The sequence below is a fragment of the Euphorbia lathyris genome, chromosome 3 (assembly GCF_963576675.1).
Source record: "Euphorbia lathyris chromosome 3, ddEupLath1.1, whole genome shotgun sequence".
NCBI classification, from domain to species: domain Eukaryota; kingdom Viridiplantae; phylum Streptophyta; class Magnoliopsida; order Malpighiales; family Euphorbiaceae; genus Euphorbia; species Euphorbia lathyris.
Window position 1 is genome coordinate 59,961,449 of NC_088912.1, and position 72,089 is coordinate 60,033,537.

The 72,089-nt window shown below is 35.0% G+C and overlaps 1 protein-coding gene across 1 annotated transcript; it reads left to right on the forward strand.

Moving 5' to 3' along the window:
* Positions 1–37,828: 37,828 nt before the first annotated feature.
* Positions 37,829–42,112, forward strand: LOC136223047 (uncharacterized). Its single transcript, XM_066010829.1, has 7 exons — positions 37,829–38,554; positions 38,781–38,927; positions 39,036–39,197; positions 39,465–39,626; positions 39,747–39,860; positions 40,956–41,168; positions 41,261–42,112. Exons 1-7 carry the CDS (start codon positions 38,162–38,164, stop codon positions 41,882–41,884), a joined length of 1,815 nt encoding a protein of 604 aa, XP_065866901.1. The 5' UTR covers positions 37,829–38,161; the 3' UTR covers positions 41,885–42,112.
* Positions 42,113–72,089: the final 29,977 nt, after the last annotated feature.

Below are 72,089 nucleotides of genomic sequence, written 5' to 3' on the forward strand. Positions count from 1 at the left end.
ATCCTTGGACGTATCTCCCATTTATCGGTAGTGACAAATGCTCAATCCAATGTATAACTATCCTGCAATTACTTCCTATGATACCCAACGTCTTCCGTTCACACCCCAGAGTCATCTCTGTTATGGATTGTGTTACAACAGGATCAAAGCATCACATTCCATAATTCAGAATCACTAATTAACACTCCTTTGAGTCTGAGGATTACTTATACCTATTAATACCAATGAGATGAACAGGTGACAAGGATAAATCTACCCATCCTGTTATCTCAAGTCGGGTCCCCAATCCTAATGAACTCCCATTCATCGGATCCATGTAACTGTCCAGATATCTGCATATCTGAAGATTGTGAGATCAGCTCTCTGTCTCGACAGAAGACATTGTTACATGCAAGTCTCAGCAGTGATATGTCAATCCTGTTTCTAAACATATTACTTGACTTGGGGTGGTTTTAAGTTTATTAGTTTATTATAAAGTTTTGTCTCACTTCATGCTTGTATGAACACTTTATAATCACTTTAAACAAACTTAGGGATTTCCTTTTATTAGACTTATTTAGTTCTTAAAAGAGGTTGCCTTTATATAGTTGTGAAACCATATCTTATTAAAAACAAATGATATAAAGAACACTTCATTTACATTTAGTTCATATCCTATAACAATTGTCTATAGGACACTAAACCCCAACATACTCCCACTTGGACTAAAGCTAATTGTTTCTACAACTTATCCTAGTAGAACTTAGATGACGATCATGTACTTTCTGGGCTAAGGGCTTTGTCAACGGATCTGCAACGTTGTCCTCAGTAGGTACTCTTTCTATTCTCACATCTCCTCTTGACACAATCTCTCTTACAATGGGTAGCGCTTTAGGTAATACTTGGATGCATTATGAGACCGTGGTTCCTTTGCTTGTGCAATGGCTCCATTGTTATCACAGTACAGAGTAATGGGATTTACAAAGTCAGGAATCACACCAAGTTCTGTAATGAACTTCTTAATCCAAACCGCTTCCTTTGTTGCTTCCGCAGCAGCGATGTACTCTGACTCGATCGTAGAGAAAGCTACGCTTCCCTGCTTGGAACTCTTCCAACTGACCGCGCCCCCATTCAAGATAAACAGGTATCCTGATTGGGATCTAAAATCGTTCTCATCTGTGAGATGACTGGCATCTGAAAATCCCTCTATTTTCAGATCCCCTTCTCCATACACTAGGAACATGTCTTTAGTCCTTCTCAAGTACTTAAGAATGTTCTTGACGACATTCCAATGCTCGTCTCCTGGATTACCTTGATAACGACTCGTTATACTCAACACGAACGCTACGTCAGGTCTAGTGCAAAGCATATCATACATAATCGAACCGATTGCGCTGGCGTACGGGATTACAGCCATGCATTTCTTATCATCTTCAGTTTTAGGACATTGATGATTGCTTAACTTTACTCCATACACCATGGGTAAGTTACCTCGTTTCGATTCAAGCATGCTAAACCGCTTCAGCACCTTTTCAATGTATGTAGCCTGTGAAAGACTAAGCAGTCTTCTTGATCTATCTCTGTAGATCTTTATACCAAGTATATAAGCTGCTTCACCAAGGTCTTTCATGGAGAAGTTACTTGATAACCATACTTTCACCGACTGTAGTAGAGCTATATCATTTCCCATCAATAATATATCGTCCACGTATAATATTAGAAATGCAACTGAGCTCCCACTTGCTTTCTTGTAAATGCAAGCTTCTTCGCAATTTTGTTCGCAACCAAATTGTTTTATGGTTTCATCAAAATGCTTGTTCCAGCTTCTCGATGCTTGCTTGAGTCCATAAATGGATCTCTGTAGTTTGCAAACCTTGTTTGCATCCTTTGATATGAAACCTTCAGGTTGCATCATATATACATCCTCAAGCAGGTTTTCGTTTAGGAAAGCTGTTTTCACATCCATTTGCCAAATCTCGTAATCATAGTGAGCGGCAATAGCAAGCATTATTCTGATTGATTTGGACATGGCTACAGGAGAGAAAGTTTCGTCATAATCAATTCCTTGCTTCTGACAATATCCTTTCGCTACTAACCTAGCTTTGTAGGTGCTAACCTTTCCATCCATGTCAGTCTTCTTCTTGAAGATCCACCTGCACCCAATAGGTTTTATCCCTTCGGGTGGATCAACCAAAGTCCACACTTGGTTGGTGTACATGGAATCCATTTCAGAATCCATGGCCTCGAGCCATGCTTTAGAATCTGGACTGGTAAGAGCCTCTTCGTAGTTTTCGGGTTCATCGTCTAACCCGGGAACCTCATCATCATCTCCCACTGGAAAACCATATCTAATTGGGAGTTCACGAACTCTTTGTGATCTACGAATAGGTGGCACTTGAGTCTCATCCAATGGGACTGCTTCGGGTTCCTCAACCGCCTCTGTTGTTTCAGTCGGTGTTTCTTCTTCTTGAACTTCATCAAGTTCAATCATGCTTCCCTTTTTTGTTTCTTCGAGAAACTCTTTCTCCAAGAAGGTTAACCTTTGTGTGCAAGGGAATGTATTGCACATAGGCCAGAATTCTCCAAGTTCTTGTTGTCTACCAGAATGCAAAGACTAGTACTTTTTAGTGGCTATCTACTCATGGACTAGAGGCACTTTGTGTGCAAGGGAATGTAGCTATGCTTTACAAATTAGCTCTGGTCTTACAATATGAGTTATATTGATGATATTACATTTCTATGGGTGCATAAGAGTGTATATTCCTATCTTGATGCAGGAATGGTCTTATATTCCAGTTGGTGGTTCATTGCCTAATACGGAGCAAAAAAACCTTGCATTTGGTGCTGCTGCTAGCATGGTGCATCCAGCTACAAGTAAGAAAAGATTGAGAGAATAACGAGCATCTCAAAGAAACTTGAATTTGAAGAGGACTATTATTTTCTCTTTATTAAACAGGCTATTCTGTGGTGAGATCATTGTCAGAGGCTCCAAATTATGCTTCTGTAATTGCAAATATATTGAAACAGGATCACTCTAAGGACAAGATAGTCATGCAAATATTTCAATGGAAGGTACGTTTCATGTCAACATATTTGCATATGCATGCACAAGAATTCCTTTATCACACGCTAGCACCCTATGGACAAAACAGAGCAAGATAATATCGCAATTACTATATGGAATCACAATCTAGTTCGTAGTCTGTATATGCTACATAACTAACACACTTGTAAAGAGCATTTGCAGCTAAAAGTTTAAATCCTTTTGGATCTATCATCAAGGTTTCTTTTTGGGGGTCTTGATCCATTTCTGCAAATATTAGTAAGGATAGGATAGCTAACTACAATATGGCTCCTTATGTGCAAATTTTGAGTTTTCAGGTCTTAGTTTGATGCATTTGAAGTAAATAATTACTAGTAAGTAAGAGGATAAAGTTATCTTGTTTTCTGATGGACACATTGGGATCTTATGAATCTTATTTGTAAACTGCCAAGATCTGAAGTTGTCCATTGAGTTAGGAGGAGTGCACTGATTTTGGAATTTGGAGAGAGCTTGAGGGAAACTTGCAACTTATTCCCGCACTGTTGTAGTCAAATTGTTAATTACAGACTCAGAAGAAAAGCACAGAATCAGTGCAATTTTTAGAGCTTAACGACTATTAGGCAGGTTGCTGGGTAATTTCTTGGCTACATAATGAACTTCGCTTAATTGGTTAGGTTTGTCTCGGTTATGCTTTTCTTGCACCTCATTTATGTTGTGTTGTTAGGACTTAGGAGGGGTTCAATTGCATCTTGTACTCTTTCCCTTTTCGTTGATCTCATTAGTGTGGCTCATAGTTATTAAAGGCGCACCTATGGCGCATGGTGCACCAGGCGTAGGCCTTAGCGCCATGGTAGGCGCCTATCTTCAGTGCTCTTTTTAACCAGGCTTCTATACTAAAGAGCACCCCCTTGCGCTTATATGCCAACTTTTTGTCCTTCAATGAGATATCATTGAGTACTGCCATAGACTGGATGAAAGTAAATGTTTTCTTTTCATAAATTGGACTGCTAAAAATAAAGTTGTGCTGTAGTAAAGTCGGACCTAATTTTTTGTTGTTCTGTTGTTTCTGTTATCATTTCTAGGTGGGTCGCTTACATTGTCTATATCCTTGGTGGCAAGATGCAACTGTTAATTTTATGCTTGGTGGTGGTTACAGCATTAGCAATCTGATAGATAAGGTACTGTCAAAATTTTATTTTTTCTTGACATTTTTTCCATGTCCTTCAAACTGCACAAGTTAAAAAAAAACAACTCTTGAACTATATTGCATGAAGTCCATATTGCTGATTTATGAATATGTCTGGCGAAATCTCATGCAAGTTGCCTATGAGTTTTTTCATTTGGAAAGCGTATCCTAATTTTTCTTCATGTTGTGTTCATGAGAACGGATAATTATGTATTTAATGTGTATGTATATATGATCTTTCCATTTCTAGTGTGGTATAATTTTAGTGCAGTTTCTTGTCCAAGTGAAATTTAAATTTCAATCAGATTGGCTTCAATCACTGCTACAAATATGCACTTGAGGTATATCAGCTTCTGCTCTTTCGTGTGTAAGCACCATCTTCTCCTTTTTAGCTTGTGTGAATAATCATAGTTTAAATGGTGAATTTTATTGTCTTTTTATAATTCTTTCCTGGTAGTCGATAAGGAATCATTCTTCTTGTCTCTCAATCCCTAATTCACCTACGTCGGCACCTCTCAGTTCCTAATTCACCAGCGTGAGCTCGTCTGAACGTCGAGGTAGGGCTCTGTTCTGCATTATCTCATGTGACCTCTCATATGTTTGCCTGTTCTGCACTATTTTTCACTCTAAGGGTCTTGGTGAAAATGATGGCGAGTCTTGTGGTTTTCAAAGTTCTCCAACGTAAGTCTCTAGGTCCCTCTGCAGAATGGAAATGACATTTATCCTTCAGCCATGGCTGCTTATTGCTCCCTTGTAAAGTTTTCATTTTTCTTGTAATGTCATGTTTTGAAACTTTTTTCATTACTGAACAGTTTTCCGGAGCAAATGTTCAGGCTAGAAAGAAGCTTGCTAGTTCTTTTGGAGCACTGTTGGGAGGCAGAACGTTCAAGAGAACGTTTGAGAGTGGCGTCAAGGTATTATTCTACGCATATGGGAGTTCTGTTGCTTGTGCTACTTGGCCATATATGGACATACATATTAGACAATGTGTTAAGGGCTTGGTAGATGATGACAAATTAATAACAAACTTGTTCTTGGGGACAATAGCAAGGCAATATGTGCCACTTGATTGTGACTTGTTAAATCATTCATGTAACTCTTTTTTATAGTCCACAATTGAAGAGATTGAATGAACATTCAACTGGAAAAGTTTCTGATGCCTATGTAGAGGAATTAACAAAGATAAAAAAAACCAATTGCAAGGAGAAATGGAGGAGAAAGTTATCCAACTTGAAGAAGTAATGGAGGAGAAAATGAAACAAGTGGATCAAAAAGTGAGGAAGAGCTTGACATTAATCATAAACAAATTGGTCGAAGTTAATCCCAATCTCAACATTGATATTGAGGATATATATGGTGGCATTTCAAATGAAAATGAGAATGCTACTCTCTTTTCTAAAGAATTTGAAGGATAGGTTACATTATTATGACTTTATTATACTTTTGATTATGTGTTTTGGATCATTTGAGAATTTTAAATTTCATTGTTAATATATTGGCCTATTATGGATTTGTAATTGCAATTAAGAGTTTTTTATGCTATTATTTAAATTCAAAAATTTCTGTTAATTTTTTTAGTGTTGCACAAGTTAAAGATTATGTTGCATATATTACAATGTTATATTAAAAATCGTTAAAATTTCAAACAAAAAGCGTTGCTATGAACATAATATAAAAAAGTTGCTAAAAAATGTTAAATTAAAAAGTGTTAAATTAAAGAGTTGCTTAAAAAGTGTTATAAGAAAAATGTTGCAAATTGTATACGAAAGAGTTGCTTGAAACAAAAAAATGTTAAATTAAAAAGTGTTGCAATTCTATATAAAAAGAGTTGCAACTAAAAAACAATGTTGCATAAAAACTTGTTGCAAGAAAGTTCAAAAGTGTTGCTTATAATTTTATTCGATAATAGTGTTACATGTTCTACTATATAAGCAACGCTTTCATTTAAGTTGCTATAGGATAGAAAAGTGTTGCCAAAGAAACGTGTAGCAACATTTGTATCGATGTTGCTAAAAATGTGAAAAAATGTTGCTTAAGACATCTTTAGCAACGTGCGAAAAAGCAACTCTCTTTTCTGACAAAAACTGTTGCCAAAACTTCTTTAGCAACACAATAACGACTTTAGCCAACACTTGCTTGGTGTTGCAACAGACCATCTATGGTGTAGTGGTTGCGTGCTTTGATACTATTACTTTCTGATCATCTAGATGATAGAAGTAATACCCCATAGTTTCCTTAGGGTATCCAATGAAGAAACATTTATCAGATTTAGAATCTAGTTTGTCTGACGCTACGCGTTTGACAAATGCTGAACAACCCCATACTCTCATGAATGAAAATGTGGGTTTCCTACCAACGAACAATTCATATGGTGTGGAACTAGCGGATTTAGTTGGTACTCGATTTAGGGTGAAGAGGGCAGTTTCTAAGGCATAGCCCCAGAATGTCTTTGGAAGTAATGTTATGCTCATCATAAATTGTACCATATCTAGTAGGGTACGGTTCCTCCTTTTAGATACACCATTGTGTTGTGGTGTATAGGGAGGTGTCCATTGTGAGCATATCCCACATTCAGTTAGATAATTCAGAAAATCATCTGAAAGATATTCACCACCTCGATCGGATCGAAGTATCTTTATTTTCTTTCCTAATTGATTTTCTACTTCATTCTTGAAGCATTTGAATTTCTCAAAAGCTTCGGACTTGTGCTTCATCAAGTAAACATAACCATATCTGGTATGGTCGTCTATAAAGCTTATGAAGTATCTAAATCCTCCTCTTGCTTGGACTGACATAGGACCGCATACATCTGAATGTATTAATCCTAGAGTGTCTGATACACGCTCACCTTTATTGTTAAAGGGTGTCTTTGTCATTTTACCTTTTAAACATGCTTCGCACGTTTCCAATGATTCAGAATCAATTGAATCTATAAGCCCATCTTGATGTAGCTTAAGCATGCGTCTTTTGTTTATATGGCCTAAACGACAATGCCACAAGTAAGTCGAATTATCTAGCTTATGTCTTTTAGTATTAATTGCGAATACAGAAATTTTGTCATCTAGCACATAAATCCCATTTTGTTATATTCCTGAAAAATAGAAAATCCAATCTCTATAAAACTCGCAATGTTTGTCTTTTATTGAAATATGAAAACCGTCGTCAACAAGATGGCTAATAGAAATAATGTTTCTGGACATCTCTGGAACATACAAACAGTTCCCTAATTCTATTACAAGCCCAGAGGGCAAACTCAAAGCATAATCTCCAACAGCGAGGGCGGCAACTCTTGCTCTATTTCCTACTCGTAAATTTATGCTTCCCTTCTTCAATTCCTTAGTCCGATTTAGTTCCTGCATATTCGTACAAATATGAGATCCACATCCGGTATCAAGTACCCAATATTCAGACTGTGAAATTGTATTTATTTCAATATAAAACATACCAGATGTTGAAGCACCGTCTTTTCCCTTCTTGAGGGAGGCTAGGTACTCCTTGCAGTTCCTTCTCCAATGCCCGTCTTTACCACAGAAGTGGCACTCTCCTTTGGGCTTCTTCACTTCCTTTCCTTTAGCTCTGGTGGGCATGGCCCTCTTGCCTTTCTTGGAATGTTTAGGATTGGGAAAATTCCCCTTCCTCTTCTTTAATCCCTCTATGACAAGAGCCGGTATTGCCTTATCTTTCTTCATATTGGGCTCAACTGACTTGAGCATGTTTGCAAGCTCTTCAAGAGAGGTTTGCAAGTCATTCATCTGGTAGTTCATAATGAACTGTGAATAACTCTCTAGGAGGGATTGAAGAATTAAGTCTACACTTAGTTCGTTATCCATCGCGAATCCAATATTAGAAATCTTGGTAATATAGCCAATCATCTTGACACAATGTGTCATCACAGATGTGCCCTCTTGCATCCTGCAATGATATAACAATTTTGATATCTCGTAGCGTTCGCACCTAGTCTGTTTCCCAAACAACTCCTTTAGGTGCATGATGATGGAATAGGCATCCATTTCCTCATGTTGCCTTTGCAATTCCGGTGTCATCGATGCAAGTATGATGCATCCCGCATGATCGTCATCAGCCTTATGCTTCTGGTAAGCATCAATCTCTTCGATGGGAGCATCTTCCCCCGGGTTAGGGGGTATCGGTGTATCAAGTACATACCCTATCTTATCGAACTTCAAAACGATTTTGAGGTTGCGATACCAGTCGGTGAAGTTTGAACCGTTCAACTTGTTATCGGTAAGTATATTTTGCAGATTGGTTTTAGTCATGATTTTAGGAGTGTTTTAATTTAACCTGAGAGTGAGAAAGAGTAAACGTACGTTATTCATTTGTTTTAAAGTACATCAATCTAAAATTATAGGTCTTTTAATTCATTTTAAATTGCTCCCACTATTTTGCCACATTAATAGCCATCCATATTAATTCGAAGAATTTCACAAATCCTTTAGTGAGCTAGGATCCTAACTCCTGAGATTTCACCTTGAGTTTACTCAACAAGCTAGTCTCATTTGTTAGGCAGATTCATGTAATCAATCACATCTTCAATGTGATTCCTAGGTTATTGGGTTACTAACCACATTAGTAACTAATATGCAATTCATATTAATCCCAACCATATTGCCCATTAGTTTATGATAACACGAGTTTACCCATCCAATTATCACAATCTAATTTAAGTATTACCCCATATTCATGAAAAACGATTTTTCGATAACTCAGGTGTTACCATAAGACCCCCGAGCTTGAGTTTACTCAACAACCCAAGGGCCCCCAGTACTGCCGGCTGAATTATAATATTAGGGAGGGGCAACCGATTTTAATAACTTGCTTATTTACTTAACTTTTAATTAGTGAGGGATTTTTATTTTAAGTCTCATAATCTAACCTAGTCTTGATTTGCTTTAGCATACATCAGACACATACATTGGCGTTATGGACATATTATCTAAATTATTCCGTTGAGCCAGAAACGGAATAAAAGGCCAAACCTAGGGAAATACTAACTATTACATATTTCTCTTTAGGTCCTCTGTCTTCTCCATGGCGCCTTGAAATTACATATTAATTTCTATACTACTAAAGAAAACTTCAATTAACTTGAAGGGAATTAGATGAGAGGAGAAATTAAAATAGATAGTAGATAGGCAGGACTCGCAGACCCTATTTCAAAAATACCAAAAGACTAAATAGATGGTCCAAATATGTCCATAACTCCAAACATACATGGACTCAATTAAATAAATTTAATTGGTTGATTACATAAAATACTTATGTAATATTTATGTTAATCACATTAACTCATCAAATTAACTTTCACCCAATTTTAATTCTATCAGTTTCGTATCTTCTATATTAACCTATTAGATTAATACAACTATACAAAACTTTATTTATGCATATCCCAATTATTTTGATTTTAATTCATTTAATACTTTTGATTTACAAATAGGTAAAACAAATTTTTAAATAAATTTTTCATTCGATAATCAAAACAGAAAACTGTTAATTTCTGAAACTTATATATATAAATATATTTAAAACGGTTTTAAACAAAAAATAGGGTTTCACTCGTGTCGGGCCCATAAAGGGGCCCGAGACATAAGATATGTTGCTGCCATTTGGCAGCAGCGCCGCGGCTGGCCGCCGCTGCCTTACGGCAGCGACATCCAGTCGCCAGACGGTTGCTGTCGCGAAGCAGCAACCGTGAACAGTAGTTCGGGTTGCTGCCTCGCGGCGCAACCCGGGCTACTGTTCCGTTTTTTTTAAATATAAATATATATATATATATATATATATATATATATATCAGTATTAAAACGGTTTTAAAACGATTTTCAGAAAATAGGAAAACCTTTCAAAGATTTTTTGTTTTATCTTTAGGATTAATAAAACTAACTTTTATCAATCTAACTATAAAACTAATAGTTTTTGTTATAATGTTTATCAACCAAAATAATCAGGAACATATGCATAATCTATTTTAATTAACAATTAATTAAAACTTATTTATCTTTAGAATTAATTAATCAAAACGGTTTCGTTAATTAACCTAACTATAAATATTTATTCAATCTGATTGAAAAACCTTTTAATTTTCATATATGAAATAACGGATTTAACGCAGGCTCTGATACCACTGTAGGAAAATAGGCAAACGTTTGGCAGCGGAAATATAAAAATTTTAACCTTTTTCCATTAACCCAAGATCCGTTAATCGTTATTTCATATAAAGAGGGATAGAAGGAAATACCTTTTGATGTTCTATCTACCATTGCAATCGAAGTGCCCACAACTCTTACTTCGAGTTCCCGAGCACAAGACAAAAACACAATTCAAAACCAAGTTAGAATTCAACCGTATGAAAGCAATCAAGAATAGATTGCCTCTAATTAATCAACACAAGATCAAGGAATAGAGAAAGAGATTAATAATCAATTGAAACGGAAGGAAGCGGTGAATGATCTCGTCCTCAACAAGGGGGTCAAAAATTCCTCTCTTCGGTAGACTATAGCTTGGCCGAAATTTACATGTAAGGGGGTATATATACTCTCTTGTATCTAAACCCTAGTTAGATAGAATTAGGTTACTGAATAAGAATTTAATTCGGAATATAATTCTAATTTATTATCTATAATTATATCTAAATATAAAGATAATAATAATAACCTTTTAGGATAATAATAGGAGCAATTTAATCTCATTAAACCTCCTAATTTATTTCACAATCATAATCTAATCAGAATTGTTAAAAATCAAATTAATTATTTATGTATTTATTATACATAAAATCGCCCCCCCCCCCCCTTATTCATTGGGCCTTAGTGGACTCAGTTGGGCTTCCATCCAATTAATTAACATATGTTTCTCTTTTGGGCTCCAAGTCTTATGTGTGACCCATTAGGTTCTTATTGCTTCTAGCCGTATGCAACCATTAAAATTAATTTTCTCAGAATTACATTTAATCTTTGCATAATGGAATGAGTACGCGAAATGTGATTAGAAAATCCGAAACATTCCCCTAGAGCTATAAGAAGACAGGTTGATTCGGTCATTGACCTTTCCGTATTAGTTACAGTATAATTCGATCCTTCATCAACTACATCCTTGAACTGAATCTTATGACTATGGGCAATGTCAAGTCACAAATAGCGAGACGTTCGTTTTACTTGTACAGGCCGAGTTAACTCCAATTAGATAGGTTAAGTGAAATCCGCATTTCAAGTCTTAAGCTATCACCTTGCAAGGATTTAGAGTCAAGTCTTCCACAAGCGATCCTGCAATTACTTCCTGTGATACCCAACGTCTGCCGTTCACACCCTAGAGTCATCTCTGTTATGGATCGTGTTACAACAGGATCAAAGCATCACATTCCAAAATTCAGAATCACTAATTAACATTCCTTTGAGTCTGAGGATTACTTATACCTATTAATACCAATGAGATGAACAGGTGACAAGGATAAATCTACCCATCATGTTATCTCAAGTCGGGTCCCCAATCCTAATGAACTCCCTTTCATCGGATCCATGTAACTGTCCAGATATCTGCATATCTGAAGCTTGTGAGATCAGCTCTCTGTCTCGACAGAAGACATTGTTACATGCAAGTCTCAGCAGTGATATGTCAATCCTGTTTCTAAACATATTACTTGACTTGGGGTGGTTTTAAGTTTATTAGTTTATTATAAAGTTTTATCTCACTTCATGCTTGTATGAACACTTTATAATCACTTTAAACAAACTTAGGGATTTCCTTTTATTAGACTTATTTAGTTCTTAAAAGAGGTTGCCTTTATATAGTTATGAAACCATATCTTATTAAAAACAAATGATATAAAGAACACTTCATTTACATTTAGTTCATATCCTAGAACAATTGTCTATAGGACACTAAACCCCAACAGTCTGACTCCACTAGCAGCCTCCTAATCCCCAAATCCTCTGCCACCCTAAGCCCATAAAAGATACCCTAGAGCTCAGTAATAAAAGAGGAGCCCAAACCCAGATTTTGAGCAAAACCTGATAACCAAGCACCTCCTGCATCTCTCAATACACCGCCGGCAGCAATTCTTCTATCCTTTTTACGCGACCCATCGGTGTTCAACTTTACCGTCCCTTCACCTGGTCTATCCCAGCCTATCAGATGAACAGTCATCTTTTGGATAGAACGTGCTAAGCTATCAACGTTGAAACTCTCAATTATTGAATTAACTTTTCTAAAGAAGAAAGCCAGCAAATTAGGAATGACAACGGCTCCTTCTCCAAATACCTCAACATTCATAGCAAACAGAATTACTCCATGTTCGAGCTTAGCCAACAACTTCCCTTCGACACCCTCCCTAAACCAGTCTTGTTCTGAATAGGAAAAGAAGGCAGAAAGACACTGCTCAAGCAGAACTTTCCTCCACACGGCCTTACTTCCAGCACAATCTCTAAGAACATGGCAATTGGTTTCCGCATGAGCTTTACATCTACTACAAGCATCAGAGTCCACCAAATGTTGTCTTTTCCTTTCAACATTCGTTATAAGCCTATTCTTAGCACAAAGCCAAAGAAAACTCCTAATAAGATAAGGAACCTTCAAGGACCAAATACATTTCCAAAGGTTTGAAGGAGGAACATCCAAATTGTGATTAAAGGCCTCAAAAGCAGATTTACAAGAATAAGCACCATTATTAGTAAATGACCAACAGCGAGTATCGCCATCTTCCTCCATACTGCTAACTTTAACTCCCCGGATTCTCAGGAGCATTTCGAGATTGAAAAACCGATCAAATTTAGACCAATCCCACTCTCCCTCCTCAGTCACAACATCCGCAATTCTCCAATTTCGGACCTCGGGAGGCGGAGGAAAAGTACAAATCTCTAATAACGGCCGCTTCCCAAGCCAGACATCATTCCAAAAACTAATCGATCTACCATTGCCAACCGACCAACCAATACCAGTACAAAATTCAGAAAAAACTGCATTAACCCCTTTCTATAAAAAGGAACAGAACTGAACTTTTTCTTTTTGCCCCCCCAAAATTCTTATCATTCCTATATTTCCCGCACAGGAGCCAAACCCACAAAGCAGACAGAGATTGCCACATCCTCCAAAGGAGTTTCATAAACAACACTTTGTTATTATCCCTGGCATGTCTAATCCCAAGGCCACCCATACCTTTAGGTTGGCAAACCTCCTTCCAAGGAATAAGATGAATTTTCTTTCCCTCCACCGAGTCCCCCCCACAAGAAGCGCCAATTGATTTTATCTAAACCGTTGAGAACTGGTTTAGGAAGACGACAAGCTTGCATAATATGATTGGGTGCCGCACAGTTCACTGACTGAATCAAAGTAAGATGACCCGTAAGAGAAAGTGATTTTTCTTTCCAATTAGCACTCTTACAATTAATTTTGTCAAAAACATCATTGAAAGATGTTAAGCCCAAAATATACCTAAAATATCATTAATATTTACATCAGTTTTGCTATGAATTCGTGCTACTTATACTTGTTTAGAATACTTTTACGTTCGAATATGTTTCTTTCTTGCGAGGTACATAAATATTTGGTAAAATCCAAATAGGAGTAAAAAGAGCTCAAAAATAGAAGAAAAGCCCTACAAAAGGAGTCAAAGACGACGAAAATTAATAACGCCAAGTCGAGGACACGAACGAGAGCAGAAATTCAAAAAAAGCTCCGTGCCGCGACCGCGGCCCCCCTCTTTCACGGTCGCGACACACGTCCTTCAGCCACTTCTTCCCTTCGTCCGAAGCTCAACTTGATGCTCCCCCATTCACGGTAGAGAATTTAATAATTCTCGGTAAGAGCAGAAACTCTGCCAAGTACAATGAATACATGTTTAATTCCAAGAAACGCGTTCGTTCGGGTGGATAAAGACGTCCTTTCACAACGGACACGATCTTTCGCAGCGGACAAGATCCTTCACAACGGACACGACACTTCGATCAAGACTCTTCAACATCTATAAATAAAGAGTTGATGGAGAGTTGAATATAATGAGAGAGTTAGAAGAAAGAGATTAGTGCAAGAGTTATGCAGAAACTCTGACTCAAAAATGAGTCAGAGATCAGAGATTAGATTTCATTTTTTTTCAAAAGCAATATGATGTACACACATTGTTTACAAATTAATAACAAAATTTAGTAACGTTTAGACATTGTTCCAGTTTAGCTTTCATTTTGGTAGAGGCCGACCGTATCCCTATTACGAAGTTACAGCGAGAAGATTGAGGAGAGGATTCGCCCCTGAGCCTGACAAACTCTAACGAAACCCAAGGAAAGGATTGATCAACCCATTCACTTGCACGCCGTCGAAGAATTCAATGCTCCATGTTCTCTGTAAACTTGTATCAATTTATATTTCATCTACTAAAGTCCGTTCTATTCGATAGATCGTTATGCAGCACTTATGGTAACCAATCCACTAAAGTGACTGCTGGTGTTTTCATTAAAACGTATTTAATTCAAATCTTTACAAGGAAACTTTGTTGAACACTTAAGCAAATTACTATCTCGGTAGAGTTTTAATTTGGTTAAGGGCAATTTATCCCGGTTAAGGGTTTTGTCGCGTTCAAAGCCAATTAATTAGAGGTTCCGTCATTTATTTCATCTTTATAATTCATACAAAGTTTAAAGTTGTTTCTTTGCTTAATGCAAACGATACATTAGTTTACTTTTCTAAAAAGTACTAAACGTTCCTGTTTTGCAAATTCATTCTTAAATCAGAATATTTTCTAACATTTTCATATTCTAATCTAATTCTCATTCTAGCAATTTCATAACCAAAATCCAATTCAACGATTTCCATATTATAAACCTTTAAAAGTAAAATTCAACCGATTATAAATAAGTTTTGTTAAAAAAACGTTCCCTGTGGGATCGATATCTTTTATTACTACAAGCGTATACCGTGCACTTGCGGAAATCGCTCAACAAGTTTTTGGCGCCGTTGCCGGGGAACGCCAAAATTTTTAATAAAAATTTATGTTTTTCGTGTTTTATTTCGAACCTTGGTTTATAATTTATTTATTTATGTATTTGTTTATTTTTATAGTTTTTATTATTTATTGAGGATGGTCACTAGGACTAAATCCTCGTTGTTATTTAACGTTTGCAATTAGATGATTGCAGATAAAAAATCAAAGTTTTTTTTCAAAGATAAACTGGAGATTTGATCATCAATATAGATTCACATAAGAAGTCTACAGGAAAGAAATCCAGCATGCAGATACATTAGAAGGGAACAGAAATTTTTCAAGAAAATTGCATATCATGTTCCGCAACTGCAGTATCAGGAACAAGACAGATAATTTTTCCCACGAAAAAATCTTCCCAAACACATTTACCTCTTTCCTATACATTAAACCCTTCACCAACATATCAAATTTCTTTTGTTAAGAAATTTATTCATTTCCTACAAACCCAAATAATTTCCCTTTTTATAACATCCGTAAACACCTACATCTATCTCTCTAAGAAATCACCATGGAAAATCTTCTCAGACAGATAAGCAATTAGGATGAAATTATCTTATCCGCCAGGAAGGAATTGTATACTTTTAATATAGTTTTGAAAGTTTCGGTTCATGTGCGTAGTTTTTATTCGAGGCCTGAACCAGAAGTTCGGACATTCAACCGAAATCACTAGATCCTTAAATTGAGAAAACGCAAAAAAAAGAGCTCTTAAAAAAATGCTAAAAAAAAAGAAAAAAAAATATAATTTCAAAGTTTGGGATACGGTTCTACTTTTTAATTCCCACTTGAAATTATTTTCAGGTAAGTTTAAATGAACAAGTTCGTATTTAGTTGATAAAAATATTTTGAATAAGAAAGAGCTCCAATTCAAGCAATTGAATTTGCGAACAAGTTCTTTGAAAAAAATCTTCTGAACTTACCGAGAATTGAAATTCTCTGCCGAGAATTTAAAAATTCTCGGTAACTTCAGCGAAATAAAAAAAAAAAAAACTTTGCCGCGACCGCGAATCACCATTCACGGTCGCGACACGGGTTTATATCAGACCTGTATCTTCTCTTTCTTCCTCAGTTCCTGCATCATTTTGAAAAATTATGTTTCTTCATGTTCAAATGGTGTGAATTTGTACCTTTTCGTTACCAACAGACATTTTAATTCCTCTTCACATCATTATAAATAATTGACAAAGATCAGATTTTTGTTACTTACATTTTCTATTCATCTCTATCAGATAAAATCTGATTTCTTCTCAGTTATCACACATTTAAAAAACAAAGTTACAGAAACTTTTTCTTCTTTTCAAAACCACAAACAGACACATTGATTCTTCCTATCATCATTATAAATAATTAGAGAAGATCAGATTTCCATTCTTTACATCTCTTTCAGCCAAAATCTGATATTCTTCTCCAATTATTCAAACCTTCAAAAAAAAGTTACAGAAACTTTTTCTTCTAAACCAAAACACATGACTACCAAGCATAAATCTTCCATGAAGATTATTGCTGCACGCAACAAGCGTCCTGATGTATCAGAATGCTATGATGCACCATTTCCCATTTACACACATAATGAAGAACGAAGATATTATAAAACCATTTGTTGTATATAGTTTGTATATAGGTTTATTTTTGTGCTTGTTCTTTCTGTTCTTTGTATATATGTTCTTCTAATTTTTATAAAACTGTCAAGTTTGATTCTGTAATTCTTTTTGCTTCAAACAGTTGAACCTTGTCCAAGAATCTGTAATTATTTTTCATAAATCTGAATTCATTTCAGAAATGTTTCTGCACATCTGACCTTTTCATTATATTACAAATTAAATACGGAACGGTATATGTTAATTCATTTTTTATGATAATTCTAACTATTGAACAAGTTCATGAACATTCATTTTACATGATAAATCTGAGTCTTGTTCTGTATATCTGTTTTTCAATTTTGATAGCATATCAACTTTGATTCTTTGATTAATATGTGTTCACTATGCAAGTTATTCGAATGAATCTGTACCTAATATTAAAATGTATCAGTATAAACTTCAAACATAAATGTGTCTATAATGTTAAAATGAATCTGTATGTCATTTCATTATTCTGCATAAGTTTCAATGTTTCAGATTTAATATGAATCAGTGATTAATAATTTGATTTGTTTAATTTTCATTTGTTTTTGTATATAGGTTTGTTTCTAATCTTTCTTGTACATATGTTAATATTCATTTTTTATGCAATAAAATTTTTGTTTCATTTTCATACTTTAATTTTATATTATGGTTTATGTCTGTTAAAATTTATAAACTATTTGCAAATGATTCTGTTCATATATATCTTCAATGTTATTAAGTCATGATCATTATTAACTATACTAAATTTTCATTTTCATGCCACCAGTGAGTTTAATTTTAATTATGCAATCATGAACTTATATCATGTTGATTATTATATCAGTATGAACTTATTCAAATAACACATACAATTTTTCATACGAATCTGTATCAATTAGAATAAGGTTAATGTTTAAGGTTAAATGTTTCTTTATCTGAATGCTTATTTAATTTGAATAAGGATCATGTTTTACGCATGAATAAATACCTACATGAACATACGTTCATTATCTTTTAGATGATTAATTTACCTTATGTTAATTAATGAACATTGATTCTACGTTAACTCTGTTTAAGACATTTATTTGTTTCATTACTTCTTACTGTGACACATTAATTTCTCTTAATTTTCACAATTAATAAGGATAACCCTTTGGTTTTCCTTGCATTTAATGTTTTTCAATTAAGTTCTTAAGTGCAGGTACAGTTTATATTAAGTTCAGGAGACAATTAATCAATTCAATCACACAAACCAAGTCAAATGGCACCAAAATAGCCACAATTGACCAATTCTCTACTGAGAATTGATAATTCTCGGTATGAGCAGCACGAACGTCCATTGTTTAGGACAGAAAATTGTCTGAATTTCGCGAGCCGCGACCGCGGCTAGGCAATTCTCGGTCGCGACCCGCGCCCTGTAAGACGAGTATAGGCACAAATTTACCCAATTTTGCAACCTTTTTCTATTTTTACATTACCTCCTAAACCCCTAAATCCATACCTCTATTAGCCTATCCCTTATACACACATTCCATAAACTATATTTCAAACACATTTCTTTTTCCCAACTCAATTCCACACCATATCACCTTTACTTTTTACCAATTTTTACTTCTCCTATATACATCTTTCCCAAACACCACATCCATAACCTAACCCTTTTTACACACAATGCCTAAACATCAGCAGGTTACTAACCAGGTTTTCTTTACCTCTAATAAATTGTTTGCACGTTGAATATGGATCCATTCAAAATTATTTCAGATGGGGTTGGGCATATGGTCCAAGCACTATTATGGACCTAGTGCCTAGTGCAACAGATATTCTTGTATTGGTTACTCTTTCCCATGCTCCAACGGAATGAGAGGATTATATTTAGGGATTTCGGTTAATTTTATGAAGATGAGGATGATGAGATGAGTATTTGGTTTGGATATCATACAAAATAGGTTATTGTTAAGCCCTAAATTTTCTAACCAATCCAGGTTGGACATAATTTGCCTAGTTTGGATGCAATTAATCTCAAGTTTTGAAGTGAGGGTATATTTGTTCCTTTTGGCTTAAGCAAAGGATTTCGTGGTAGATTCACTTAGATTACTTTTTGACAAATTGGGTCCATGTTTCCATTTTTAACCATTAACGCACGTTACTATGCGTCCTTTGATTACGGATATTGTTTTGGATGCTACAAGTATTATGGCGTCGTTTTTTCACCTACTCCTAATTATTTTCCGTTGTTGGATTATGCCGCAATTTTACACATCCATAGTGGTTAGCCACCGTTGGCTAGTTTTGCACGTTCGATGTTGGTACTTCAAATTCACATGGTAATGATATTCAGAAGGATGATCATGCGCACAACACATTTTGGTGGGCATGAGGATGAAAAGGATGAAGCAGGTGAGACAGATGTGCATGTTGATGCCTAAACACCAGCACAAGGGGTTGTTGATGATGAGCACAGTGTTGATCAAGTTCATTTGCGAACAAATTTTGAACCATATGAATGCACCAAACCGTCAAATGAATTTGCGGTTCGATGATATTGTTGAAACCAATCAAGAAATGAGTTCCAGAATTTCCGCGGTGGATGCCAATATCCATACTTTGAGAAGAGAACACACGTCACCATGACGCCGGTTATTATCATTTTTCCGTCGTCACAACGTCGTGACCACACCATCTTCGCTGGGTTCCCTTCACAAGAATAGGTTTTATCTTATCTTTTCTCCACTCCTTTATTCTCTTCTGTTATTTTTTATTAAGTTTGGTCCAATTTCAATTTCAATTTCTCATTGGATAAACTCCATTTCATATTTATCTATTTTTATGATTTATTTCGTTCAATTTTTTTTTCGTGTTTTATCAATTTTTGCACCAATGAGGACATGGTCCAATTTAAGTGTGGGAGGAGATATTGCATATATCATTTTGTTTTTAGTACGAATAAATGCAACGAATAATTTTTAAGCAATATTTATAAATGCAACACGCATTGCAACACAATTTATTTAACATTATTTTTCATAACGTTACATTTTTATATGTTTAAAATATATTTAACTTATGATTATTTTTAGGTTATCATTATCAATAGAAATAATATTTCTATACGGACAACAATATTTTTCAAATTTTTCACAAATCTCCGATACGATTTTAAGTAAAATTGTCTCGAGTGAATGTATTTAAGTTAATAAATTCTTTATTCAATCTCTATTTTATATCATGCAATTCATGATATAATAAATCTTATTTTAAATTTTCAATTAGGATTATAGGCATTAAATTGAACTAACAAATTTTAGCTCGGTTTGATTCTGTCTTACATTAACACCAATTGAAGTTTTTAAGGAAACTTTAGCCATAATACATGTTGAATTTTAAATCAATATAGGATGAATGTGCTATTTTTCTTTTTCCCAAGTTACAATTTTATAATTCATATTAATCAATCAATTAGTTGAATTCTTAACTTTTGGCCACGATTGAGACCAACCTTATCACAATCGAGGTATGAAAGGGAAGAAAATTAAGTACCGTTTACTTTTGGCCACGGTTGCGACCACCCTTATCACAATCGAGGTATGGAAGGAACGTTTAAATAAAAAATAAGCGTGTTTAAATTTAAAGTAACGATTCCGTCCACCCATGGCATGGTCGGTACCTCTTAAGCAAACACCAAGCAATAAAATACGTATAAAGTTACGATCAAGACCACCCTTATCTCGGGCGTAACTAAGCAATAATTAACCCAAGTACTTATTTAAATGTATAATATATCTCATATATTAGTTTAGGTTTGGGTAAAGAAATTTTGTGCTTTGAAATGCTTTGAGATGAAAAACTCAATAACATGCATGCTTATTTCGTCCCGAATGCTTCAATTCAAAATTGGAAATACAAGACAAATGATATATCGTATATTATACTAAGTTAGTTTGATGTTTTGCGTATAAATTTGCCATGCGAAGTTAGTCTTTTCGGATTAACTAATTTAAAAGGGTAATACAGAGATATATGTTTTATTTTTATAAAGAGGTTAGTTAAAGAATAAATTCAGAGAAATTTTGCTCGCGACTAGCAAAAGATTAAGTGTGGAGATTTGTTAAGCCCAAAATATACCTAAAATATCATTAATATTTACATCAGTTTTGCTATGAATTCGTGCTACTTATACTTGTTTAGAAAACTTTTACGTTCGAATATGTTTCTTTCTTGCGAGGTACATAAATATTTGGTAAAATCCAAATAGGAGTAAAAAGAGCTCAAAAATAGAAGAAAAGCCCTACAAAAGGAGTCAAAGACGACGAAAATTAATAATGCCAAGTCGAGGACACGAACGAGAGCAGAAATTCAAAAAAAGCTCCGTGCCGCGACCGCGGCCCCCCTCTTTCACGGTCGCGACACGCGTCCTTCAGCCACTTCTTCCCTTCGTCCGAAGCTCAACTTGATGCTCCCCCATTCACGGTAGAGAATTTAATAATTCTCGGTAAGAGCAGAAACTCTGCCAAGTACAATGAACACATGTTTAATTCCAAGAAACGCGTTCGTTCGGGTGGATAAAGACGTCCTTTCACAACGGACACGATCTTTTACAGCGGACACGATCCTTCACAACGGACACGACACTTCGATCAAGACTCTTCAACATCTATAAATAAAGAGTTGATGGAGAGTTGAATATAATGAGAGAGTTAGAAGAAAGAGATTAGTGCAAGAGTTATGCAGAAACTCTGACTCAGAAATGAGTCAGAGATCAGAGATTAGATTTCATTTTTTTTCAAAAGCAATATGATGTACACACATTGTTTACAAATTAATAACAAAATTTAGTAACGTTTAGACATTGTTCCAGTTTAGCTTTCATTTTGGTAGAGGCCGACCGTATCCCTATTACGAAGTTACAGCGAGAAGATTGAGGAGAGGATTCGCCCCTGAGCCTGACAAACTCTAACGAAACCCAAGGAAAGGATTAATCAACCCATTCACTTGCACGCCGTCGAATAATTCAATGCTCCATGTTCTCTGTAAACTTGTATCAATTTATATTTCATCTACTAAAGTCCGTTCTATTCGATAGATCGTTATGCAGCACTTATGGTAACCAATCCACTAAAGTGACTGCTGGTGTTTTCATTAAAACGTATTTAATTCAAATCTTTACAAGGAAACTTTGTTGAACACTTAAGCAAATTACTATCTCGGTAGAGTTTTAATTTGGTTAAGGGCAATTTATCCCGGTTAAGGGGTTTGTCGCGTTCAAAGCCAATTAATTAGAGGTTCCGTCATTTATTTCATCTTTATAATTCATACAAAGTTTAAAGTTGTTTCTTTGCTTAATGCAAACGATACATTAGTTTACTTTTCTAAAAAGTACTAAACGTTCCTGTTTTGCAAATTCATTCTTAAATCAGAATATTTTCTAACATTTTCATATTCTAATCTAATTCTCATTCTAGCAATTTCATAACCAAAATCCAATTCAACGATTTCCATATTATAAACCTTTAAAAGTAAAATTCAACCGATTATAAATAAGTTTTGTTAAAAAATATTCCCTGTGGGATCGATATCTTTTATTACTACAAGCGTATACCGTGCACTTGCGGAAATCGCTCAACAAGTTTTTGGCGCCGTTGCCGGGGAACGCCAAAATTTTTAATAAAAATTTATGTTTTTCGTGTTTTATTTCGAACCTTGGTTTATAATTTATTTATTTATTTATTTGTTTATTTTTATAGTTTTTATTATTTATTGAGGATGGTCACTAGGACTAAATCCTCGTTGTTATTTAACGTTTGCAATTAGATGATTGCAGATAAAAAATCAAAGTTTTTTTTCAAAGATAAACTGGAGATTTGATCATCAATATAGATTCACATAAGAAGTCTACAGGAAAGAAATCCAGCATGCAGATACATTAGAAGGGAACGGAAATTTTTCAAGAAAATTGCATATCATGTTCCGCAACTGCAGTATCAAGAACAAGACAGATAATTTTTCCCACGAAAAAATCTTTCCAAACACATTTACCTCTTTCCTATACACTAAACCCTTCACCAACATATCAAATTTCTTTTGTTAAGAAATTTATTCATTTCCTACAAACCCAAATAATTTCCCTTTTTATAACATCCGTAAACACCTACATCTATCTCTCTAAGAAATCACCATGGAAAATCTTCTCAGACAGATAAGCAATTAGGATGAAATTATCTTATCCGCCAGGAAGGAATTGTATACTTTTAATATAGTTTTGAAAGTTTCGGTTCATGTGCGTAGTTTTTATTCGAGGCCTGAACCAGAAGTTCGGACATTCAACCGAAATCACTAGATCCTTAAATTGAGAAAACGCAAAAAAAAGAGCTCTTAAAAAAATGCTAAAAAAAAAGAAAAAAAAATATAATTTCAAAGTTTGGGATACGGTTCTACTTTTTAATTCCCACTTGAAATTATTTTCAGGTAAGTTTAAATGAACAAGTTCGTATTTAGTTGATAAAAATATTTTGAATAAGAAAGAGCTCCAATTCAAGCAATTGAATTTGCGAACAAGTTCTTTGAAAAAAATCTTCTGAACTTACCGAGAATTGAAATTCTCTGCCGAGAATTTAAAAATTCTCGGTAACTTCAGCGAAATAAAAAAAAAAATAAAAACTTTGCCGCGACCGCGAATCACCATTCACGGTCGCGACACGGGTTTATATCAGACCTGTATCTTCTCTTTCTTCCTCAGTTCCTGCATCATTTTGAAAAATTATGTTTCTTCATGTTCAAATGGTGTGAATTTGTACCTTTTCGTTACCAACAGACATTTTAATTCCTCTTCACATCATTATAAACAATTGACAAAGATCAGATTTTTGTTACTTACATTTTCTATTCATCTCTATCAGACAAAATCTGATTTCTTCTCAGTTATCACACATTAAAAAAACAAAGTTACAGAAACTTTTTCTTCTTTTCAAAACCACAAACAGACACATTGATTCTTCCTATCATCATTATAAATAATTAGAGAAGATCAGATTTCCATTCTTTACATCTCTTTCAGCCAAAATCTGATATTCTTCTCCAATTATTCAAAACTTCAAAAAAAAAGTTACAGAAACTTTTTCTTCTAAACCAAAACACATGACTACCAAGCATAAATCTTCCATGAAGATTATTGCTGCACGCAACAAGCGTCCTGATGTATCAGAATGCTATGATGCACCATTTCCCATTTACACACATAATGAAGAACGAAGATATTATAAAACCATTTGTTGTATATAGTTTGTATATAGGTTTATTTTTGTGCTTGTTCTTTCTGTTCTTTGTATATATGTTCTTCTAATTTTTATAAAACTGTCAAGTTTGATTCTGTAATTCTTTTTGCTTCAAACAGTTGAACCTTGTCCAAGAATCTGTAATTATTTTTCATAAATCTGAATTCATTTCAGAAATGTTTCTGCACATCTGACCTTTTCATTATATTACAAATTAAATACGGAACGGTATATGTTAATTCATTTTTTATGATAATTCTAACTATTGAACAAGTTCATGAACATTCATTTTACATGATAAATCTGAGTCTTGTTCTGTATATCTGTTTTTCAATTTTGATAGCATATCAACTTTGATTCTTTGATTAATATGTGTTCACTATGCAAGTTATTCGAATGAATCTGTATGTCATTTCATTATTCTGCATAAGTTTCAATGTTTCAGATTTAATATGAATCAGTGATTAATAATTTGATTTGTTTAATTTTCATTTGTTTTTGTATATAGATTTGTTTCTAATCTTTCTTGTACATATGTTAATATTCATTTTTTATGCAATAAAATTTTTGTTTCATTTTCATACTTTAATCTTATATTATGGTTTATGTCTGTTAAAATTTATAAACTATTTGCAAATGATTCTGTTCATATATATCTTCAATGTTATTAAGTCATGATCATTATTAACTATACTAAATTTTCATTTTCATGCCACCAGTGAGTTTAATTTTAATTATGCAATCATGAACTTATATCATGTTGATTATTATATCAGTATGAACTTATTCAAATAACACATACAATTTTTCATACGAATCTGTATCAATTAGAATAAGGTTAATGTTTAAGGTTAAATGTTTCTTTATCTGAATGCTTATTTAATTTGAATAAGGATCATGTTTTACGCATGAATAAATACCTACATGAACATACGTTCATTATCTTTTAGATGATTAATTTACCTTATGTGAATTAATGAACATTGATTCTACGTTAACTCTGTTTAAGACATTTATTTGTTTCATTACTTCTTACTGTGACACATTAATTTCTCTTAATTTTCACAATTAATAAGGATAACCCTTTGGTTTTCCTTGCATTTAATGTTTTTCAATTAAGTTCTTAAGTGCAGGTACAGTTTATATTAAGTTCAGGAGACAATTAATCAATTCAATCACACAAACCAAGTCAAATGGCACCAAAATAGCCACAATTGACCAATTCTCTACTGAGAATTGATAATTCTCGGTATGAGCAGCACGAACGGCCATTGTTTAGGACAGAAAATTGTCTGAATTTCGCGAGCCGCGACCGCGGCTAGGCAATTCTCGGTCGCGACCCGCGCCCTGTAAGACGAGTATAGGCACAAATTTACCCAATTTTGCAACCTTTTTCTATTTTTACATTACCTCCTAAACCCCTAAATTCATACCTCTATTAGCATATCCCTTATACACACATTCCATAAACTATATTTCAAACACATTTCTTTTTCCCAACTCAATTCCACACCATATCACCTTTACTTTTTACCAATTTTTACTTCTCCTATATACATCTTTCCCAAACACCACATCCATAACCTAACCCTTTTTACACACAATGCCTAAACATCAGCAGGTTACTAACCAGGTTTTCTTTACCTCTAATAAATTGTTTGCACGTTGAATATGGATCCATTCAAAATTATTTCAGATGGGGTTGGGCATATGGTCCAAGCACTATTATGGACCTAGTGCCTAGTGCAACAGATATTCTTGTATTGGTTACTCTTTCCCATGCTCCAACGGAATGAGAGGATTATATTTAGGGATTTCGGTTAATTTTATGAAGATGAGGATGATGAGATGAGTATTTGGTTTGGATATCATACAAAATAGGTTATTGTTAAGCCCTAAATTTTCTAACCAATCCAGGTTGGACATAATTTGCCTAGTTTGGATGCAATTAATCTCAAGTTTTGAAGTGAGGGTATATTTGTTCCTTTTGGCTTAAGCAAAGGATTTCGTGGTAGATTCACTTAGATTACTTTTTGACAAATTGGGTCCATGTTTCCATTTTTAACCATTAACGCACGTTACTATGCGTCCTTTGATTACGGATATTGTTTTGGATGCTACAAGTATTATGGCGTCGTTTTTTCACCTACTCCTAATTATTTTCCGTTGTTGGATTATGCCGCAATTTTACACATCCATAGTGGTTAGCCACCGTTGGCTAGTTTTGCACGTTCGATGTTGGTACTTCAAATTCACATGGTAATGATATTCAGAAGGATGATCATGCGCACAACACATTTTGGTGGGCATGAGGATGAAAAGGATGAAGCAGGTGAGACAGATGTGCATGTTGATGCCTAAACACCAGCACAAGGGGTTGTTGATGATGAGCACAGTGTTGATCAAGTTCATTTGCGAACAAATTTTGAACCATATGAATGCACCAAACCGTCAAATGAATTTGCGGTTCGATGATATTGTTGAAACCAATCAAGAAATGAGTTCCAGAATTTCCGCGGTGGATGCCAATATCCATACTTTGAGAAGAGAACACACGTCACCATGACGCCGGTTATTATCATTTTTCCGTCGTCACAACGTCGTGACCACACCATCTCCACCGGGTTCCCTTCACAAGAATAGGTTTTATCTTATCTTTTCTCCACTCCTTTATTCTCTTCTGTTATTTTTTATTAAGTTTGGTCCAATTTCAATTTCTATTTCTGATTGGATAAACTCCATTTCATATTTATCTATTTTTATGATTTATTTCGTTCAATTTTTTTTCGTGTTTTATCAATTTTTGCACCAATGAGGACATGGTCCAATTTAACTGTGGGAGGAGATATTGCATATATCATTTTTTTTAGTACGAATAAATGCAACGAATAATTTTTAAGCAATATTTATAAATGCAACACTTGTTTTATGCAAATGCAACACGCATTGCAACACAATTTATTTAACATTATTTTTCATAACGTTACATTTTTATATGTTTAAAATATATTTAACTTATGATTATTTTTAGGTTATCATTATCAATAGAAATAATATTTCTATACGGACAACAATATTTTTCAAATTTTTCACAAATCTCCGATACGATTTTAAGTAAAATTGTCTCGAGTGAATGTATTTAAGTTAATAAATTCTTTATTCAATCTCTATTTTATATCATGCAATTCATGATACAATAAATCTTATTTTAAATTTTCAATTAGGATTATAGGCATTAAATTGAACTAACAAATTTTAGCTCGGTTTGATTCTGTCTTACATTAACACTAATTGAAGTTTTTAAGGAAACTTTAACCATAATACATGTTGAATTTTAAATCAATATAGGATGAATGTGCTATTTTTCTTTTTCCCAAGTTACAATTTTATAATTCATATTAATCAATCAATTAGTTGAATTCTTAACTTTTGGCCACGATTGAGACCAACTTTATCACAATCGAGGTATGAAAGGGAAGAAAATTAAGTACCGTTTACTTTTGGCCACGGTTGCGACCACCCTTATCACAATCGAGGTATGGAAGGAACGTTTAAATAAAAAATAAGCGTGTTTAAATTTAAAGTAACGATTCCGTCCACCCATGGCATGGTCGGTACCTCTTAAGCAAACACCAAGCAATAAAATACGTATAAAGTTACGATCAAGACCACCCTTATCTCGGGCGTAACTAAGCAATAATTAACCCAAGTACTTATTTAAATATATAATAGATCTCATATATTAGTTTAGGTTTGGGAAAAGAAATTTTGTGCTTTGAAATGCTTTGAGATGAAAAACTCAATAACATGCGTGCTTATTTCGTCCCGAATGCTTCAATTCAAAATTGGAAATACAAGACAAATGATATATCGTATATTATACTAAGTTAGTTTGATGTTTTGCGTATAAATTTGCCATGCGAAGTTAGTCTTTTCGGCTTAACTAATTTAAAAGGGTAATACAGAGATATATGTTTTATTTTTATAAAGAGGTTAGTTAAAGAATAAATTCAGAGAAATTTTGCTCGGGACTAGCAAAAGATTAAGTGTGGAGATTTGTTAAGCCTAAAATATACCTAAAATATCATTAATATTTACATCAGTTTTGCTATGAATTCGTGCTACTTATACTTGTTTAGAATACTTTTACGTTCGAATATGTTTCTTTCTTGCGAGGTACATAAATATTTGGTAAAATCCAAATAGGAGTAAAAAGAGCTCAAAAATAGAAGAAAAGCCCTATAAAAGGAGTCAAAGACGACGAAAATTAATAACGCCAAATCGAGGACACGAACGAGAGCAGAAATTCAAAAACAGCTCCGTGCCGCGACCGCGGCCCCCCTCTTTCACGATCGCGACACGCGTCCTTCAGCCACTTCTTCCCTTCGTCCGAAGCTCAACTTGATGCTCCCCCATTCACGGTAGAGAATTTAATAATTCTCGGTAAGAGCAGAAACTCTGCCAAGTACAATGAACACATGTTTAATTCCAAGAAACGCGTTCGTTCGGGTGGATAAAGACGTCCTTTCACAACGGACACGATCTTTTGCAGCGGACACGATCCTTCACAACGGACACGACACTTCGATCAAGACTCTTCAACATCTATAAATAAAGAGTTGATGGAGAGTTGAATATAATGAGAGAGTTAGAAGAAAGAGATTAGTGCAAGAGTTATGCAGAAACTCTGACTTAGAAATGAGTCAGAGATCAGAGATTAGATTTCATTTTTGTTCAAAAGCAATATGATGTACACACATTGTTTACAAATTAATAACAAAATTTAGTAACGTTTAGACATTGTTCCAGTTTAGCTTTCATTTTGGTAGAGGCCGACCGTATCCCTATTACGAAGTTACAGCGAGAAGATTGAGGAGAGGATTCGCCCCTGAGCCTGACAAACTCTAACGAAACCCAAGGAAAGGATTGATCAACCCATTCACTTGCACGCCGTCGAATAATTCAATGCTCCATGTTCTCTGTAAACTTGTATCAATTTATATTTCATCTACTAAAGTCTGTTCTATTCGATAGATCGTTATGCAGCACTTATGGTAACCAATCCACTAAAGTGACTGCTGGTGTTTTCATTAAAACGTATTTAATTCAAATCTTTACAAGGAAACTTTGTTGAACACTTAAGCAAATTACTATCTCGGTAGAGTTTTAATTTGGTTAAGGGCAATTTATCCCGGTTAAGGGGTTTGTCGCGTTCAAAGCCAATTAATTAGAGGTTCCGTCATTTATTTCATCTTTATAATTCATACAAAGTTTAAAGTTGTTTCTTTGCTTAATGCAAACGATACATTAGTTTACTTTTCTAAAAAGTACTAAACGTTCCTGTTTTGCAAATTCATTCTTAAATCAGAATATTTTCTAACATTTTCATATTCTAATCTAATTCTCATTCTAGCAATTTCATAACCAAAATCCAATTCAACGATTTCCATATTATAAACCTTTAAAAGTAAAATTCAACCGATTATAAATAAGTTTTGTTAAAAAACGTTCCCTGTGGGATCGATATCTTTTATTACTACAAGCGTATACCGTGCACTTGCGGAAATCGCTCAACAAAAGACGCCTTAGATACTCTATCATTATGGAGAGGAATCCCTAGGTAGTTGCCTAAAGATTTGGTAAGAGGAATGCCCGACAACTCACTCAGCCGTTTACAGACACCCTGGTCCATATTATTAGAACACAGCATCCGTGATTTTTGGATATTAAGCTTTTTGTCCAGAGGCAGAGCAAAAGCAATTGAGGATATCCATAATCACCCCAATTTGCTCCTCACTTCCCTCGACAAACATCATCACATCATCCGCAAAAAAAATAAATGCGTCATCAGGGGGAAAAACTTGTTAATGGAAATAGGATGAAAACTCCCAGTTACCACAGCCTCCTGTAGAAGGTGAGTCAACCTCCCCATAGCAATAACGAACAAGAAAGGGCTCATAGGGTCACCCTAAAGAATACCCTAGGTAGGAGTAAATTCCTCGGACAAATCCCCATTTATCATAACTTGAAACACTGGAGAAGTAATACAAACCTCAATTAACCTCCTCCAATTCTCCGGGATCACAGCTCTCTTCAGACTCTCAAGAAGAAAACTCCAGTTAAGCCGATCATAGGCTTTCTCCAGATCAAGTTTTAAAGCCACAATGTCGCGCTTACCCTTTTTAACTTCCATCGAATGAACCATTTCCTGTGCAACAACTACATTATCCATCATCTGTCTACCAGGCACAAAACTACCTTGATTCTGGCTGATAATATCAGGGAGAATACAACGGAGTCTATTAGCCACAATTTTGGTAACAGCCTTATAGAGAACATTGCACAGACTAATCGGCCTCATTTGTAAGAAAGAAGAAGGCTTCTCCACCTTAGGAATCAGAACTAGTAGAGTTTTATTAACCAGCCTAATATCCTCAGAACCACTAAAAAACCCCCTCGATAAAACTGCAGATCCCATCCTTAACCGTTCCCCAATGTTTATGATAAAAACCATCCGAGAGCCCATCAATCCCCGGAGCTTTGGTAGCCCCGATACTAAAGATAGCCTGGCTAATCTCTTTATAATCAATCGGGTGAAAGGCTTCAAGAATCTTCTCTTCACTAACCGTAGGAAAAGTACCGCTAGTCTGAGCTCTATCCAAATCCACTTGATCCTCCTAAAATAACTCTTTATAGAAATTCAGGGCCAAATGACAAATCTCCTCATCCTCATAAACCCACTCTCCATTAGGATTTTTATAGCTTCAATCTGATTCCTTTGCCTTCTGATAACCGTAGAGAGATGGAAATACCTAGTATTTCGATCTCCGTCCTTAATCCAAGCTTTCCTTGATTTTTGAAACCAAAGCAACTCTTCCTGCCGCAACACAGCTTCCAACTCATTTTGAAGAGACCTGAGTAGACAATTCAAACTATGGTCATACCTAATCTCCAAGGCGCGATGAATCCTGGCAATCCTACTCATAATTTTATGCTTCCTTCTGATAATGTGGCCAAAACGTTCTTATTCCAGCCCACCATGTTACTTCTAAAACCATCCGCCGCTTGTAACACATTAGAATGAGGCTTCCAATTGTCCTGAACAAATTTTTTGAACTCAGGGTGAGACTCCCATACCACCAAATACCAAAAAGGTCTCACCCCTTTAGGATGCAGAGCTCTAACCAGTCTGAATAAGATAGGACAGTGATCAGAATGACGGAAGGGAAGATTCAGCACAGCCGCCTCCGGAAACCAACTACGAGTCGTGATATTAGTATAAACTTTGTCTAGGCGAAGAAACGTGCTATTACGTTTCCACGTAAACTTATGACCTGCTGCACCAAGGTCCGACAATCCACACAAATCTATATTCTGTTTATGGTTCAGACACCGATTAATATAATGATTCCATCCACCTCTTTGATCGCTCATAAGAGCAATATCATTAAAATAACCAGCAACCAACCAAGCATCCACCATACTAGCACTAATACTATATAAAACCTCCCAAAGACGTTTACGATGGGCGAGGATAGGATCAGCATACACAATGGTGATAAAGAAAGGGTCTTTACCAGGACATATGACTTTACCGTGAATAAATTGCTTATCCATCTTCACGATATAAAAAAGAATTAGATCAGTCTTCCAGAAAAGCCAAATCCCACCAGCACGGCCAATAGCCTCAGACCGAACACACTTCCAGCTTTTAAATTTCTTAACCACATCATCTACTTTAGCTCCACTGATCTTAGTTTCCAGTAAAGCAAAGCAACAAGGGTTGAACTGTTTAATTAAATCCTTCACATGGAGACGGGTAGCCTTGTTTGCCACTCCTCTAACATTTCACACAAATAAATCCATCAAACAGGAGGACAACCAAACCACAAAAAATTATAATTTGATTATGTATTTTAAATATAACTTTTATAATTTAATTATATATTTTTTATTTTATCATTTTTAGTTTTTAATATACTTTTTAAATTTGATGTGTACAAACTAAAAGAAATTAATATAGAAGATTTTTTTAAGGGAAAAGTACAAAAATAAACCTTGTGGTTACATCTGTTTTCGATTGCAGCCTTGTGGTTTAAAAATTTACAAAATGATACCCCGAGGTTCATTCCGTTAGCAAATACATACCAAATTGACTAACGATGTTAAAAGTCAAAGGGAAAAGAGTTAATTTGGTCCTTACATTTATTGATTTTATAAATTAAACCTTATTATTATCTAAGTATCACAAACAAACCCCAAAATAAAAAATAAAAATCAATTATACCATCTTTTCCATCTCTTTAATTTTCTTTTTTTTCTTCTTTCTCTCTTCTCTCTCTTCTTGTTTTTCTGGAGACACAAAGAAGAATACTGTAATTTATTTTCAATTTTGTATACTTGTTCTTGTCTTTCTGTTTCTGGAGACGCAAAATAGAATCATCTAATTTTCTTACTTCATTTCTTAGATATTTGATGTGTAATACATAAGAAGATCGAATCCGATCATGTAAATTTCAATTTTGTATAATCAGATTTCGCAGATTGATGACCTTATTCTGGTCATGTTTATGTAATTTTGCTTTTCTTGGGTCTTAATGAGTAGTTTCTTTTTTGGGTCTTAATGAGTAGTTTCTTTTTGTATAAATTCCATAATTCTCTCAATCTGCGAAATGAACAGATTTTGTTTTGAAGATTCAAATCTCTGTGTTGTTGTAAACATTTCCATACGATTGGTTGATGAATGTTGTACTGGTGCAATAGCATGAATTGTGGGAATTACTTGGCGCCAAGAACAAAATTGAGATAAAGAATGGTTTCTTTATTTGTCTTCAGAAATTTTTAGAAAGAGAATTAATTAATAAATGAATTTAGTGTTCATTATTGTTAGGATTAATTGGGTAAAATCAATTTTTCTCTAATGTGCATCAATTTTGGCAAGATGGTAAAACTACATTAGTTGTTTCGTTGATAGTTTCTCTCTCTTTAATTATACCCTAAATTGATTTTAGAGAGAGAAAATTTAAGAAAGATGAGAGAGAAGAGAGAGAAGAAAAAAAAGAAATTAAAGAGATGGGGAAGATGGTATAATTGATTTTTTTTTTTGGGTTTGTTTGTGATAATTAGATAATAATATAAGGACCAAATTAACTATTTTCCTTTTGACTTTTAACACCGTTAGTCAATTTGGTATGTGTTTGCTAATGTAATGAACCTCAAGGTATCATTTTGTAAATTTTTAAACCACAAGACTGCAATCGAAAACAGGTGTAACCACAATATTTATTTTTGTACTTATCCCTTTTTTTAATATATAAAACTCAATGTTACCTATTGCTTAGGAGGGTCGAACCTAGGACTCTACATCTACACTTCACACTACTTACCATTGAGCCAATTGTTTTTCTTGTATATTATGTCGCGTGCTGTTTAATATACCACTACCCTTTTAGCTTCTATTGTTTAATATTTGATGTATACACTTATTAATATCGATTAAATGTGTATAATAATAAATTATTAATAGAAAAAAAAGAAATGTGCATAATAATGAATTATTAATAGAAAAAAATCCAAGAACATGCTCTAATTTCTTATTTATTTAATTCCTCTATATTTTTGTAATTTATATTTTAAAATGTTAAGGACGATGTTCTAAAGATTGTTACATATGTTCTAAACTTTATAATTTGTGTTCTAAAAATTAAGTATAATGTTTTAAAAAATAGTAAATATATGGACCATTTTTACATTTGTTCTATAATATAATTTATAACTCATATTCTAAATAACATAACGTATGTTCTAAAAAACATAGCGTATGTTCTAAAGTTTATATTTTTTGTTCCAAAAATTAAGTATAATGTTCTAAAAAAATCAGTAGATATCTCGATCGTTTTTTCATTTGTTCTATAATATAATTTATAACTCATGTTCGAAAAAACATAACGCATGTTCTAAAAAACATAACGTATGTTCTAAAAAATATGTTTTACGTTCTAAACTTCATAGTTCGTGTTTTAAAAGTTAAAATATATGTTCTAACGTTTGTTTTAAAAAATATATAGTTTGTGTTCCAAAAATTAAGTATAATGTTCTAAAAAAACCAGTAGATATCTTGATCGTTTTTTTATTTGTTCTATAATATAATTTATAACTCATGTTCGAAAAAACATAACACATGTTCTAAAAAACGTAACGTATGTTCTAAAAAATATGTCGTACGTTCTAAACTTCATAGTTCGTGTTTTAAAAGTTAAAATATATGTTCTAACGTATGTTTTAAAAAATATATTTTCTTATATAACAAAAATTACAAAAATATAAGGAATTAAATAAATAAGAAATTAGAGCATGTTCTTGGATTTTTTTCTATTAATAATTCATTATTATGCACATTTCTTTTTTTTCTATTAATAATTCATTATTATGCATATTTAATCGATATTAATAAGTGCATACGTCAAATATTAAACAATAGAAGCTAAAAGGGCAGTGGTATATTAATCAGCGCGCGACATAATACATAAAAAAAGCAATTAGCTCGGTGGTAATACATAATACATAATACATAATATATATATATGGGAGGGATCAAGTGAGAACCTCCTCTTAGGTGAGGACACTTTCTCAAGGTGAGAACACTCAAAACTACGTAGTTTTGAGTCTAAAAATTAAAAAAAAAAACGCTACTACCATGAGGGTTTGAAACCTTGGACCTTTTGTTTAAACTCCAAATTACTTACCACTGAGCCAATTACTTTCCTTGTGTATTATGTGCCGCGCTGATTAATATACCATTGCACTGTAGCTTTCATTGTTTAATATTTGACGCATGCACTTATTAATATTGATTAAATATGCATAATAATTAATTATTAATAGAAAAAAAAAGAAATGTGCATAATAATGAATTATTAATAGAAAAAATTCAAGAACATGCTCCAATTTCTTATTTATTTAATTCCTTTATATTTTGTAATTTATGTTATATAAGAAAATATATTTTTTTAAACATACGTTATAACATATAATTTAACTTTTTTTTTTGAAACAACATATATTTTAACTTTTAAAACACGAACTATGAAGTTTAGAACATACGACATATTTTTTTAGAACATACGTTATGTTTTTTAGAACATGTGTTATGTTTTTTCGAACATGAGTTATAAATTATATTTTTGGAACAAATGAAAAAACGATCCAAATATCTACTGATTTTTTTAGAACATTATACTTAATTTTTGGAACACAAACTACAAACTTTAGAACTTACGTTATGTTTTTTAGAACATACATTATGTTTTTTAGAACATTTGTTATGTTTTTTCGAACATGAGTTATAAATTATATTTTTGGAACAAATGAAAAACAATCCAGATATCTACTGATTTTTTTTAGAACATTATACTTAATTTTTGGAGCACAAACTATAAACTTTAGAACATACGTTATGTTATTTAGAATATGAGTTATAAATTATATTATAGAACAAATGCAAAAATGGTCCATATATTTACTGTTTTTTTAAACATTATACTTAATTTTTAGAACACAAATTATAAAGTTAAGAACACATGTAACAATATTTAGAATATCGTCCTTAACATTTTAAAACATAAATTACAAAAATATGGAGGAATTAAATAAATAAGAAATTAGAGCATGTTCTTGGATTTTTTTTTATTAATAATTCATTATTATGCACGTTTCTTTTTTTTCTATTAATAATTCATTATAATGCACATTTAATCGATATTAATAAGTGCATGCGTCAAATATTAAACAATAGAAGCTAGAGGTGCAGTGGTATATTAATCAGCGCGAGACATAACATAGAAGAAAAGTAATTAGCTCAGTGATAAGTAATATGGAGTGTAAACAAAGGGTCCAACGTTTGAACCCCTATGGCAGCAGCGTTTTTTTTTTTAATTTTTAGACTCAAAACTACGTAGTTTTAGTGGTTCTCACCTAAGAAAGTGTTCTCATCTAAGAAATGGTTCTCACAAGAGTCATCTCATATATATATATATATATATATATATATATATATATATATATATATATATAGGGGTGAGATCCAGTGTGATAAGGGTTTAGGGTGTGACAATGAGCTTATTGTGTGACATAACAAAACTACGTAGTTTTGATGATAATTGAAAAGGGCAGGGTTGCAAATTTGTAAATAAAAGAAAAGAGAGGGTAGAGAAAATTGTTTTATTTCTTTTCTTTAAAATACATTTTCCCGACATTTCTAACATCGTTTTTTGAAAATTTTTATACTATTAGACTCGTCGAAATTAGACGGTCATTTTAAGATCCCTGAAGTTCAAGTAAAAAAAATTCTGGTGAACGGAATTCGGGTGGGCGTTTTCTGGCGAAAAACAAAGTGTCCAGAAAATTCACAAAAAATTCCAGAAAATATAAAACATTATTCTGAGAAACTTTAATTCTTGGGACAAAGCGAGATTTCTTACGGTTTTGTCCCAATAAAACTTGTTCTTTAATTTTATCAATTTTACATGCTTAAACAATTTGTTGGGTCAAAACCGTAAGGAATCTCGTTTTGAGCCAAGAATTAAAGTTTCTTAAAATGATGTTTAACATGTTTGGAATTTTTTGATAATTTTCTGGGTACGTTTTTTGTCCTACTTACATTGTTCCGACAGTGTACGAAATTGTTCCAAATCAGTGTACCATTTGTTCCAACAGAATAAATCAGCGTACCAATTTTTCTAACAAAATAGTTCTATTATTCTAGCATAATATTTATATTGTTCCAACATAATAAATCAGTTTACCAATTGTTCCAAATCAATTTTATTATCTATGTCTTCAATTTCATTTTTGTTTCTTAGTATTTAATATAGTATCTTCAAATTTATATTAGTTATATTATTTAGAAAATAATTATAATCCTTATATTCTTCCAATAATTAAATCTGCGAGGTCAGAAACGTGACTATCTACGTCGCATATCGATGCTTTCGCGAAGTCTGCGGGTCTGGAACGTGAGGATCTATTCGCAGACTTCGCGAACTAATCGATTCGCGAGGTAGATCCATACGTTTCAGACGCTTTCTCTTCGCATATCTTCGCGAATCAACGATTAACAAAGTAGATCGTCACTTTCCAGGCTCGTTCTCTTCGCAAAGCTTAGCGAAACCATCGATTGCGAAGTGAATTCATGAAAAAAACGCAGAAAAAAAACAGATACTTACATTTTTCGCCTCTTTCACCTCCAAAAGCGACAATAACAATATGATAACATGGGAAGAACGAAGGAAATAACGTAGAAAAACCATTTCTTTGATGGTAACGAGAAGAAAGAAACCAAGCAACGAACAGAAAGATGAAAAACCATGGCTTCGTTTTCTAGGGTTGGAAAATTGCAGAATCAAGAGATGGAGAGAGGAAAAAGAGAAATTCATTGTGATTTTGACTAAATGGTGCATATTTCATGCAATTTAAAGGAAGAAAGGAAGATCAAAAGTCTTGAAATCATTAATGCAGGAGCAACTTTTCGCATAACCAAGGAGATAGGGGGAGCGGCGATTCGCGAGTGGTGGAAGTGGGAAGGTTAGGAGTATTATGGGAAAGTCACACAAAATCAGTCTAGATATGTAGTAGGATAAGTAAATGGGTTAAATATGTAAATAGGCCTCCCATTTGACCCAGTTTTGTAATTTTCCCTAAAAAAAATCATAAACACAAATCCATATGTAAAAGATAATCAAGTACAGACGGCGTCGTTTCTGCTAACCTTTCATCTTTCGAGATCCGCCGTCTTACACCACAAAACGCCTCCGCGGTCTCTCCCTTACCCTTTCGTCTTCCTCTCCTCTCTTATTCTTTTCGTCACTCAGAAACCCTAAGTGGCTAATTCTATACTTTCAAATCCCCCCTTCTTATTCCCTGAGTTACTCTTACTTCGGCTTTCTTCTTGTCTAAATCTCTCTGCTATCGAGACATCGATAACCGGAATATCTACTCGTTAACTTCTTTACGTGGGGTCTGTTTAGCATCAGGAAGTCCCTATTTCTACTCTTCATTCCAATTTGGGTTTTTCTGATTAGTGGTTTTTCTTACTTCATGCAAAAAATGGGGCGGGCGGAGAATCTAAAAGGTAAAATTGAAGAAGATGGGGTAGAAGAACTGAATCCGGTCATATTCGTGAGTAGCGGTGATGAGGATGACGAAGCAAACGAGGATCTCAGCTTGAAGATCGTTGAAAAATCGCTGCTTATGCGAGCGGCGAAGGTGGCTGAAAACGAGAATCAGGATGTCGTTTTGGTTCACGATAATGTATATGATAATAATAATAATGGCGGTATTCTCGGTGTCCGTCATATTGGTGGCATTGTTGCTAATGGTGACGGAATACTGGGGGAGGATGGATTGACTTTGTCGCAGGATGCTGAAGCAGTTACTAAGAAAAGAAGGAAGAAGAAAAAGGTTAAAAATATCAAAACTGGAGACCAATATGTAAGTCTCTGTTTAGTTTGCTACTTGTATAGTCCTTCACTTGATTGAATTGCTTTTATACAGCTTATTATCAGGAGCTTAATGGGTCTATAGACAGATTGAATTTTATACAGTTTCTTAATTGAGTATTTGTTGGTGTAAATTACTAGTTTAAGATTGTGTAATTTGATTTTTGGTATAACAATTTCGTATTTTTGATAATATGCTGAATCCATAATTGCATTAGGATGCTAGTTCAAAGGAAGAAGATAAGGCAGGAACAAATGAAAAGGTGGAGAACTCAAAGGCAGTCCAGGCCCAAGTTGAAATAGATGAAAATGTGGATACTGCTTCTGTTCAGGCATCTGACAATGTGGTGCTTAGAAAGCTTCTTGTGAGTTAAATTAGATATTAATATATGATTTGGAAAAGTTGAATAAATAGTAGAGAATGCAATTCAATTTGAAGGCTTAGATTAGTGTTGTGATGTTTATTCTGTCAGCGAGGTCGACGATACTTTGATCCTCCGGGTAGTGGCTGGTCGTCATGCTATAATTGTGGTGAGGATGGTCATATGGCAGTGAATTGCCCATCATTTCAGAAAAAGAAAAGGCCATGCTTTCTCTGTGGGAGTTTGGAGCATGGATTTAGGCAATGTTCCAAGGTTTGTAACCTAAAATTGTAACTCAAAAATTTGTTTATATATAACTAGGCTTTTTTGGTGACGTTGACTTTCTACTTCATGTGAAGAGATTTATGTATATGCCAATTGAAACCAATTTGCTTTTCCTAAGGCCTAGTTATCTTTATTTTGTAGATGAACCTTCCATTCCCTTCCTTTCATGTTCAAGTTGCCTTGTAATTTATATTAGATAGATTTGCAACTCAAAAATAATTTTATATGGGTCTTCTGTGCTTGATTTCTTTGTAGGAGCGCATTTGCTCTATTTGCAAAACACCTGGGCACCGTCCAAAAAAGTGTCCTGAGAAACACAAGGGTGGCCCTCTGACTTCAAAAGTCTGTCTAAAATGTGGAGATTCTGGCCATGATATGTTTTCATGTGATAACAGTTATACACTTGATGATCTGAAGGTTGTGTTCCATTTTTCTTTAGTTACTTCAATTTTCCTTTGTGCATTATTGAAGACAATTTGAATTTGAGTGGCTAATCTCAATATTATAACTTTCCTTTTCTTTTTCCCCCTTGCTCAGGAGATACAATGCTACATCTGCAAGAGTTTTGGCCATCTATGTTGTGTGAATATCTTTAATAGTCCAAGAGAAGTTTCTTGCTATAAATGTGGTCAACTGGGTCATATTGGTTTGGTAAGTACTAGTAGTGAACATTTTGTCAGACTTTTTTCCCCTTTTCTTGAGGGTGTCTTTCTGTTTGTTGCTGTGTATATCTGCTTTTGTAGCTATGGTTAAAGGAGTCTATAATGGATATTTGATGTACATAATTGTGGTCCTATGGAACCAAAAGGAAAAAGTGATATTAGGGGAACTCTTGCCTAAGATAGAATGATTGGAGTCATTAGGTCACTAGTAAGGGAATTGAAACATCAGTGCAATGGATAGTATAAGCGCATTTTAAGTGCCTGCTTTGCTTTACTTAACTGTCCTTTGAGTGAGAAATAGGAGGAAGCCATAATGGTTTCAAATATAACCTGAACGCCCCGCTCTTGCTTACCAGATAGGTAGGAAATACAAGAAAGTTAATTTTTGAAGTAGTTGTAGGAGAACTTGGACCAACTGCTTAAATTTGACGAAAGCATTCCAGAAAGGCTGAAAGGGTGAGTGACCCACTGATATAGTCTTAGTGATAAAAGTTTCTTCTAAGGGTATTATTATCTGTAGAACCATGCATTTTAACCTGCTATTATTGTTACTGTTTTTTCTTCACATTCTTTCTTCAAATGCTCAACAGCTTAAGTATAAATCTGTCATATCCCTCTGTCAACTCTCGAACAATTTTTGGATGTTATGGATGGTAACACTTTTCTTAAAAAAAGAAAGGAAAATAAAGTCAGAGTTTGAGGTTATTATATCCAATTGCCATTTCCCTTGTTATAGTTCATGCTGCTGTTTCTTAGAGCAACTCATCAACTTTTTCCTTATCTATTTTTCTTTTAAGTATCGACTGAAGTGAAAGCAAAGCTTTCATTTATTGCACGTAATGTAACCATGTATCTATCCAATCCAAATACTTGTAAATATTTCATTTAATGATGCGTGTTTCAAAATTTTGCCTAGTGTAGATCTTGAACTGTAATGATCTTGAACTTGATCTGTCCATTATTATTGGTGTTTGTATTATTAGTTTTTGGTGTTCATATCCTGGTAGCGGTCACATTATCTCCTTTTGTTTGGTCCAAATAACTATAGCCCTGCTTCTGGATTCATGGATATTTATTTGTGCAGGAATGCTCGAGTTTACGTGAGGAAGCCATCACTACAGCTTCACCTAATACATCATGCTACAGATGTGGTGAAGGAGGGCACTTTGCGCGTGAATGCATGAGCTCTGTGAAGACAAGTTTACGTGATGAAGCCAACACTGCAGCTTCACCTAATATATGCTATAGATGTGGTGAAGGAGGGCATTTTGCACGTGAGTGCATGAGCTCGGTGAAGGCAAGTTTAGCAAATGCAAGTTTGGTAAATGGCATTTATTCACATGAATATTATATGTTGCCTAAACATTATGAATGCACTTGACTATGCAGACTGGGAAGAGTATCAATGAATTTTCAACTCCTACCTTAAAACCCAATCGAGAAAAGAAAGGAGCTGCAGAATTGAAGTCTGCTCCAGAATTTGGCAAGCATCGCAGGAGAAAAACCATATCTGAAGAAAGAAACTTTATGACACCACAAAAACAACAACAAAGGGGAGGATGGATTATGGAAGATCCTGGAGATATGTCCCAATCAAAGAGCAGAAAAAACCGATGGACTTCTCCATCAACGCCATATTATATGGATCATATGAATTTTAACTTTATGACGGATGGTCAGACATCAGGCTCTCAATCTTTCAAGAGAATGCACAAGGGTTATTCGCACATGTCAAATTCTCAATCGGGGAAGAGAATGAGAGTAAATGGGGAAGTTCAGCATAGCAACGACTGGCGACACGGGGAAGTTCATCACAGCAACGACTGGCGACACGGGGAAGTTCATCACAGCAACGACTGGCGACATGGGGAGGTTCAGCATAGCAACGACTGGCGACACGGGGAAGTTCAGCATAGCAACGACTGGCGACATGGTTCCAACGTAGGTTTCCAGTATCCGAGGTTTAATGACTCGGGCAATGGTGGGTACAGAGGAAATTATGGTGGATGGTAAGCTGAACTTTGGGGATGAAAAATCCAAAAATTCTAGGGCATTAAAAATTTAGATAATCAATACTGGTTCGTCTTATCTTGTGTCATGTTGTAACAGCTTGGGTTTTAGGTACATTATCTATATTTTAGTGACTTCATTTTATTATTTTCTGTTTTCACATCTGGAACGGTTTTTACCATGTACATTAATTCACAATTTATGAATTGAGTTGAGGATTTCATTTTTGTATATTTAGGGCCGATTTGTTTTACTTGCTGTTTACTGTTACGGTTTGCTGGTAGAGATTCTATGTTTTTGTAAAAGACTGTTTTTCGGGTGTAAAAGGCAAACATGAGATCACTAACGAAACACCCAAAGCTGCTTTTCACTCAAAGCTGCTTTTCAGATGTAAAAGGCAAACAGGAGATCACTAACTAAATACCTAAAACTTTGCCTTTTGAAATGAAAAGGCAAAAAGGAACATGAAAAGGAGCAACCAAACACCCTCTTAGCTTTTGAATCCTTGTGATATGTCTACTGTTTCCTAATATTCACCACGTGCAATACTTTCACTATAAAATCTTCATATATATATATATATATATATATGGGTGAGATCCAGTGTGACAAGGGATTAGGGTGTGACAAAACAAAATTACGTAGTTTTGATGATAATTAAAAAAGGTAAGGTGAGAAATTTGTAAATAAAATGAAAGAGAGGATAGAGAAAATTTTTTATTTCTTTTCTTTAAAATACATTTTCCCGACATCTCTAACGTCGTTTTCCGAAATTTTTTATACTATTAGACTCGTCTAAATTAGACGGTTATTTTAAGATCCCTGAAGCTCAAGTAAAAAAATTTCCGGTAAACGGAATCCGGGTGGAAGTTTTCCGGCGAGAACAAACGTGCCCAGAAAATTCTCAAAAAAATTCAAAACATGTAAAACATTATTCTAAGAAACTTTAATTCTTGGGTTGAAGCGTGATTTCTTACCGTTTAGTCCCAATAAAACGTTTTCCTTAATTTTATTCATTTTACATGCTTCAACAATTTGTTGGGTCAAAACTGTAAGGAATCTCGCTTTGAGCCAAGAATTAAAGTTTCTTAAAATGATGTTTTAAATGTTTTGTAATTTTTTGATAATTTTTTGGGCACGTTTTTTTTGTCCTACTTATATTGTTCCAAATCAGTGTACCATTTGTTCCAACATAATACTTATATTGTTCCAACAGAAAAATGTTTTATTTCTTTTCTTTAAAATACATTTTTCCGACATTTCTAACCTCATTTTTCAAAAAATTTTATACTATTAGACTTGTCTAAATTAGACGGTCATTTTAAGATCCGGGTGGGCGTTTTCTGGCGAGAAAAAAAGTGCACAGACAATTCTCAAAACATTCCAGAAAATGTAAAACATTATTCTAAGAAATTTTAATTCTTGGGTCGAAGCGGGATTTCTTACGATTTAATCCCAATAAAACTTGTTCCTTAATTTTATCCAATTTACATGATTCAACAATTTATTGGGTCAAAACTATAAGGAATCTCGCTTTGAGCCAAGAATTAAAGTTTCTTAAAATGATGTTTTACATGTTTTGAAATTTTTTGATAATTTTCTGGATACATTTTTTTGTCCTACTTACATTGTTCCAAATCAGTGTACCATTTGTGCCAACATAATACTTATATTGTTCCAACAGAAAAATGTTTTCTAACCTCGTTTTCTGAAAATTTTATACTATTAGACTCGTCTAAATTAGACGGTCATTTTAAGATCCCTGAAGCTCAAGTAAAAAAAATTCCGGTGAAGGGATCCGGGTGGGCATTTTCTGGCGAGAAAAAAGTGCCCAGAAAATTTTCAAAACATTCCTGAAAATGTAAAATATTATTCTAAGAAACTTTAATTCTTGGGCCGAAGCGGGATTTCTTACGGTTTTGACCCAATAAATTGTTGAAGGATGTAAAATAGATAAAATTAAGGAAAAAGTTTTATTGGGACTAAACCGTAAGAAATATTACTTCGACTCAAGAATTAAAGTTTCTCCAAATAATGTTTTACAGTTTCTGGAATTTTTTGAGAATTTTCTGAGCACTTTCGGGGGGTTTTTTTTATCGAAAAATGCCAATCTAACCATCAGATTCCGTTGATTTGGGACTAAACCGTAAGGAATCTCATTTTGAATCAAGAATTAAAGTTTCTCAAATAGTGTTTTACATTTTCTGGAATTTTTTGAGAATTTTCTGGATATTTTTTTCTCACAGAAAAACAGATCGCCGGATTCCATTCACCAGATTTTTTTTTACCCGAGCTTCTGGGATCTTAAAATGACCGTCTAATTAAGACGAGTCCAACGGTATAAAATTTTTTGAAAAACAAGGTTGGAAAAGTTGGAAAAATGCATTTTAAAGAAAAGAAATAAAACAATTTTCTATTTGCTTTTATTTAGAAATTTGCCACCTCCTCCTGGTTAATTATAAAATTGGTCATTGTCACACAATAAGACTTGTCAGACCATAAGAGATGTGTCACACCTAATCTCTCATCTCTCTCTCTCTATATATATATATATATATATAAAAGATATCAGGTGTGACAGAGCTTATGATGTGATAAAGACCAATTTTATAATTAAGTAGGAGAATGTAGCAAATTTATAAATAAAAGGAAAAGAAGGATGTGCATAAGAGCAACTCTAATGGTACCAAAAAAAGGACCAATCTGAAATTTTCCAGGAGTGGCTGACCACTAGAGTGAAAAAAATAACCTGTCCAGCAGCAAGCAGGTCGCCCAATTGGGCGACTCTCTAGGATTGAAATTGTGTGGCCCCACCACTTTCTTTATTGCACAAACTAATATTTATGATTAAAAAAATCACCAAATATATATTTGGTTCTCACAAAATGTTTTATACATTTTATTTTACCGTTCTTTTAACTTAATTGAACTAAATATTAAAATTAAACTTTGGACAAAGTAACATTTACTCATTTAAATTATTAACATTTGTTAAATTAATAAAAAAAATTATTAATTAAATATTAATTCATAATTAATTATATTATTAATATAAAATAGTTTCTGATGACATTGGTCTGTTTCGGATTTTGCTGCTTATCTCGCAAAGGATTTACAAATCCGCGATAAAAACATGCACGGTCAACTAAAATTGGATCTAGTTGAGCACATTTGGGAACGTTTCGGAATTACTGACATTACTACTTGAACGGCGGAAAATTTTACTCTTTCAATCATGTTTTCCTTTTAATTTAGTGTATTTACCTTGTTTGTTTTTTCAAATGTATGTTTCCTTAATGTAATGCACTTTTGTTAATTACTAAAATCGATTAAAATTCGGAGAAAATAAATTATATTTACCTATTCATTTTTAAATCCAATTAAATAAATTATTCAAATTATATAAATTTATTTGATTAATGTTAAATATTGGTAGATTTTTATTTAATTAATATTAATTCATTAATGGATTTTATTATTATTATAAAATAGGTTAATTGATTAAAAGTAATGAAAATTAAATATTATATGACGTGTGGGACCCGTGATTGTGACTAACCACTAGAGAGGATTTTTTTTGGAGTTGTTTTGTTGAGAGGGTTGTTAGAAATTGGTGAGGTGGAGTGGTTGGAGGGTGTGCAACCCTCCAACCACTAGAGTTGCTCTAAGAGAATGGAGGAGGAAGATGATGTCAGTGCTGATGTCATCGCATGAGAGTGAAAATTGTTTTATTTCTTTTTTTAAAATGCATTTTCCTGACTTTTCCAACCATATTTTTCGAAACTTTTTATACCGTTGGACTCGTTTTAATTAGACGCTCATTTTAAGATCCCAGAAGCTTAGATAAAAAAATTTCCAGTGAACGGAATCTGGTGATCATGTGGCTGCTTTTCTGTAAGAAAAAAAATACCCAGAAAATGTAAAACATCATTCTAAGAAACTTTAATTCTTGACTCAAAATGAGATTCCTTACGGTTTAGTACCAGTAAATTGTTAAAGTATGTAGAATGGATAAAATTAAGGAAAATGATTTATTGTGACTAAACTGTAAGGAATCTCGCTACGACCTTACAATATAAGTATTTTATTGGAATAATATAACAATTCTGTTGGAACAATACAAGTATTCTGTTGGAACAATATAACTATTCTGTTAGAAAAATTGGTACACTGATTTGAAACAATTGGTACACTGATTTATTCTGTTAGAAGAATATAATTCTGTTGGAACAATTGGTATACTGAGTTGGAGCAATTGGTACACTGATTTGGAACGATTGATACACTGATTTATTCTATTAGAACAATATAAGTATTATGTTGGAACAAATGGTATACTGATTTGGAACAATTTCGTACACTGTCGGAACAATATAAATATTCTGTTGGAATAAGTTAAGAATTCTGTTGGAACAATATAATTATTTTGTTGGAACAATTGATACACTGATTTGAAATAATTGATACACTAATTAGAACAATTTTTACACTGATTTAGAACAACGTGCTGACGTCCAGCAGTATGTGCTGGTTTTTCCAACACATATGCTGAAAGATAGGACCAAAAAAGTATTCAGAAAATTATCAAAAACTTACAGAACATGTAAAACATCATTTTAAGAAACTTTAATTCTTGGGTCAAAGCGAGATTCCTTACGGTTTTGACCGAATAAATTGTTGAAGCATGTAAAATGGATAAAATTAATGAAAACGTTTTATTGGGACTAAACCGTAAGAAATCATGCTTCGAACCAAGAATTAAAGTTTCGCAGAATAATGTTTTAAATTTTCTGGAATATTTTGAGAATATTTTGAGTATTTTTGTTTTCTCGCCGAAAAACGCCAACCTAATCGTCGGATTACATTCACCGGAATTTTTTTTACCAGAGCTTCAGGGATCTCAAAATGACCGTCTGATTTAGACGAGTCTAACAATATAAATTTTTTCAAAAAATGAGGTTAGAAAGGCCGAGAAAATGTATTTTAAAAAAGGGTTAATACACATATTTGCCCTTGTATAAGTACGAAAAAACAAATATGCCCTTATATCAAATAAATCTATAAAAATATCCCTAAATTTTCCACAAACCTGCAATTATATCCTAATCTAACAGATTTGTGATGTGGTATTAACGATGTACCCTTTAATTTGATATAATGACATTACCTGCAATTGATGAACTAATAAAAACCCTATAATAAATTAAATTAAAATCTATTTCCAACTGGTCTTCAGATTCTGGCCATTTCGTCTTCGTCTTCAGTTTTTATCCACAAGGCCGCCACTTTTCCATTGCCCTCTTCATGCTCGACTCCGGTAACTTCGTTCTCTGTGAGGCGGTGAACAGATTTCAATTGCGAATACTCTCTCCTTCGCCTCCATGCTCGACTCCGTTAACTTCGTTCTCTACGATTCCGATTCCAACATTATATGGCAGATTTTTTATGTTCCAACTGACACAATCTTCGCTTTCAATTTTTGAAGCTATGGGTTATGGCTACAAAAACTGCCATTTAAAGCAATACTCATAGTATCAAGTTCAACGTTGCACAAGTATTTAAGCATGAATTTATAAGTGGAAGAGAGATAGAGGGACCAACCAGTGCCGACAACTGTTACATCTTGCCTATACTTCTTATCCTGGACATCTCCAGCAGCAAAAACACCCCTCACGTTGGTCTGAGTAGTGCCTGGTTTTGTCACAGCGAAACCATCAGAGTCTAATTCTAGCTGCCCATCCAAGAATTTTATGGCAGGTTCATGAATCATGTCCAATGGCAAAGAACAATCCAGAAACCTTCAATTCAGAAGTAGAGAAAACTACCCATGAATTTCCGAGATGGTTAGGGAGGAAGGAGAGAAAACTGTTGAGCAATGACGTGTAGTTTGTTAATTGGTTGTATGTCTGTATTCTAATGACTAAAGTAACAGTGTTATGTTAAATAAGTTCAGTCTGTTAGATTAGGATATAATTGTAGGTTTGTGGAACATTTAGAGATATTTTTGTGAATTTATTTAATATAAGGACATATTTATTTTTCCGTAATTATATAAGGGCAAATATGTGTATTAACCCTTTAAAAAAAGAAATAAAACAATTTTCTCTTTCCTGTGACGACATCAGCGCTGACATCATCATCATTCTTCTCCTCATCTATTCTCTCCTCCGTTTACTTCTCTTTCCTTTTATTTACAAATTTGCTACCGTGTCCTTTTCAATTATCATCAAAACTACGTAGTTTTGTTCTATCATATCATAAGCTTATTGGGGTAAATTTCATCCATGGTGTACAACTTTTGCTCTATTTCACACTTTGGTGTACAACCTTCAATTTGTCTCACTAATATGTACGAACTTAGGGGTGACCTCCCACTGTGGTGTACAGCCAGTGAAAATGACCGGTCAACACGAAAGTCAACACGCCACGTCACCCTTTTGACCGGTAAAAAAGTCAATATTTGACCACTTAACATAAAATTACATCTATACCCTTTCTTCCTCTTTTCCATTTCCATTGTCCTCCCCCTCTCTCTCTCTCTCTCTAACTCTCATTCTCCACCATTTCTATGTGATTCCAGCTCTCCCAATTAAAGCATCCACTAATACTTATTTGTTTGAACTAGATTGATTTGCTAAAAATAAAGAGATAGAAGAAAAATATATGAACTTGAACTAACTTAACAAATGAAATATTAAAATCCTAATCTGAAACTTCAAACAGTTGAGGGCCTGCCCATATGCATCCTCAAACAAATAACAGTGAGCTCAACATATCTATTGCCTTTTCCTATTAATGATGAAGCTGATGGTATCTCCTAAGATTAAAACATAAAATTAACAACAGACAAGTGGTGACGATGCTATATCACTTAACACGCATTCGAGTTTCTCCTCCCATGAAAAGCTCCAAACACACCTCTGGTTCAGACGGTCGCAAGTCTCTGAGGAGGACAAACCTACTGGTGGTAACTTCACTGGAACATATCTGCTTTCTTCCATAAACTTGATGAATTTCTGGGCATTTTTTTTTCTCAATTAAAGCATCCACTAATGCTTGTTTATTTGAGCAAATCGAAAACTATAGCATGAGAATTTCTGGGCAATTTGATTTTAGGTTTTGATTTTGGAAATTTTGAACCGTGAATGTCAAATTTGCATATTCCAGAGCAGGAGAATTTCTGGGCAATTTTTTCCCAATTAAAGTCTCCAGTAATGCTTAGTTGTTGAACATACAGTGGCGGGTGATTTTCATGAGAGCAAGTGAGACATGAAGACCTTTGGAAGTTATGTGACATTGAGCTACAAATGACACCATTGAAACATGAATTTCTTCTCTGATGCAACGGATTTGGATTTTAGTTTGGATGTGGAGGAGACAATTAGGAGAAGAAAGAGATTTAAAGGCTTCTAGGTATTAATTAAAAAAACTAGATTTTTATAAAAATAATGGTAAAAATGGCTACTGAATTAGTTTGTGTTAAGTTCTCTCCTAAAGTAATGCTAGAGCTTTCTTCTTCTAAGGGTTTTTTTTCTTTTATCAATATTTGCTACTGACATGTTTAATTTTTCTAAAATTATCTTAAAAGTGGGTATTTCCGATGTATTCCATAGTTTTGTTAATTCCTGTGTTATCATTTCTTGGATTTGGATTTGATTTTCTTGTATTAGACTAAGAGTATTCTTCAATTGTTCTTTAGCTACAATTTCTGTCCATATTTGGTCTAATTTTTTGTTAGAGTCACTCATTTTTGTAAATTCGTTTTATCTATCCATCCTCGAGTTTGATCCATTCTTTCTTAGGTTTCTCTAATAGAGATTTTAATTGTTTAATCTCACTTTCTAATCTGTGCTGTTTAGATTCAATTTCTAAGTATTTTATTTGAGATTCTATTATTGTTTCTGTCATAATATTGTTTATTGTTTGTAATTTTCGCTCTTTTTTATCAAGTTGTTGTGGTATGTTCATATTTTATTAATATACCTGATTTTGTCTTGATCTTCTATCGTAATTCCTTCATTATTTATCTTATATTTTATTTTAGTTAAAAAGTCGTATCCTAATAATAGTGCATATGTACTATCATATTCTGTCACTCCTACAATTATCTCATATTCTAAATCTTGAATTTTAAATCTAATTCTTATACTTCTAGTTATGATTATTTCTCTCGTACTATTTGGACAATTATACGTTTGTGGTTCTATTAGTTCACATTTGTTCTCGTTTATTTTGCTAATATGTACTAAACTTTTAGTTCCTGTATTGATTTCAGCTATACATTCATTTGCTATTAGCTCATTAAATAATATTACTTTAATAAAAATTGAAATTATTAAAGGATGAGATCAATTCCGAAGTACTTTTGGAGTTTTAGTTTATTCGTAATTTATCTTCATAATATGAATGTAATAAATCTAAGGTTCTTGGTTGTCTTATTATCTCTTTTCTAAAACTTAATCTTCTTCCTTCAATCTTGGGTAACAATTTCTGGATTGGTTGTATTTTTCTAGAATTAAAATCTATACATATTTCGTCTGGTATTGTTATGATTGAATATTCTTTATGTTCTATTGGTTCTAATATTTCCTGATATAATTTTGGTACTAATATCTCCCTATCATTTTGTTTTCTTATATGATGATTACCTGTAAGGGCATATATCATTTTTGTTTCTATACTAATTACTTTACTCCCTGGGGGCATTCTTATTCCTTCTAATTTATAATATAGGGTTAAAGCTAGATCTTTATGTTTATCTTCTAATGATACACTAAAATCTGGTTGAATTGTGAATTTAAGTTTCTGATAAATTAAATTCCCTCTTACTACTGATATTAAGGCATCTTGTATATTATCTAATATTCTATCATCTAATACATATATTTGAATAGGAGTATCGATATTTTTCTGAAAATATGCTTTTATAGTGAATTCTATTCCTCCAAAATAAATATTCCTATATTTCTTAGATTCTTTATGTGATAATTTTGATAATTCTCGTTTTATTACTTCATCTGTTATCAAATTTATCATTGCTCTACCATTTATAGTAGTTGTATCTATGATATTCTCATGTTTCTGAACAATATATCTTATATTTTTATTTCTATCAAACCATTTAGTTTTAAATATCTTATTTACAGATAGCTCTTCAGTTTCATCTTGTATTTTTTGATAAATTTCTGGTTTAAAACGTAAATAGCAATACTCTTATTGTTATCTTAAAAAAATACAAAAACAGGCTAATATAATATAATATATAAAAAATATAAGAACTAATAAATTATTTATCTTGATTTTAATTCTTGCATGGCTATAATCAATATATGAACCATAGACATTCTTGGATATTTCACTAAATCATCCTTATATCTATTTCTTCATTTACTATTAGAACAACTACTCTTGATGATAACATACTAGATGATATCTTCTGATTCTACAAGCCGTGCGAACTGATGGGCGTGGCACTTAGGTAGAGCTTATGAAATATATTATGATAAGTGCGTTATGACTATGGATGTGATCTTCCTAAATGCTCTATCTCTACCAGACGCTACTACTTAGGGGCAAGTGTACCCCGTCGTATCAAGTAATAATCCGGTTAAGACCGGGTATCGAATCCACGGGATTTATAACTACAAGTATTAAACGACTCGGTTTTATATGTTATCTAAGCGGTGAATACTTTGGGTTGATTTGAGAAACAACTACAAACTACTCCTAACTATAAGTGAGACAGATTTATATAACGAAAACTCTACGAAGTGATATGGATGGTGATAAGTTATAAATATGATAAACAATGACTCCCAATATATACGGTTAATGATTTACTCTTACAATGACGACTACGTGTAGTGTGACCGACCCGTGAAGTACTTAGACTACATGGTTCCTAGTCAAGGCGTGTCTAATGCTTGGGATTAGAAATTAGGGCCCGTAAGTTTCGTGGTTTGTCAATTCCTACGGTTTCTGGTGCGTCACTTCCGGTAAGGCAACACCTATATGAATCCCTAAAGATAGCCCGAATGGCGTCGGAAATCGCGTTCCCCTACACAATAATCAATTACGAATATCAAAACAAGTAGCAAGTATCAACACGTATAGAGAAAAAGAGATTGTGAATCATAAATTATAAATATGGAAAATGTAAATATGGAATACAACCAAGCCTAGTACATAGGAAGAGTACAAGCTAATTAGCAAGTGAAAAGGGAAGAATCCGCCCTCGGAACTAGCTAACCGGACTCAAGGCCGTCTCTTAGGACTTGGAGGTGGAACTCTCGAGCTTGGTGAACGAAGATGGAACGGAACTTTGACGGAATGTCGGAATACACGAACAAGCTCTCAAGGTGATAGAGTTTTGCTATGTAAAATCTGAATGTCTAAATGAGTGCTAATCACTCTTATTTATACACATCAAGCTAGGGGTGAAATTGTAATTTCATAAGATACAAGCATGGAGATACATTATTTCTGCAGAATTCCCATGACACGCCCCGCGTATGGTTGAGGACGCCCTGCGTATTGACCCATTTCGTCAATAATCTCTTGCATGTGGACCAAATTTAGATCTTGTTGTCTCAACCACGCCCCGCGTAGACTGGGGTACGCCCCGCGTGGTTGAGCTTCTGAGATTTAATAGCTCGGATTATGTCTTTTACGCCACGCGTAGCCTGAAGCACGCTCCGCGTATGTGAGTCCCTGGATCTTTGGATTGAAGAATTTCTCAATACGCCCCGCGTCTAAGGTGGGACGCCCCGCGTAGAACCTGTTGACTTGGGAGACCATGCAGTCTGACCTTCATGATTGAGTGAATTATTGCATATACGCCCCACGTGGTGGTTCATACGCCTCACGTATCGGTGGGTAAGTCCATGTGGTGCATGTGGATTGCTCAATCAGTTCTGACTAGATAACACGCCCCGCATGGAGGTTGATACGCCCCGCGTATGTCGGTGTAAATTTGCTCCTTACTCGTACCTGAAATACAATTCTCGAGAGTCGAGTTAGCTTGACGTTTTATTTTCTAAATTTAATCATAAATAGAGACAATTAACCGAAAGTACAGATTTTATTTTTATTTTGTTATTTTATTAAAAACTCCTTATTTTTGTAATTAAACTTATTTATTTAGTCCTAAATTAAGCCGTAAACCACGCTAAAAGATAGGGGCGAAACGTCCCTATCAACCTCCTCGGACTTTAAAGTTTTAATTGTCCTCAAGTAAAAGAAGTCGAAAGACAAAGGATTGAGATGATTAAGAAACAAACCTTTGGTTAGTTTTACCATGTGCGTGATTCCAAAGCTAAAGTTTTCGGCAAGTACCTACGCAAACAAATGAGCGACCAAACCTTGTTTGAAACCTCCATGATCAAATTTAATAGGCAATATGAACGGGGGCCGATTATCTTTTGAGAACCCGAAAGTACCTCATCAAGGGATTTCACTCTTACGCTCAAATCTTGGTGGGTCGGTGTTTTTGCACTCTCCTTTGCACTTACTCGAAGTCACTTTGAGTTTGCATTTTCATCCGGGTTTTTCCTCCTATGTTATGGTTTAGGAAATATTAAAAATGAACCCGGAGGGGGGTTGTAATGTGGGTGGCTTTTTAGTGGTTAGTTTTCTTATAAAAACACAAGTTCAAGCACCGCTTTGATGATTGCACCGTATTTTCATTTTGACCTTAGCGAGTTCGTAAAATATAATTCGAAATTTCTCGGGTGGAGCTTGAAAATGCCTTTTTGCTCTTTATTCCTTTTTGTTTCGAGAGCGGCACAAAAACAATTTCGAAAGCTTATGGTGCTTACTTGTCAAAGCCTTGGCTTGTTTTGGGTAATTCTGGTGCGATTTGATTTTGTCGGTGATTGAACAAGAGGAAAAAGGGTTAAATGTTAAAAGGGTGTTTAACAAAGAAGTTGGTTAATAGGTTCGAGGGGGTTTCCTAAAAGATAATGAAAACAAGAAAAATAATTTACAAAAAGAATTAGCCTAAGTAGGTTTGTTTTATCATCTATTGCCCTTTTTACCAAAATAAGTGTACTTAACCCGGTATTAGATGCAAACTCTATGAGTCGAGTGAAGTTAAAGCCCTCGAAAGGTTGTGAAAGAAAATAGAGTTCTCGTACGAACTCTTTTAGGCTCAAAAAGTACCTCACAAGAATTTCGGGTTATATTTTGTACTTTCGCGTTCTTGCCAAACTTTCAACCATCCCGTTTTTATTGCCTTTTTAAATTTTATTATAAAGATAACCTGTGGGTTAGGACTCAATGCTCTTGTTTAGTACGAACCTAGGCTTTGCATAAATTCTAAAACTTCAGAATCAAGACTAAAATTTCTTAATTAAACCGATCCTTTGATTTAACGTCTTTACATTTAAGAACAAATAACAGAACTTTTAATTAATTTCCGAGGGATGTAGTGTGTCGGAATAAATTTAAGAATCAATAAATTAGTTTAATTATTTTGTTTTTTTTATTTGATTTTTATTTTTGTTTTTGTTAGTGCAAAACAAACGGTGAGTGCGGGGTTGCACGACCCTTCGCGTTATTAAAATGACGTCTATTCCAAGGACGTCGCAAAAGAAAAGAAAGCAAAAACAAAAATAAAGATAGAATTTAAAAAGGACCCTGGAGGTCAGGTTTTACGCGCGGCGTACCCAAAGGGGCGCCCCGCGTAAGAGACATGTTTTAAGCAAATGGAGGCCAGAGACGCGGGTACGCGGGGCGGACGAAAAGAGGTGCTCCGCGTAGTCCGAAAATCAAGCCGTTTATTAAATGGTTATGCGGGTATGCGAGGCGTACATAGGGGGACGCTCCGCGTGAACATTATTAACACACGCAAAAACAGAAAGAACAAACATGGAAAGGGGAAATAAATGAAACTAAACACAAAGAAAAATCATAAGAAAAGGAAAGAGATATATATATAGTAAAATAAAAAGAAAGTACAAGAAAAACACAAAAGATAACACAACAAAAACGGAAATGGAAAAAAAAACACGAACTAAAAACATAAACACGAAAAGGAAAACATAGAACAAAGAAAAACATAAAAAACATAGGGAAACTAGGGTGGAGGCGGAGGAGGATGCCCATGGATGTTGAAATGCGTGAAGACCGCGTTGGTGAAGGCGTCAAAATTGGCCCGATCCTCACGCCGGTGGGCCTCGATGGAATCAAAGCGGGTGGTGAAGGTGGAATGGTCCATGAGGCGATTAGCCTCAAGGGTATCGAAGCGGGTGGTGAGAGTGGCGTTGAGGTTGGCAAATTGAGAATCAAAGTGGGCACGATCTTGACGTTGGTGGCCTTCCAAGGCATCCAACCGGGCATATATGGAGTTGAAATCGTGGTTGGGCGGTGGGATAAAGTTTAGGCCCATGTCCGAGTCCGATCCCTCGTCCTCGTGGGGTTGGGCCGCCCCCGAACTTTCACCCGGGCCGGAGGCAGGGCGCTGGAGTAATTTGAAGGCGTTTTTGTCCAAGGGTCGTGGCTCAAGGCTGGGAAGGTGGTCAAGGGCGGCGGAGCCGAGAGCGGAGGTGGCAAAGATTGTGATGAGATGGCCCAACCCGAGTTTGGCACGCTTCTGGGTGGTCATGGAGCGGAGGTTGAGGGCCACGAGGTAGGAGAGGTCGAAAGTGAGACTGTTTTTGCAGCAATAGAGGGCCAGAAGCTCGTGCTTATTGACCTTGGTGGCCTCAGACTTGCCCGAGAAGTAATAATTGATGAAGCGGTGGAGAAATTGGAGGGTGGGATCGCGGATGCAACCCGAGCGGAGATTGGAGATGTTATAATCATTGGACCCGGTGATGGAGGTCCAAAAGTCACGAGGGGAGACACCCTCGGGCCAATGTGCTATGCCGGCATCCGCTTGCATGGTGAAATGGTTGCGGAGCCACTGTGTGTCGATGGAAAAGGGGTGGTTGTGAAGGCGGAAGTTGAAGAGGGCGGCACCGGGAACTCCATTAGAAGTGAGGGTGGTGTAGAACTCCAAAACCAACGAGGGGTAAACGTGCTGGCGCGCACGAAAATGATCGTGCCAATTGAGGGTACGGAGGCGATCCTCGAAAGAACTTCCAACGTTGTGATGATCAAGAGTGCTACGGTTGATGTACGGGAGTTCCATGACATGGGCATCGGAGAGGGTTTGGTAGGATAGGGACTCCGCTTCAGTGAAGAGATGAAAGGGAGCCCGATATTGGCGGGTTAGTGGCGGTGTTTCTTCTCGTTCGAGGGGTGGTGGTGATTGGTGTTGTTGGGAACGAGAAGAGCGGGCCCGAGTGGACCGCGGGGGGCGGATATCGGCTACACGCTTGCTTCGAGTCATGATTTGGGAGGAGTGAGGAAGTTTGTATTAGGAATATGGGGAGTTAGAGGGAGTGTAAGGGATGAGTATATATAGGAAAGGGATGGAATTCCAAGGGATTCCCAGATTCCCAGGGGGGTACGCGGGGCGTGAAGGGCCACGCCACGCGTCCCCCACCTCCTGAGTTTTATTTAGTGCAAAATGCCGCGGCACGCGGGGCGTGCCTGGGAGCACGCCTCGCGTATTGCGCCTCCTGGCCAAAAACGAGTGGGAAAATGGTGAGGACACGGGGCGTACATGGGGGTACGCCCCGCGTGGAAGAAGGAAGTGGAAGCATTTTTTCGGTTTTTTAAATTTTTATGGATTTTAATTGGTGGTTAATTATGGTTTTTAAGGGTAATTAAGAGGGTGGTTGAAAAGCAAAATTAATGTAGGAGGGAAGGTTAATGATGTTTGAATTTGAAAAGGTTAAGGGTGATTGGATGTGAGAGGAGGTTGAGTGTAGAAGTGGGAAAAAGATGTGATGGGGAAGGGGAAAAGCTGTTATGGGGAGTTACAATTCGTAACTCCCCGAGGACACGCGGGGCGTAGAATGGGACACGCCCCGCGTGGCCTTTTATTTTTGGTTGCGAATTGCCCGGACCAAGGACGCGGGGCGTGAAGGGTACGACGCCCCACGTAGCCATGCATCTGAGTACAAAAATGAGATCAGAAACTTGGCTACGTGGGGCGCACTGGTGCGTACGCTCCGCATATTTGTTTTGGATTAATGAGGGATTTGTTTTTTCGTGGTTTTTATTAATTTAAAAGAAACGAGATGAGAATAACAAACGAAAATAGGAAAAAGGGAAGAGATATATAACGAAAAAAAATAGAAATAAAGGGGAAAAATGGATATAATACATATACACAAATGGGTTTGAGAAATGCAAATCGGGGCTACGTTTAGAGTCGGAGTAGCTCGACTTTCTCTTGTGGCTTATTGCAGGCTGTCCGAGTTGGAACTCGATGGGTCCAAACTTCTACTGTTAAGGAGAGTTATTGCTTGTCCGGACTCTCTATTTTTGGCCCGCGGGTTTTGCTTGGTGTTTGTCGGGAGAGTTCCTAATTGCCTTTCCTGTTGTTGACGATTCAAATGGGCTACCTGGTGGCTTAGGTCCCTGCAAAACACGTCACTATCGGCAAGATGGGTTAGGATATCCTTTAATAAGGACGTTACCGATTGGCCATGCACGTTGTTGGGAGGTTGAGTGTTCCGACCTCCGGGCATGGCTTGTGATTGCCCTAGCCCATTTTCCCTATATTCTTGATGAAAGTCGGGTGGGGGCCTCAATACATTACTGTTATTGCCGTATGACAAGTTAGGGTGTTGGTATCGAGGTCTCCACCCGCTATCATTATTATTGTGGTGGTGTGAGTAGGAGTTCGGGTTAGGGTAATACCTTTGATTGCCTCCTACGTAACTTACATTTTCGGTATCACCGGCGAAAGGGCTACCGATATGGCAATTAAGTCCGTTATGATCTCCACCACAATGATTGCACATCAGGACCTGTGCATCTTTGTTGAGGCTCAACTGTGCTATCAAAGCGTCTAGTTTCTTATTCATTTCCGCCATGGAACTTTTTGGAGCCTCTTTCTCCACGGCGAACGTTTGATGTCGCGGGGGTCCAGCAAGCCGATCTTCTTGCCACTGTACTCTTTTCCTTGCGAGCTCGTGGATGAGCTCATATGCTTCGCTGGTCGATTTCCTAAACAGGTCCCCACCTGCTGCGGAATCCACGGTAGCACGGTTAGTAGGTGTTAATCCGTGATAAAAGTACTTACCAGATCGTGCTTGGGGATATCGTGGTGCGGGCAGTTTCGAAGGAACTTTCGGAATCTCGCCCAAGCCGCGTGAAGGGCTTCATGCTCGAGTTGCCAAAAGGTAGTGATATCATTCCTTAACTTAACCGTTTTGGACGGCGGGAAGTAGTAGGAAAGGAACTCCTTCTCAAGCTCCTCCCATGATGTAATTGATCCCGCCTCCAACGAGCGCAACCACTCCAATGCTTGTCCTGTCAAAGAGAAAGGAAACAACTTTAGTCGGACGGCCTCAACCGGAACACCGTTTTGCCGAGAAGTTTCGGCACAAATAAGAAATTTATCGATATGTTCGTTAGGGTTTTCATGGGGTTCCCCTCCGAATTGACCAAGCTGTTGGATCATGCTAGTTTTTATTTCATATGTGTTGGCCGGAATGGTGGGAGCGACGATTCCGTTGCGATTTTGAGGGCGATGCGGGGCAAGAATCTCCATCATCGATCGCGTGTCATTGCCTCCTCCATTGCGGTTGTTGTTCACGGGTTGAATAGGCGGCCTTTGGTTGGTCGCGGGTTGGTTAACTTCATTGTTGAGGTTGGCCATTTTCTCTCTCCGAATCCTACAAAGAGTACGTTCAATTTCAAGATCAATAGGAACGAGAGTATCACTCCGAGATCGGGTGTGCATAAAATAAATAAATAGAGAAATTATAAACAAGAAAGAATATTGTTAGTAAAAAGTGTAATATATAATACAAAAATAGGCTAATATAATATAATATATAAAAAATATAAGAACTAATAAATTATTTATCTTGATTTTAATTCTTGCATGGCTATATTCAATATATGAACCATAGACATTCTTGGATATTTCACTAAATCATCCTTATATCTATTTCTTCATTTACTACTAGAACAACTACTCTTGATGATAACATACTAGATGATATCTTCTGGTTCTACAAGCCGTGCGAACTGATGGGCGTGGCGCATAGGTAGAGCTTATGAAATATATTATGATAAGTGCATTATGACTATGGATGTGATCTTCCTAAATGCTCTATCTCTACCAAACGCTACTACTTAGGGGCAAGTGTACCCCGTCATATCAAGTAATAATCCGGTTAAGACCGGGTATCGAATCCACGGGATTTATAACTACAAGTATTAAACGACTCGGTTTTATATGTTATCTAAACGGTGAATACTTTGGGTTGATTTGAGAAACAACTACAAACTACTCCTAATTATAAGTGAGACAGATTTATATAACGAAAACTCTACGAAGTGATATGGATGGTGATAAGTTATAAATATGATAAACAATGACTCCCAATTTATACGGTTAATGATTTACTCTTGCAATGACGACTACGTGTAGTGTGACCGACCCGTGAAGTACTTAGACTACGTGGTTCCTAGTCAAGGCGTGTCTAATGCTTGGGATTAGAAATTAGGGCCCGTAAGTTTCGTGGTTTGTCAATTCCTACGGTTTTCGGTGCGTCACTTTTGGTAAGGCAACACCTATATGAATCCCTAAAGATAGCCCGAATGGCGTCGGAAATCGCATTCCCCTACACAATAATCAATTACGAATATCAAAACAAGTAGCAAGTATCAACACGTATAGAGAAAAAGAGATTGTGAATCATAAATTATAAATATGGAAAATGTAAATATGGAATACAACCAAGCCTAGTACATAGGAAGAGTACAAGCTAATTAGCAAGTGAAAAGGGAAGAATCCGCCCTCGGAACTAGCTAACCAGACTCAAGGCCGTCTCTTAGGACTTGGAGGTGGAACTCTCGAGCTTGGTGAACGAAGATGGAACGGAACTTTGACGGAATGTCGGAATACACGAACAAACTCTCAAGGTGATAGAGTTTTGCTATGTAAAATCTGAATGTCTAAATGAGTGCTAATCACTCTTATTTATACACATCAAGCTAGGGGTGAAATTGTAATTTCATAAGATACAAGCATGGAGATACATTATTTCTGCAGAATTCCCATGACACGCCCCGCGTATGGTTGAGGACGCCCTGCGTATTGACCCATTTCGTCAATAATCTCTTGCATGTGGGCCAAATTCAGATCTTGTTATCTCAACCACGCCCGGTGTAGACTGGGGTACACCCCGCGTGGTTGAGCTTCTGAGATTTAATAGCTCGGATTATGTCTTTTACGCCACGCGTAGCCTGAAGCACGCTCCGCGTATGTGAGTCCCTGGATCTTTAGATTGAAGAATTTCTCAATACGCCCCGCGTGTAAGGTGGGACGCCCCGCGTAGAACCTATTGACTTGGGAGACCATGCAGTCTGACCTTCATGATTGAGTGAATTATTGCATATACACCCCGCGTGGTGGTTCATACGCCTCACGTATCGGTGGGTAAGTCCCACGTGGTGCATGTGGATTGCTCAATCAGTTCTGACTAGATAACACGCCCCGCGTGGAGGTTGATACGCCCCGCGTATGTCGGTGGAAATTTGCTCCTTACTCGTACCTGAAATACAATTCTCGAGAGCCGAGTTAGCTTGACGTTTTATTTTCTAAATTTAATCATAAATAGAGAAAATTAACCGAAAGTACGGATTTTATTTTTATTTTGTTATTTTATTAAAAACTCCTTATTTTTATAATTAAACTTATTTCTTTGGTCCTAAATTAAGCCGTAAACTATGCTAAAAGATAGGGGCGAAACGTCCCTATCACGAACTTAAACTTTCTACTTAGATCGAAGGATTGAGTTGGATATCTCTTTACAACATTTATAATCCTACTCGGAAAGGACTTTTATTCTTGCGAAGATAGAGATGTACGATATAGTTATGCTTAAACATAAATCTTATATCTTATTCCAACTAGAATTCCTTCCTATCCGATGAATAGGTATGCTAATCCTACTTTAAATAGCATTGTTCATCCTATGTGTAAAAGTTATTGAGATTATCTATGACCATAGAGGTCATCGGTTCGAATTATATGGATAGGGTGGGTTGATGGTTTTTCTTTGTTTAATGTAAGTGCATTGCGCACAACTTAAAAAAAAGTCATTGAGATTAAATTGACCAAAATTACCAAAACCCTATTAGATTGAATTTGAAAACATACTAAAGTCTTTGTTCATAACAAATTTAATCTCATCATTTATCATTGAATTGAATTCACAATTCAATTAATCAATAAACTAATAAACTATTTATAACTCAAATAGTTGTACTTTTTATGTTTAACTTTCTAGATTCATATGTAATTGTCAATAAGGAACAAACTAATATTTTCCTAAAAATAATATCTCATATTAATTTTAGTCACTTGTTAACGCCTGACCTAGCATGCTATGACACTCAACTAAAAATAATAATAAACTCATGGTCATAATTACCATACAGTTAAAATTCCTTTCATTACAAAATCTTGATCTTGACTAGGGTCACATTTTGTCAAAAAAAAAAAAATCAAGATATTTGACCTTACCCTCTGTACCAATATTCTTACAAGACAATACTTTCTCTAAATTCTTTTGTACTAGATAACTTTATTCTATCAAATAATAATCAATAGATGTCATAAGATTTTAGGGCTAATTACAAATCTGACCCAACTAAAGGATCCATTTACATATCTAACCCACATTGCTTCCATTTTACCAAATTAGACACTTTCACCCATTTTGGACAAAATTACCATTTGTTGTATATAACTGAATATCCAACAATCTCCTATTTCCCTTTCATTTATTTTCAAATTCTCACATCAAAATTCATCAACTCAACCCAAGATCTAAGCACATTCATACACCATTCAATTTCATGTAAGTATCATTTCTTCATTTTTCATATACATTACTAGAAATACACAGTTGGTATTCAAATGCTGTTGCTTGAATCTTGAAATTATTCAATTACACCATTTTCGCCCGATAGGTCGCATTCCGTTACTGTAAATGCGACAACTATTGTCGCAGATGCAACAACATTGCTATTGTCGCAGCTGCGACAACATGAATCTCATCGCACCACGAGCCCCTGTCGCATTTGCTGTCGCATTTGTTATTCATTGTCGCAGTTAATGTCGCATTTGGCGCCGCATTTGTTATTCATTGTCGCATTAGTTGTTGCATTTTCAGATGAATTGCTTTTGTTTTGTTTTGATCAAATGTTCATTTCCTAAATGTTCATTTCCTAAACGTAGGCGGAGAGGCCGAACTAGGATAAGTCATGCTGAGTAATCTCTAACTTTCTCAATATATATATATATATATATCTGTATGTGTTGCTTGTTATATTTACTCGGCATATAAATTGTTTAAATTGACACTGAGTAAATAAGAATGATGAGTTGGAAGCTGACCACAAAAGTGTCAATTCCCCAACTCATATGTAAAATAGTTCTAGTCAACATCTGACTAAAGCTATCTTACGCTACAATTGGCCGTGCTGACCAAAGCTGAGTTAACAAACTCAAGAAAATATATTAAGTCATCTTAATTAAAAAGGAAAAAGTTATATTAGTTCCTAACCCCCCCTTGGAACTAATCACACGGGACCAACAACAACCACCTGCAAAAGGAAGAACATCAGAAAATTGACAGAAATACCTTGTTGCAGTTGAGCACATTCACGCTCAAATGCGACAAAGGTTATACACTCTTTGTCGCATTCGAGCGCATTCACGCTCAAATGCGATAAGGTTTACACTAGTACCTTGTCGCATTTGAGCACATTCATGCTCAAATGTGACTCAGAGATACAAGTTCATAAGTAACTGGTCGCATTTGAGCGCATTCTACCCGCAATGCGACAAATTAATCCATGTATCAATTTGAAAGTTTACCTTATGTACTTATTTCTTCATTTGAACTTGTCCTTTTGGCACAACTTCCTTTACTTGTTCTTTTGGTGCATCCTCTACATGGACAACTTCCTCAACATGGACAACTTCCTCTACTTGGACAACTTCCTCGGGCATAAAATCATCTAATATGATTATAACCCTCTCAACCTCCTTTTGATTTCCACTCTTATTTACCTCATCACCCTTGGTAAACTCACCAACATTCTCTACCTCCTCTTAAACCTTTCCTTTTTTATTTGGCTCCTCTTGAACCATACTAGCCTCCTCTTACTCTTTTTCTTCTTTATTTGTCTCCTCTTGAACCATACTAGCCTCCTCTTGCTCATTTCCTTTCCTTCTATATCAACCTCACGTCCTTCGACATGGTCCACCAAATACTTGTACCAATACGTGTTTTCTCTTCCTTCTCGACCACAAGACACGCGTTTGGACGATCAACAACCTTACATTGCAAACAAATAGCGATGTATTGGTAAACAAATACAAAATAAAGCAAATACAAAAATCTCATTGCACTTACAACAAACGTTTCTCTAACTGTTTGGTGTAAGGGGGTTACTTTCTGGGTCCATCTCAGCAAATGTGGAAGTGGATTGCCCACTCTCCTACTGTAATATGCACGAGTCACATTCCACAACTCAAGAATCCAACTCTGCAAGGAAGAGGTATGCTTTCACAAGCACTAAATACATATATAAATACAACACCTCTGTGTCGCATTTGTTGTTGAATGCGCTCAAATGTGACAAGGATTATACTAACCCTTGTCGTATTTGAGCGCATTCAACAACAAATGCGACAAGGTACTAGTGTAATCCTTGGCGCATTTGAGCGCATTCATGCTCAAATGCGATAAGCTACTAGTGTAATTCTTGTCACATTTGAGCACATTCAACAACAAATGCGACACAGAGGTACACATAAATGTAGCATTCGAGTGCATTCATGTTAAATAACCACTTATACTATATATATACAAATATCATACATATCATATATCATATACCAAATCAATAACATATATAAAAACATACCTGGAATATGTGTGCAAATCCTATAAGTTGATATGGAACTCGTCCCCTATCTTCCGCTGCATTTGCAACACAAACATTCGTTCTTTTCTTAATAGCCCAATCAAATGTCTTGCATGTCTCCTCCCAAGCCAACACATGGGAACTCATTAAATAGTTTTGGATAATCTGCAAGATCCATTATCCAATCCTTTGCATGCCTATCGTTCGCATTATCCAGTACATTGCCATGCACAAAGTACATCATGGCAATCATAACAGCGTCTTGGTCAAATTGATCGGTCACATTCTTCTTCTTCCAGTCTATCGTTTTCAAAACTTCAAAGAAATGAACTGTCCTTATTGACTTATATTTCTTAAAGTACTTCTTTCGCAACCTTTGCAGCATCTCTAATTTGTTCATCCTTTCCATAAATGCTACCGTGTTTACTCCAAACCTTAAACCACTAATCAGTCCGAACTCCCAATCTCCAAACCTCATATCAACTCCTCTCACCTTGAACCACATCTCTATGTGTTCACTTTCTTTATGGTAAATCTCCCTCGCTATGACATGATGAACTATGGCAAAAGAGAAACTAGCAATCTTCATATCCAAGTACTGTCCAAAACATGTTTTGCTGAAGATTGCTAACTGCTTTTCACTCAAGCACTTCTTTATCATCGCCCCAGAATCCAAATTAAACCTCACGGTTATTTGAGCGTCTGAATCAAACGCCTCGGGATATTTGTAAATGGATCTCTTTTTGCTCTTTTTTGCTTCCCTAGGATCATTCTGCAATATAACACAATGAACAAACATACACAAATATTAAATTTCAATAACAATGCTTGTCGCAGTTGAAAGCATTCTTAAAAAATGCAACCAGTTCTATGTATAATGCTTGTCGCAGTTGAGCGTATTCAATCAAAATGCGACAAGGTTATATATAAAACCTTGTCGCATTCAAGCGCATTTATAGTAGAATGCAACAAGGTTTTATATATAACATTGTCGCATTCAAGTGCATTCATATAACAAATGCGACAAGGTTTATGTACATAATCCTTGTCGCATATGAGCGCATTTACAGTAGAATGCAACAGGGATTTCACAGAGTCCATTAACGTCGCATTCGAGCACATTCGAGCTTCCTATAGCAAAATTTAATGCAGAAGATGAAGGCCGGCCATTTACCTTATGTTTAGTCCGTTCTTCTTCATCATTCGCGGTCGTCACTTTCCTTTTTCTGGCCATGTCGATGTTCGCCTGGTATGGAACAAGTGAAAATCGCCCAGTATGGATCAGATGAAAATAAGTTAAAAATGAAAATGCAGAACAGAAAAGAGCTGAGTATAAGTAGAGATGAAAGTTAAACATATAATGAAGTTGAAAATAACTGAAACTGAAGAAGATGAAAGAGGAAGACGAAGACGAAGCAGTGGAAGAGGAAGATGAAGAAAAAGAAATGGAAGAGGAGGATGATCGATCAGAATAGACTAAGGGTAATTTTGTCCAAAATGGATGAAAGTGTCTAATTTGGTAAAATGGAAGCAAGGTGGGTTAGATATTTAAATGGGGTCCTTTAGTTGGGTCAGATTTGTAATTAGCCCAAGATTTTATCATTGTTCTTGCTGAGTAATGAAATTGTATCTTAATTTATCTCTTACCACAATTCATAATAGAATAAGGTCATTGCATGCTGAATCACCACATATGCTAATATAATGCAAAACAATAACAAACTTTAAGCTCGTATGAGATGGAAACAGAGTCATTTCAAGGCAAAGGACTATATCTATATATACCTACATAAACTCCATGTGATTGTCATTTAACGTCAAAATTGATAAAATAATCTCTATGAGTACTCATATATTCATCCTAACATCTCATATCAAGGAGTATGAGATTCACAACTTCGCTAAGAAGATGAATAAATGTGATGATCTATGAATTAATACTGTGCAATTATTAATGAACACTTCAAGTGTATTATTGCCAAGAAAACACATCTTATGTAATAATACTCCATCTATTCCATTATACAAGTCATTCTAGGGTGTTTCACACAAATTAAGAAATACAATTAATACAGAGTCAAATTAATGAATTTATATTGATTAACTAAAAAACATTCGTTCTCATGTAATCGTTGGTGAATAAGTTAAAAAAACATATAGACAAAGACAAAACTTTAATACTTGGACCGACAAACTAAACTAAAAACACTTATATTTAGGAAAAAAATTAACTTATAACAAATATTTACAACTATATCAAAGTAAATAAAGATAAATATGAAATCAATTTTTTTTAATTGCAAACAAATATTTAAAATATACAAAATGTACGTGATTAGAGCATTATCGGTCATACTCGCTCCATTCACTTACATAAGTCATTCTAGAATATTTCACACAAATTAAAAAATATAATTAATATAAAGTCAAATTAATGAATTTACATTGTTTAATTAAAAAAAAATTCTCCCATGTCATGGCAGGAGAATAAACCTTGGAACGTTCAAAAAACACATGGATCAAGATAAAAAATTTAATAATTGGATCGAAAAACTAAATTAAAAAGTTTATAGAAAACTAAAATGTTTTATATTTTAAAGAAACTAATAAATTAGAATGATTTATATAAAGGAATGAAGGAGTAATAAATAATCCAAAAAAAAGGACTCATGCATGTGTAGAGTCTAACCGATGAAACAAAAGAGAGATGTATATTAAATGATGTATAGAGAAAGCGAGAAGAGGCATGAGAATGAGTTTAGTTAAATGGTTTTGGTCGAAACTCATCTAGATGGGAAAGTTGGATTATTTCGTTACAAAAGGTCAAAAATGAAATCTAATATAATCAATGGAGAACCAAGCTTAAACTTGGGCTTTGATCCACCGAACAAAAAAGCTTTATTATTGATATCTCTCAATCTAAACAATTATCACGATCAAACTTGAATGAACAACAATCAACAAACAGTTAAAATAGAACCAAAAGCCGGTGTTCCCTCACCGATACTTAAGTCAGTGATATATTTGAAGAAAGTAAGTTAACTTGAAAGCAAACTGTGTTTGGAGAACATTGTGTATCTTATGATGTTTGCTGATGGACTATTTATAAACGTTCGGAAATGTACCTATGACTGAATACCTTTCCATGTGGAAGTGGTTAATTGGTTCATATACATTTACTTTTTTTAATTTTCCACAAGATCCAGCATCTTATTAGGATTAAGAGCGTATCTTTGGAATCCAAAATGCTTACTGGTCCACGTGTCCGATTAGTTGTGCTTTATACTAAAACTCTTGATTGGTATACATGTCCAAGCTTATTCTTTTATTCCGTGTGATATCAAATGTCCCTCATGTTTTTTATGAAAGCTATTTAGGTTTTCACTTTTTGGAGAAGTGGGCCCAATTTTTAAGAAGCTGATTCATTTTGCTAGCGCTTCATCCAGCTCACCTGACTACCGCCGTTTCATGATTTGTAGTTATTACCCTAGTTTTTTAGAAGACCAAAAAGAGTAGGTAATAATTACACTTTTAGCCTTCTTCGTCTATATTTGTTTGAAGAAGTGGGATTTCTACTTTTACATTTTGCTTCATCTCTCTTTCTGCAATCTCTTATAAGTCCTCTGCTATTTGTTTCTATTCATTTCTTTTACTTAGATTTTACTCCATGGCTCCAAAATCCCTAAAATGCTCATCTTCTAAGAAACAATCTACTTCTTCCCTTGCAAAAAAAAAAAACCTATAAGAAATCTCCTGCTAAAGTTTGTAAACTGAACTTAAAAGTTCATTCTCAACCTTTGACCTTAACCCAAACTCTCCTAAATAAAATTGTTAATCAATAATCCCTAGTTAAGACAAATGATTGCTAGTTTACCTTTAGAGAATGAAAGAGCCAATCATCCACCTATTAGTACTCTAGGTATTTTTACCGAATATCTAGAATGGGAAATACGATTTCCCTTACCTAGAGGGGTCAGTGCCGTTTTAAATGAGTTCAAAATCCCAATGCCTGACTTGAACAACTTTCTTTTGAAAAAATTTGCACTGATTTAGATGTGAATCTGACTCGTCCCTTATTTCGGTTTCTCTGGCGTTGATGCGCGTTTTACGTATACATGCATGTGAAGGCAAGTGTACCTTAGTCGTGTATCAAATAATAAAGTGAAAGTAGAGTATCGTTCCCACGAGGATGGTGATTATAAGTACTAATCTCTATGCTTACTGTCTATTATTTAAACAATAAAAAGGTAGAGTTTGTTGGACAACCAAGCTAAGACTTAAGCAAGAAATGAACTGAAAATTATACAAATTTGATGAGAGATTACTTATACTAAAAGAAACTAAGGCTTTTAGCTTCATTTAACCTCTTTGCTTGGTAATAACACTTAACCCCTTTTAAGTTGTTTTATCTTTTTTAAGATGACGATTTTTCTTATTAACTAATAGATTCTCGAGATTGGCTCTAAACTCTCGATTAATTACTTTCCCTTGGTCTGACTCAAGTAATTAATCTAGAGAAGCATTAATTTTTATTAATCTAAACCTTTTTAACCTACTTTATCTTGGTCCGGTTAAAGTGATTACTTAAGATTCAAGAAAAACTGCTCGAGTAATTAGTTCTAAACTTTCGATTAATTACTTTCACTTGGTCTGACTCAAGTAATTAATCCAAAGAAGCATTAAGTTTTCTTAATTCCAAACTTTCGGTTTATTACTTTCCCTTGGTCCGACTCAAGTAATAAATCTAAGATTTGTAATAAGATTCATAAAAAATCTTGGAAAACCAATAAGCCACACTAAATGGTCATCAGGTCTAACTTATGAATTTCGATTAATCAATTTAATCACGGTCAATATAGATGATTAATTATATTCAAGTAGGAATTGGGCCCATCACCTACAAGCATTAAGAATCATAAGTTAGTTCTCAAAAAGGATAAACATAGCTTAAATAGGTTAAATATAATTACCACATAATTAAGGTTAAGATCCGCTTTTAGCCTTAGTTAAGGGGGGTTTTAGCCCATAATTAGATTAAAACACACCTTAGAAAGATAGATAATAGAGTTCATTGTAATAAAAGAGATTGAGGTTTAGAAGAAACCGTAATGACGATTGCCGAACGAACTTCTTCGGTAACTTAAAACTTACTTTTATTAGATGAACTTTTGCACAAACAACAACTTGAGCACAACAACAATAATCACAACTAAAAATACAACTGATCTTTGAAGAGAAAAATCAGCAAAATAACATTATAGAGGGAGGAATTAAGCCTAAGCTTGGTGTGTCTTCAAATGGCTCCCAAGGTCTCCTTTCATAGTAAAATGGCACACATAATTCCAAAGACCAAGTCTCCTTATGGCCTCCCACTCCCTAATCTTCTGAATTCAGCCTTTAAGAGAGGGTGGTAGAAGACTTTGATAATTTAAGAGTTGAAATGTGTAACGGTGGGAAAGGAATCATAGGCTTCAACATGTTCATCAATTTTGGATAATTTTCTGGGCCTAATACACTTCGAATTTGGAGATGACTATTATTAGTCATTTGTTCATCTTTCTCTTAGCTTTCCAACGCATTTTGAATCGCCTCAATCCGAGTCTGTATAAAGGAGATAAGTTGAAAATACGAAAATATGTCAAATATGTCCTAGTGTGAACAATTGGACTTTTATCTTACAGCACCCATCGGTGATGAAGTGCATGGTGAATGTCACTAAAACTCATTTTTTCTGGTCTCTTTTACTCCCGAGTTGTCGTCTTAAGCGCTGACTTGGTTATTTGTGCCACAAACCTTGTGAAAATGCCTAGAAAACACACAAAGTGGTTTAGATACATAAAATGAAGAAAATAAACAAAAACCATTATTAAAATTTATTAAAGTGTACAAAATAACTAGTAATGAAATACTAAAAATGCTATAAATTACGACATCCAAGCAAGAAACCAGATGAAGACATGCTCTAGTGGTTTGTCAATTTTTTACATCGTCCTTTTTTGGAAAAGAAAGTTCAAAGTGGTAAGAACTTTAAACCGAAGTGGTTTTGGATAAAATTGAATGTTACAAACGTCGAACATCCATATTCTTGAGGGTTTCCCAATGCTATAAAATGGAACAAAACCCTTTGTGATTTAGCTTCCTGGAAAACTACCAGCACCTTAAGATCCAAGGAGAAAGATGAATCTAAGCTAGTGCAAGCCTATAGCAAACGATGAACTTATCGCGATATGCTTAACTTGATTCGTAATGAAGGATTTTCTGCCTTTGTGACAAAAAAGGAAAAATTATCTACTCCGGATAAAAAATATTTCAAAAATAGAAGGTGATTTTCCCCCTCTTTTTCCTATTTTGATTTTTGATTTTACTCGATGCAGTCGTTCTCATTTCGTAGCCCGAATCAAGGAATTGAACGCTGCCCAGAAGTCTTCGGGAGCCATTGAAGCCTCAACTATTCCATTACCAGATGGGGGAATAAATGTGGAAAGCTTACCCGAAATTAATCCCCTTCATGAAGCTCAAATCATTTAGGCTTCATGATGAGGTCGAAGCTTCTTTCACCTCTGCCTAAATTATTCCACCTCTGAACTCTCCTACTCAAAATGAACTTGCTATGATGGATGTTGATCTCCTTTCAACCTTAAATGTTTCTGTTGAAGTTCCTTTACTGGCTGAGGAAGAGCAAATACCTGAGAATCATCTTGTAATTTCAGTACCGTCTTCACCATAAATTGAACACCTAGTAAAGGATCCACCTGAAGTCATAACTTAAGATCAAGCTATATGCTCCAAGCAATCTCCTCCATTGTCAAATGAAATTGATGTGCATCAATTTGTTCGTTCGCCTTCAGTTAGCAAAGGCTCTAACTATTTTGATTCTAATGTTTCTGACATGGAAGAATGGATGAAGCTAGATAAGTTAAGTAAGGAAGCACTTATTTCCTAGGTTTGGCATCTCCAAAGACTTCAAATTCCAACTGCTCCTAATCTTAAACTAATAGGAAAACTTCCAAGAGTTCCTGAGATCAAATTTACTCCTCTAGATGAGTGTGCTCCCAAACGCCAAAAAACCTCAAAACAGAAAACATCAAAGGAGAAAAGAAAATGAAAAATTACGATTGAAGCTGATGTAAAATGAATATTTTGAAGTTATGAATAATCTCTTCGTTTCATTTACTTCCATAACGATTTTTGCGTTGCATGAATGTTATATAGGGCCTTTAGTATATTTTTTTTTAGAATGTATCCACTTTATGTTTATGATTATGATTAGAATCCTTAAACCACACATATGATTAGCCTTTAATATAATAAAAAAATCCTAAGTAAGATTTTGAATGAAGGAAGACATATTCTATTGCTTTCAACTATCGAATGACAAGATTTACAATTTTTGAACTACACCAAATGGTAGGTTTACATAAAACTTTACTGATAACACTTTAATAATGCTCGAGCGTTCCAAGTACGAGGGATTTCTTCCTAAGAGTTCCCAAAGTCTTTATGTGTGTGTTAACGCATTTAGAAATTTGGAATGGTCATTCCCAATTGCGGCTTAACTTCCCTTTTTTTATCTTCTCTAGATTGAAAAGCTTCGACATTTCTCAGAACGAGATATCCTTGAAATAATTGTCTAGACCAAACCCTTTTATCATGCGCTGCCTTCATGTTTTGTTTGTAAGCAGCCATTCTGATAGAAGCCTGCTCCACATTTTCCTCTAGAAAGTCTAATTTCTGATGCATCTCCTCTTCATTGCCATCCTCCAAATTATAGGCCACTCTAGGACTAACTGCTCCAATTTCTACTGGGACAAAAGCTTTAGCTCCACATGTGAGGGAAAATGGCATTTCTCCAGTAGTTGTTCTTGGGGTTCTTCTGTATGCCCATAAGACATGTTAGTGCTGATCTACCCAGGACCCCTTATCTTTTCCTAATATTTTCTTCAACCTATGCACGATTGTTCTGTTGGTTACTTCGATCATCCCATTTGTCCGTGGATGAGCTACTAAAGTGAAACGAAGCTTGATATGAAGATTCTCACAATATGATCGAAACATCTTACAATCAAATTGTTTGCTATTATCCATGATGATGATGATGATGTGGGGGATGCTGAATCTGCATAAGACCATTTTATCCACAAATGAGATGATTTGTGAAAAAGTGATTGTTGCTACAGCTTCGGCCTCCGCCCTTTTT

Bases quoted from the DNA above. Each gene is read 5' to 3' on its own strand.
- LOC136223047 (XM_066010829.1), top strand. From the start codon at position 38,162: ATGCAAAAAATGGGGCGGGCGGAGAATCTAAAAGGTAAAATTGAAGAA. The intron at 38,928-39,035 runs GTGAGTTAAATT...TTATTCTGTCAG, and splicing joins TGGTGCTTAGAAAGCTTCTT to CGAGGTCGACGATACTTTGA. The intron at 39,627-39,746 runs GTTGTGTTCCAT...CCCCTTGCTCAG, and splicing joins ATACACTTGATGATCTGAAG to GAGATACAATGCTACATCTG.